The following is a 59,206-nucleotide window of genomic DNA, read 5'->3' as shown; positions in this document are numbered from 1 at the left end:
ATCGACTGCCTGGCAGAATCGATGGTTTAGTAGCCAGTCAAAATAGGTTACATTCAAATCCATGCGATGGGTGGGGGGGGGCGGAGCTTTAACTTACAGTGTGGCATATTTGTGTTTCATTGTTGGATACCTTAATATCTCTCTGATAGTTTCTTTCCGGACTTAGCAGAAGGTAGAAAAAAAGGGGGGGGGGGATCCTTCAGGGTTGTGATTGACTTCCATTGACTTTAATACGATATGCCAGTCTTTTCAGGAGATGCTGAAATATCAGCTTATGATATGCATAACATCTGTTCAATAAGAAATAACTTTTTGAGTCGTAAATCTCAGTCACCGCAACATTATTTTTGTCAAGATTTGAAGCGATATGTTTATTGCCCTGCTGGTGTTAGATTTGCTGGGTGATCCAACTGTCAAAACTATAGAATTTATGCTCTGTTAATGTTTACAAAGCAAGTAAAATTCGACGAAAGATTCGGTTTTAACTCTTGATAACTAAAACCAAAAGTTGACAGGAAACTAAGAAATCGGTGTCATTTATTAACTGGTCTGCAAAAATTCCCATTTCAATATGATTCACGCGTGTCTCGACAGGAAGTTGGGGAAAGGGGGAGGGGTGTCTGCGGGTGGTCACGAAGGGGGTGTCCTACTGACAATATCAGAAGTATATCCCGTCATCTCTTGGTCAAACTTTGTCATGAGTAAGCCCAACAATTGAATGATTGACGCTTGTTTCAATTTCCTGCCTGGAATTGGGGGCGGTGGCATGGGGGGGGGGGGGGTGGAGAGGAGAGCTAAGGCCGTGATATCGCTGACACTTAATTTTTGCTCTAATACTGCCTAGATCATGTCCGTCAAATATGTTTAATGCCATCAAGTTTAAAATTATTGTTTCAAAGAAAGGTGAGAATTAATGATCAGTTGCTGTAATGAGCTAAATAAGAGACATGTCGGAATGTGTGAGGTTGGTATCACACATCCACATGTTGGGTTGCAGAATGATTAGATTAGGCCCACAATTAAGGGGTTATTGTTAAGTTGATTTAAATACCATCCCTCAGAAAGAGTTGGTAGGTAATATTGCAGTCTCCGGTATCTTTTCTTCATGACTCGATTTCTGGTTTATCTCAATTGTTGAAGTAGATGGATTGACATTTTTAGTGGGCTGCGATCTTACGCAAATCTTTGAGCTCGTCCATTACAAGGAAGAATGTAGGACTGAAGTTCGAGAAATGCAATAAAAACTGCAACCTTACCTAGAACTTAATGGATGCCTGCTTCATCTGCAGTTGGCTTCTAGTTTAATGAGGTTTTTTTTTTCAAAGTTGTTACAATTAAAAGAAAATATTGCGAATACCGGGACTAGCTTTAAATATGTAAGGTCATTAGGAAACTAGGTTCTTTAACTAGCCTCTAAGCATATAGCCTAGGGGATTTTTTTTATTTCATGACACCCTTAAAATGCCTTCATCTGTGAAAGGGATGTCATCACGTTGCAACTATTAACCTGGTTAGAGAATCAGTTCATAATCAGTTCATAATCAATTCATGTTTACTACAACAGTTTAGCTTTTAATTCTCATACATCTTGTTTTTAAAACCTTATTTTTTTGCATTACATATTCATTAGCTGTCTCGTCCCAGGCGCGGATCCAGGGGTGTACACATTCGTCCCCCCCCCCCCCGCCTCCCTTTTCATCTCCACAAGATAAATTAAATTAGTTTCTAATAATAATAATAACTGTTTCTTGTATAGCGCAGGTATCCAGAGCACAAGGCAATGTTCAAATGCGCTCTAGCACAAACTTGTAGTCTGAATATACATCAGACTGCACGCTTTTACATGTAAATACTTCCACACAGCCAGTCTCAAACCCCCTTCCCCCGATCCACCTCTGACTGGATTCTTCTCAATTATCAGTCATTTCCAGTATTCAAACTTTGGGAATATAAAACCCTACAGCGCAAATGGTGAGCTTGATTTAAGCGGGTGATTAGCATATGTAGGCTACACAGGCGCGTATCCAGGATTTTCAAACCCGGGGGGCGCGAATTACTATCTAAGCGGAGCGCCACCATCGGTTGGCGCGCAGCGTACAAGAAAATTTCTTGTTTTGAAACCCCCCCCAGATCACCGGAAACGGCACTTCTCGGGCTTGAAATGACCAACCAGATGTACACTTTTTGCCTGAGAACCAGGTATTTCCTAATAGTTTTTTTTTCCATCCATAACCTTTTTGAAGTTTGTCAACCCGGCACACATCATGTTCGAACTGATGGCATCTCCTGTGGGTCTTTGCTTTTGTAGGTGATTCTACGTCGCGGCCCACAATACCCGTCAGCCCCACTTTTCAAGGTTTTAAGCCCCATATTTGTTCAGAATTTGAAAATTCACATTTCTCGTGAATAAACTCACTTGAAAACATACCCATAATGTTGTACAAAATTTCATCTATGGACAACCAATATAGAAAAACTTCCTTCAACCCCTAACAGACCGGTCAAAATTGCACGAGTAGAGGGAAGTGTGATGCAGAATGTTGGTCAGAAATTTTCGAAAATTCAGACACAGTTAATTTATTGGTGTACAAACATTAAAACCTCTTATAACGGCTATTATAAAACTTGGTTGAAGGAAATGAAAAATAGCAGATATTTCCTTCAACCGAACACTACACACATAGGCGTAGGAGGCGCGGCGGCAGTGGCGGAGCTAGGGGGTATTGGTCAGGAGTGGCGAGAATGGTCTGTAGGAGCGCTTTCGACACTATCTAAGCGGAGCGCCACCACTGGTTGGCGCGTAGCGTACAGACAATTTATAAGAATAAGGTGTCATCGCCAAATTACACCAACAAAATGTGACAAATGTCAATAAGTAGATGAGAGCGCAATAAAAAAGTTAATAATCTAGAATAAGTAAAAAGTGGTAAAGAGCTGAAAAAGGCGTCAGCAGTCCATTTGAGTCCGTCAGGGGGGGCATCCACCCCCCCGACCGTATGGACGCTCCGCCACTGCGCGGCGGGGGTGCAGCCCCTAATTCGCCATTACTAATGTAAAAGAGAGTTTTGACATAATTGGACCTCCATGCTTTTTATACATCTACATGAGACATGTCGTTGTTTACATTAGCATCCCGCGAAATACTGCGCAATTTTAACGGACCGTACGGGTACATGATGGCAGGGGCGTCAATCCGATTTGAAACGTGGGGGGGACGTAATCGATTCGAGTATTCCGGTCGTAAGTACTATCTAAGCGGAGCGCCACCATCGGTTGGCGCGCAGCGTACAAGAAAATTTTTCTTCTGGCAGACCCCTCAGATTGCAGGAAACGGCACTTCCCGTGCATTATGGCAGTAAGCAACACCCCTAAAATTGATAAAAGTATCCGGCAATTTTTTATTTTGGGAAATATTCTCGAAGGAAGTGATCGCCATTTATTCCTCAGTTAACCAATTCCACGTCTCCCAGAAGCGCCCAAAATTTAAGATATCGAAACATTTTTGTGTTGGCTGATCCATGATCACCGCCCATGCCCGTGAGATGTGGTGACTGGGTGAATAGAAAGCTATGCCGTTTGAAAAAAGGGCAGAAAAAGCGAAAGTAACGAAAACTAAGGTAAAACGCGCGATAACGAAGTGATTATTTTCCAGGTTAATTGAGACTGTATCAAACGCGAGCTTAGGATAAGCATATTCAAAGGTAATGGCATTACTAATCCCGATATGTCGTCTTTGAGGTGTGTGGAATATCCGCAACGACCATCAAAGAGCAATTGAATATTTAATCTACTTTTCGATTTCGAAAACCCTTTTTTTTTAAATTATGACAAAATTTTATGACACCTTTGACCAATTTTTTTTTGTGGGGGGGGGGCTGTGCCCCCCGGGCCCCAATGGGCACGACGCCACTGACCCCAGGGCCTCAGTTATAGGCCTATTACAGGGGTGGGCAACCTTTTGAATGAATGGGCCAGATTTTAGGAGTGAAAGATTGACAGGGCCGCACCTAACCAACGACCTGCTGTTGATTTCAAACCTTTGATTCCGAGGACGTTCAAGCAATAGGTGTGTGTACTTAATCTGTATTCACAAAACCATAATGTCAATACAGTACAGTTGATAATTAATGGTGATAATAGACCAACCTGACAGCATCATTAGTGCAGATTAATTCTAAGCAGCTAGCTCGTTTTTGGTGATGATGCAAAATAGATTGATTTTTTTCTTTTTCTTGAGACATCTCACGGGCCGCAAAAAAATCACTGGCGGGCCGCATGTGGCCCACCCCTGGTCTATAGGAACGATGTCCCAAAATTTCCCCGGACATATAGGCGAAGGAAGCTATCCGCCGCGACTGCATGTGAGTTTCTCGACTTTCCGTCCTGGGAGTCATACCACAAAATGGTGCATTTTCTCATACGCCATTATTAATAATTTAAATAACTAACTATAAGGCACAGCCCATATCCAAGTTCGTATAGCGAGCTTAGCGCAAATTTGGCCAAAAGTCATCAAACGCCAGCATGTTAACCAGGTTGCTAGGTCTACGAGAATACATTTATATGAAATTTGAAAACAAGGATAGCAAGACAAACCACTTTTATTATGTTTTCAGGACCGTCAGACTTAGAATAGGTCCCATGTGAGTGGTGGCTAAAGTGATGAAAGCATGAAAATAAATCAGTGGTTGTTCGTTGGAGTCCTCAAGCAAGTTACCTCGGTTGCTAGGTGGATCTGCATCTGGTTATTGGGTAAATTTTGGTCGGAGCGTACTATGTAACCACCATGTACCCAGGGACGTAGCTAAGGCCTGATGATGGGGGGGGGGGGATTAGTGGCTGAAAATCGGTTTGGAAGCCAGAAAATTCCGACTGCTGCTTTTTACCCCCCCCCCCCCCCCACCCTCGCACTATTCGTCAACGATACGGTCAGTGTCAGTCAGAAAACCCAATCTTTCGCGACTGCACTGCTGTTACGAACTTGTTGCGATACATTTGTACCCACTGGCACTCATTTCACAAACTTATTGCGCCCCCCCCCACCCCAACCATTTTTTTTGTGAAATTCGGGCAATATGCTGATAGCTTTTGGGCACCCACTGAAAGAAAGATAATTTGCAATGTGTTTTTCAGTGGTTAAACTGATATTATTATTACCCAACAATTCTCACCAATACGGAAGGGTAATAACACGGAAATGATTGTATGCTATTTGCATGCGATTTAAAATCCGATGCATGCCTGTATGATATGTACATTATCATGTGGAATGCGCGCGTAGCGCGCGAAAAATTTTGGTTATATTTTTCGGGCAAGTCGTTACAACCCCACCCCCCCCCCCTCCCCCCAACAAATCAAATTGGGCTCCTACGCCTATGACGGTAGTTCTATTAGGCATTTTTTTGTAGTATTCAAAATCATACGAGGTTTTGTACGGTGGAGTATAAGAATCGCGAGATACAATTTCCCAAATTGGCAAGGAAAACGTGGTAAATATGACAGGTTAAAGGTCAATTTTACCGAAATTTAAAAAAAAAATAGGTTATGCACAATCACAGGGATAAATGAATAGGCCTAGATAAACTAGAGTGCGACAGTCGGAAATTCCGACTGCCGAACTCCAATCTTCCAACTAGCGTCAGTTTTACCAAGTTTGGGGTGAGACACCCCCACACCCCCTCTAACGACGTCCCTGCGCTGTGAATATGGCACACCATCACATGGTTCAGCCTCTGTTGAGTCATGGTGCTCCGTAGCCTTGTCTTCAAACGCCTCAGAGCACTAAAAGATCTCTCGGCTTCCGTCGAACTTGCGGAGGAGACGAGGAGCAAACGCAACAGAGCTTGACTTCACCAAACATAGCCCGTACCGCTGGATTCATCGACTTGAATATTTGTCTATACCCTTCAACCGACGACGAATGGAACTGGCCTCGAAAGAAAGGCAGACTAAGCTTAAGATTGTTGGAGAGCTCAGGGTACCAACTCACGAGATCTGGGTGGAATTCTCCATTCGGCAACATTGAGTGATATTCGAGGATATGAATCCTAAGATGTGTAAGCCGTAACCAAATAGAGCCACGACACTACTCTTTTTCCAAATGTGTGGGGGGACATTTGATATTGTTACCCCCATCCATCGAAATGTGGGGGGGGGACGTGTCCCCCCGTCCCCCCCTGGATTGACGCCCATGCATGATGGCATGCGATGTAATAACCGATGCTTGCTTATATGATATTGACATGAACACGTTGAACGCTCGCTTCGCGCGCGAAAATTTTTGGTTATTTTTTCAGGCAAGTCGGACAGTTTTGAGGCTTTTCATCCTGGAACGCCATTTTCATGCTCACTGATATGATGTGATATCTGCTGTTTGCGTTACAAATTCGAACAGACGCATATAGCGAGGAATTTGCCAAGGGAGGGGCGAAGCCTGTAGGCAAATTATCTAAGCGTAGCGCCACCATAGGTTGGCGCGAAGCGTACAAGAAAATTTGGCCGAAAATGCCTCCCAGATCGCTGGAAATGGCACTACCCAGGACCATTTGTTAGCGCGAAGCGTACAAGCAAATTTTGGCCGAAAATGTCTCCCAGATCGCTGGAAATGATACTTCCCAGGCCTTGTAAGTTGCCTCTAAGCACTTTCTATTTTGAAATTACTTAGCGATATCATTTAAAAAAATGCTGAATGGGGGGGGGCGGGCGGTCGACCCCATCCCAAAATGCGTCATGTTCCCCGACGACACGGTCGAGTTCGAGACCAGCCACAGTTGGTTTCATAGCACAATTCTACACACGCGTTATGATAGACCATATATAGTACATATATAGATCATTAGTGAGAGAGGAAAATGGAAACGTCAAAAAATGGAGTTTTCGGTGTAAGGGGTAGGGTGAGTCACACTTTCACGAAATCATTGATCCGTCACTGGCTACCCTTCAGCGCTGTAATGATGTCACTGTTCCTCTTTCTCTCCCCGGTGTCTTCGCGTTTTTCTTTTACTCCCTCCTTTTCTCCTTTTTCTCTCTTTCTTCTTTTTCTTTTGCCTTCCTTCCTCTCCTCCTCCTCTTTTTTCCTTTTTTCTTCTCTTTTTTTTCTCTCCTCTTTTTCTTACCCGGGGGGCGCGCGCCCCCAACGCCCCCCCCCTGGATACGCACCTGCTACATCATATACCTTGAAAGCTATATATAATGAAACAAACATAACGTAAAATGGAATGAATTCCAGGCGCGTTACACTCGCTTGAAACTTGACCACTATGAACCTTGTGATCACAGCTGTATGTTTGTAGCTAATATTTAGTACCAAAAATTAAATTTGAGGAGGTTAATTAATCGGACCCACTGGGTCCCCCACCCCTAGATCTTCCCATGAAGTGCATCCCGATTGAGAACATTGGTTTCACAGCCTTTCAAAACTAGAAAGGTAAAAACCATGTTCATATTCAACGGAGGGTTAGGTGAACTGATACGCATACAAATTTAAAATGTCTGACTGTGGTTAGCTACATGTTAGCTCATGTAGCGCAAGAGGAAACAGGTTATCCGTTGTTATGGTTACTTGTGGTGGATTTCTATATTTAACCACGTGTCTCGACATGCGGAGAGTTCAACAATAACCATGCAGCCGATCCTGGCCAATCTTCAGATAGAGAACCACAGGTGTCTTCGGAACGAAGAAACGTTATGTAAAATTTAGAGTATTAAAAAGTAAAAATATACTAATAAGGCAGTCGTTAAAGTTTAATTAACTATTATCGAAGTTCTCGATGAGGGTTCGGTGCGCAACGATGTCTTTTCTCGTTGACCAAATGCTGTTGAACTCACCTACATTTATGAACAACCTAAGTTCGGTGGCGCTGTTGAATTTCAACGCCACTTAATAGGCCAAGAAACCGAAAAGACAAAATGTAGGTCAACAATATTGCAGGGCCAATTTCAGTGTACCAATAAGTTTAAAACTCTTTCCCATGCAAACATCAGAGAAGAGTTACATTAATGTCTCAGAACAGGGACCCACCCACACACAGGTTTGAGATTGGAAAAGGTTGGTGGGAGGGGGGGGGGCGGGCAGGAGTCAGATCAGCGTTCGTTGTCCTAAACTTGCCACAGGTGTCGATACTAAGCCCGACCCACTCCTCCCCGTGTCGGGGGTATCGCAGAAAGGGACAACGCTGCTTTAATGGTAGTCAGTATAGGCCCCAAATTATTGCACGCTATAATTGCTAGAAGTTTTTTCAGAAAGTCATTTCCTGGAGGTCTTTACTCTCCAAATTGTTCTCAGACATTTTTAAGGAACACACAAGATGACTGAATGTCCCATTTAGGAAATTTTCCTCGTAGGTTGTAATAAAACAGTTTAAGAATTTTGACCAAAGGTGACCATATATGAATATCTAGCATACCGTTTAGAAAGAAAGGCTATTAAATTTTTATTGAGGTTGAACATCACGGTCCATGACCAAAAGGCCTGTTCGACTATCCTGATATTGCTTCTTCAGCCTCACCACCCCCATCCCCCCCCCCTATCTATCTATCTATCTATCTATCTATCTATCTATCTATCTATCTATCTATCTATCTATCTATCTATCTATCTATCTATCTATCTATCTATCTATCTATCTATCTATCTATCTATCTATCTATCTATCTATCTATCTATCTATCTATCTATCTATCTATCTATCTATCTATCTATCTATCTATCTATCTATCTATCTATCTATCTATCTATCTATCTATCTATCTATCTATCTATCTATCTATCTATCTATCTATCTATCTATCTATCTATCTATCTATCTATCTATCTATCTATCTATCTATCTATCTATCTATCTATCTATCTATCTATCTATCTATCTATCTATCTATCTATCTATCTATCTATCTATCTATCTATCTATCTATCTATCTATCTATCTATCTATCTATCTATCTATCTATCTATCTATCTATCTATCTATCTATCTATCTATCTATCTATCTATCTATCTATCTATCTATCTATCTATCTATCTATCTATCTATCTATCTATCTATCTATCTATCTATCTATCTATCTATCTATCTATCTATCTATCTATCTATCTATCTATCTATCTATCTATCTATCTATCTATCTATCTATCTATCTATCTATCTATCTATCTATCTATCTATCTATCTATCTATCTATCTATCTATCTATCTATCTATCTATCTATCTATCTATCTATCTATCTATCTATCTATCTATCTATCTATCTATCTATCTATCTATCTATCTATCTATCTATCGATCCATCGATCCATCCATCCATCCATCCATCCATCCGTCCATCCGTCCATCCGTCCATCCGTCCATCCGTCCATCCGTCCATCCGTCCATCCGTCCATCCGTCCATCCGTCCATCCGTCCATCCGTCCATCCGTCCATCCGTCCATCCGTCCATCCGTCCATCCGTCCATCCGTCCATCCGTCCATCCGTCCATCCGTCCATCCGTCCATCCGTCCATCCGTCCGTCCGTCCGTCCGTCCGTCCGTCCGTCCGTCCGTCCGTCCGTCCGTCCGTCCGTCCGTCAGTCCGTCCGTCCGTCCGTCTATCTATCTATCAACATATGTATATATATATATATATATATATATATATATATATATATTATCCATCACTGTCTTATCCATCACTGCATTATTTCGTCATTTCGTCACATGATTCTTCTGACAAGCTGCAGACTGGCGTCCTTCTTGATCATGATGCTTGAAATACCTGAATGTTTCACACTGACTCACACATAATACACATACTCATCAACATTTCCGGCAAAGAAGTATGAAGAACATTTTTGTGAGGTACCAAACTTACCGATACTTCACCGTGATATTCCTCCCCTGGCAAACCTCAGTACCCCTGTCCAGGAGATGTGACTAACACTGTCGCATATATGACCCCGTGACCTATACCTAGCGGGAGTAAATTTCTCCAAGATATATTCAAGGTAAAGAGATTTTAAAAAGAGTGGTATATGTTTTCCTTGCGTGCTATCAACTCGATTTGACCAATTTGTTGTTTTCCTTTCCGTTTGCACGAAATGTTGCATTCTGATATAAATATGACATTTACGAGACATTTTTATCGGTGAATGGAAACATAAAGCATATACCAACCGTGAAGCCATGGTCAGGCGAGACGGGACTACCAACAAAATTCAGGTAAACCTATATGATACATATACATTTGCCACCGTCTAGCCAGTGAAGAACATTAAAATGTGAATTCCCGCAGAATCCCTCCCGCAACCTTGGCACACAAAACCATGGTGAAGAACACTACTGAAAGTCGGCAAAACAAATAAGAAGTTTATAATACTACATCGGCATACTTTTTTAATGGCGGGGTGGGGGAAGGGTAGGGGAAGGGTGAGGGGAGGGGAGAGTGTTTGGTGAGAAGTAAGGTTATTTAAAGCATCAACTTTGGGAAGGGTTAATTTCAAATGTCCCTGTGCCATCAACTTCCTGTTTTGCGGTCGGTTTTTTTTTCGTCAGAATTAACATGGTAGCAAACATAATGTATTCCATAACAGAGTCTAATGGTTTTACCTGCCACTCAGTAAATGTTAACTTTGAAACAAAAGATAATTTTTGTTTTGTTTTAGGTGAAACGTCAATTATTAATATAGCCAATAGTAAAACAGTTGGTTTCATCTTTTATTTTGGTGTGTGTGTGTGTATCATTATGGAAATTAAATGTCTTTGTTTGAGACTATACCACAGGTTATGTGGAACCTTGAGCGCAAATGTTGATTTGAAGGAATTTAGGAAATTTTCTTCTTTCCTTTTTTGGGGTAAAATGTTAGCTTACTTATAGAAGCTGAATGAACCATGAATGCTATAGTATAATTTAAAGAGTTTGGAAGATGTTCTTACGCTTTACGATGCTGAATAAAACCCCGAATAAATCATCAAAATTAGTTTGGTGGAGCTTAGAAACTGACCTTAGTTTTTTTTTACAAAACTGATTGAAACCCAGGATGCTCCTTTAAAGTACGATATTTTATGGGAGCGTAACGGGTTTTCTTACCGGTTGAAGTCACGTCTTACATTGTCCCATGTATAAGTGATAGATTAACATCTGGATTGTTAGGAAATTGACCCCTAAAACACTTCCCCACATCACCCCACCCCACCCCACCCGCGTCCAAATAGGGACAATGAAATATCTTTTGGCTTAAAACCGAATGCTTTTCATATTATGTGCTTGTTCACTCTAAACACGAACTACCAGTCTTCTGTGGGACCAAAGCCCAGGGGCGGAATTGCCATGTGCGCATTTGGGCAATGCCCGGTGGGGCCGGTGGGCTGGCCTGTTAGGTAAAAAATGGGCTGGAGCCTGGTAAAACAATTTACAGCCAAATCAAATGAATAATGGGCCGACCTAGCTTAGGATGAAGGATGCCCGGGCTGATTATTAAGACTCCTGCCCAACGCCTATCTACAAGAGGCCAAAAATGTTGTGAAAATATAGACCAGCATAAAAAAGCACAAAACATAAATAAAACATTAAAACAGAAAGACAATGCATATATTTATCTCCAAATACCGTCATTTCGACGAAATACTATTTACAGTTTCTTATTGTTTAGCTTCTTTTTTTTTTACATCTTATTAGATGTTTGCGGCAGCTGTCTTAGCAAGCTTAAACTTTTTTTCTTTTTTTTTTGCGACTCAGATAAATGTTTAAGGGAAGGAAAAGGAAAACAATGAACAAGCGAATCCGACAACGTATAGTCACAATAACTATAAAGGCAATATTGATGACTGACGAAATTGAGGTGAAGTGTAAGGATGAATGAATACATGTGTATGAATACCATCTTCAAATGTAAGAAACATTGTGTCGCTTATCCCTATATATACTGCAGTAAAAAAAAGCAGCGGACCGCAAACTTTGCAATACGATCATCTCCAATTCCTATCATAAGGCACTGATTTCAAGAAATTATATAGAGTTACCAAGACATTTACTTTTCGAACATTCTTTACATATATACTTAATATTTTCGTATTTCAATATATATTTTATACACATTTCTTCTATGATTTTAAATGACTTAAGTTTAATGTTACATACACTATTTTTTTTTATGGATTTAATTTCAATCTAAATAATTGTCAATACTGATCAATCTTATTAGAGATAAAAAAAAGAGAAGTTCAAATGGCTCTTTTCCAAAGCTTGAAGAAGTGGAGAAACAAGTTTCACGGCCCATATTTTTTGTTTTTAATAGCAGTATCAGGCCATGAACTGATAGTATCATGTGACATCATACAAATCGGCAGGGAAATTACCTTCCAGTAATATTGATAGTGTTAGTGTAATGTTTTATTGATTATAGGTACATTGGCATAAAACACAAGGCTCCAAAGAATTCAAAACTTTTCATGGAAATGGTCATAACAGGGGCAGATCATGGATTCTAAAAAGGAAGGATGTGGACCTAGGGTCGTTGAAGCCAACTCCCTTGTAGGTGGGGGGTGGGTCCTATTAAAACTGGATTTAGAAGTGAAATACTGTATATTTAGGCCATAAAATAGGTCTATAATTAGGTTTACAACCAAGGCTGTGCTTATAACTTTAGCCTAATCGTCTGTTATGTTGAAAGATGGGTGGGATGGAGGTTGGGGCATGTCAAACCCACTGGATTCGCGCCTGAATAATAAGGGTAAGCGTGCATTGTCATATACATATTAGACTTTTTTTTCGTCCTTGGACTAATCTTTTAAATTTCCAGACGACTACTCTTAAATGGAAAATTTTCTTTGCTCTATAATTAGGGCGGCGCTAAGCAGACACACTGACATGCAAGGAGCGAAACAATAAGTTTTTACCTTACAGTTACATCGAGATACAAATTTCTCACACATTTTTGATTTATTATTTAATTCATGGCAAAATAATAAATAAATAGATTTAATTTATCATTATCTTGGCAAACTATAAGTATACAATAGCATCTAGTAACGATCAAACAATTTGTTTTAAGATTGCGTTAGAAAATGATTAATAGTTTACCACTTATAGGACGAAAATCATTTGTTACTTTTCAGTTACATTAAATATTGGTAAATGTATTTGGTCGATATCTATATAAGTGATAATATTACTGCAAAACGTAACCATGTTATGAATGATTATTTTGCCTTAAATTTATCGATTAAAAATTGCATAGATAACATTAAAAAACATAACAATGTACATTTACTTCTGAGTACATGGGTGACTTAATTGTAAGGATGAATGTTTCTCATTTATATTAATGACTGTCAGATCCTTATTGATCTTTTATGCATATTCATAGCTGCCCTTATCAACCCTTTATGTAACTTCATAAGCCGCCAGAGTTTTGTTGAATCATGTTTATTCATAACTGTCCTTATCGATTATTTATGAATATTCATGACTTTTCGTGCTGATCATTATGTGTATTCATAACTATTTAATCAATCAGCATATTCATTAGTCTTTACTGTCGTTATCAATATTCATTCAACTGGATATGCATATTGTACGTACTGCCAGTAAGAGTGCTTTGAAGCATGACCTGAAAAGAAAAACAAAATATTGTACCAACTGGATGGATAGGAAGATCGACACACAAAAACCTCGATAAAAGGGATATTTGGAAATTGTTTATTTTTAATAATTTATGACTAAATGTGAAGATATATTTTCTATAACACGGAACGTTTAACCTCCTCAACAGTGAACATGTTTGAATGTTATTTGCCTCCATTTTAAATAGTAATTAATTAATTATATGTTAAAATGTATTCCCCTTTTGTTGACTACCTTCTTTTACTTATTTTAGTATTGAAGTAAAATATCATTTTTTTTGCTAGCTATACAGAAAATATCCTATATATGCTTTTCAGTTTCTTCAGTTACCTTTATTCCAGTATAAATAGCATAAATTACTATTTGTAATGGAAGTTAATAGTTATAATGGATTCAACATGTACATTTAGTCATACTTTTCGCCACATTCTCCCGTCAGCTTTGCTATATAAACAAAATAAAGCAATTTTTGTTTCGCTTACGCTTATGCTATACCATAAAAATTTAAGAAGAAAAAAAAAACACAAGAAAAATCACCATACGCATTACCATTCATCTATCATGGAAGTTACAGCATTATCGTATATATTTACTGTTTGCATATTGCTAGGCCTATTTAAACTTGCTTAAGTCGTTTTCTACGTTGTAGTATTATTTCAATGTCACCGGAGCAAGTGTTTTACAAGTTCTCACGTCCAACTTCCTTCGTTAACTTATTCCCCACTCATACACAGTGTAGTATTCCATACACGCTGAGTCATTTTATGTGTGTATCTTTACTTGACCACAACCACATGACTTGTTTTTTATTTCATTGCCACCAGCTTTCTGCGTTAGTTGCTCTTACTAAGGAAAATAATGGAAAATCGGTGAGAGTAAAAAATGTGTTAAATAAAAACAGCTAAAGTAAGAACGGCTGATTAAGAGACTAAGCACACAATGTACCTAACCAGTGGTCACCAACTTCTTATAGAGAACTGATATTACATTGTTTCTTTCTTTAATTTCATTTTCAAGGTAGACAAATACCTTCTGTTAAAAGGAGTTTTGCTCTTATTATCCAAAAAATCCATCAATTCTCATCGAAAACAATGGTGATTTTTCACGACATGAAAAAAAATATTAAACGGTGTTTCTCGTTTCCTTGACAAAAATAAATGTAATATTTAAAAAAAATGTATGCAACATTTAAATCTGCGAAATACTGCAACCAAAGAGCATGTTATGGTAGGATTTAAAGTACAAACAGCCGTTATATGAACGTCACTAGAAACTAAAATATGTTGCCATAAGAGTTACTCGCTTGGGCTAAAAATGATAGAGCTCCTCAAATTTAGCTGTACGTATATCAAATTCACATTACTCTGGCGTCCATTTTGTTATTGCCATTCCGTGCCATTTCGTCTTCGGAAGTTCCTCCCTCTTGTCAGGTGGATGGCCAATTGCAGCATTTCCACAAAAAGACACGCTCTCTCTCGATAAATACATATATATATTTATATAGTTAAATCCCAAGAGAATGCCTACTGCCCATTATTTACAAGTATATTCTTCTGTGTTTTCACTGCACGTGTTACACCGTACCGAACAACACCAGAGAAACTTGCAGTTACACTGCCACGTCCTTGTATACTGATGTGTATTATAACCCCTACCACAACACATAAGTTCACAGTGATCGGTAGCTGTGGATGTATGGTTACATCTCCTACCGACCGTTCCCAAGGAACCAGCTTCCGCGTCGTATTCACAAAATGTCGGCGATTCTTCTAAGTAAACTAAATGGGAGAGCCTTGGTTTTTTGTTGGTCTTCTTTATTTTCAGAATGATTTTCCGAGCGTTCGCTCGCCGCCCGACTTGCTCGACTTGATAAGCAGTCTCGTATTTTCGTTTCAAGATGTCGCCGACTGTTCTGAACTGAGGAAGAGTCATCCAACATGTTTGTGTGGTGCAGGAACCTGACACGCCATGACACTTGCATTCTCGTTCCATGTTCTCAGATAAGACCTGTGTAAGAAATCAGTATATATAAATGAGCGAATACAAAACAATAAAGTTTGAAATCCTAACATGAATATGCATATATAATCTGAAAGCTTCAGGCTATTGATCATATTACTATATACACTGTCCTTTCATATCATGCTTCAAATTTACTGGTACTGCCAGTAGGAACAATTTCTTACTGTGTTTTTCCCCCTGATAGGGACAGGATATTCATACTGCTCGTACTGTCAAAACAAGCGCTTTGAAGCATGACACGTAAGTATGGTTTGTAAACCATTTGTCCCAACTGGGTGAACGGTGACCAAAAAAAACCCCTTTCCTAACGATAAATTTGTTAACAGACATTGAATAACGGGAAACATGGACACGGTACCCCATATTTGTTCACCAGACTCAATGAACTCGTCAACTTTACCCTTCAGTTCGCTCCTGGCCATTAGTGACGAATAAGTAGCCTACCAGCGGGATCGCTGAGGTAACAAATTCTTCAAACTTATAACGTATTGCATGCACAACCTGAGAATAGAAATTAGGTATGTTTTGCCTGGAAATGTTCACAGAGGCCCCTTGACCCTGGGCCATTGACCTAGGCGGCTCCTAGTCACTTGTCTCACCTGCCTATTGGATAATCCGCTACAGTATATGTATACATTATGTACAGTTGGGGAAATTTAAGTCACGTGGTAGAAAATTCGATATCCCATATAGACGACATATAAGCGGCCATTGCGTACCTCATTTGACAACACTGACTCAGGCTTGCAGCTAGGAATTCTAAACTTCGGGGGGGGGGGGTGGCAGATATTTAAAGAGGGCCAATAGTTATGTCATGTAATTGGTGATTTCTTTGCACAGGTACGTAGTGTTGCCACAGATGGGGACTACAGTAGTCTGCAACTGGAGGAGGAGGATGGATATATACGACCCATGCTTACAAAATCCTATTTTTTAAATACCCAACTTACTCGTCTTCCTACTTCGTTGTTATGAATATTCATTAAGCCTTTGGCGTTGTCTGGCATATGGGACGCATCCATAAAGAGCTCGGAGAACTGTAAGCCATATCGTATGTCGGCGCTACAACCACCCCACTGCCAGCCATCATCTCTGAGGGCGGTATCCTTACTTCGGTCACAACTGCAGTCGGTGAGGTTGCCACGGCTACAGGCCTGAGTGATGGCGTGTGTCACGCCAGCGGATGTGATTGCTCTCAAGAAGGCCGATTCTCGTGTAGCTGAGTAATATGAGAAAGAAAACAAAAATGACGGATAAACAACGTGTATAACTCATGATATTAACTTATGCAGTTGAATAGATAGAACTTCGAAAATAAAAACGATATAGTCTAGTCACTGAACAATTGGAAATAATCAATCAAAATAGATTACCGTACAAATGTATTATATGGATGCACTTAAGCAACAACTAAAAACAGCCGTCGTGCATGTTCAAGGTATTTGATATAAAGCAAACAATTCCAATGTGGAAATATTTTAAGAAATATTTTGGAAATGCATTTTCCCATTTGTCAGTTATGATCGTATGTGACTATTATCGAAGACTGGGCTTTTCTGATCCGAGTTGTATAAAAGGCTCTCGGCAGGCCTGGCAAGTGGGGGTCAGAATGGCCGCAACCTCGGTGCCAGAGGGTATATCAATTCCATATCCCTTCCCCATCAACCACATACGTCAATATAAAAAAAATGTACTGTCGTTTATTATAGTTCTCTTAACAGCTTTAGCATTAGAAGCGATTTGTTTGCAATCACCAAGGAAACCAAAGGTTGTCATGCATGTCATAGTCCCTAAGTTTTGGGGACTGGGACTGGCACTGTTTCAGTTAGTTTGCTTTGGTTTAAACACCCAGACTAAATCATGGAAAACTTTTCTTCAAAAGTATCTGGTTATTATTGGCCACCGTAGTTTGTTTTTGTTATAACCTTAGATCTAAAAGATTCGCGCCGAAGCTTTGAATCGAGAAATACTAACAGATGTACTCAAGAATACATAACATTCAACCCATGAAGAGAGAAAAACGAGTATCATTTCCAACTACAAAACAACGTAATATTATTGTGTTTTTTTTTCTTTGTGAATTACTGCTTATCTTTTAATATATAGTTCCGTCAACGCTCTTTAATGAAACTTATCGACCTGTTCATTCAATGCAATATTTTATGGAAATGTCAACTGAATTATATAATTTTGGTCAAAGTTTCGATGTCCTCCCGACTACGATTTATTCCTTTTCGACATCTAGTTAATTTATATAAACTATCCTGAAGATAATAGCATTAACGTCATAAAAAGGAGGAGGAGGAGGAGGAGAAGGAGAAGGAGAAGGAGAAGGAGAAGGAGAAGGAGAAGGAGAAGGAGGAGCTTATTATGTAAAATCGAAGCAGTTCCTCCATTTTCCTTTTTTCTCTACAAGCGCACAATCCTTGTTTTGCGCGTTTATAAAGACATACTACAGCGACTGACAATAAAGAAAATGACCTTAGTGATTTGAAACTTGGTTAAAGTTCAGACATAAGAGAAAAGTATGCATTTATGAATGAATTAAATGCAAAGTCAACAACAGCCATCATATGTTGAGGTTTTTATTGATATGTCTCCCTGCCAGACCTAGTCCTGAACAACTGATTCTTTTTTTACTTCTTCTTAATTCTTCCATTTTCTTTATGATATGTAAAATATTTCTAACGGTCGATGTTTCGAAAATTCTTGAACCACAGAGTTCGTAAATTGTCAAGATTCGTGTCACCTCAAGTCTATAAACCTTGGCACTAAAATGGGTCCATTTTGACACAGTTCTGTTTAATCACTTTCAAATTGTTTTTCTTTCCAGAGATGTGGATAATTTATGATGTGTATGCACGTCAGTACTGAAATTCAATGAGCAGCTGACTATATATATATATATATATATATATATATATATATATATATACAACCAAGTAAAGAAATAGGCTTTTAGCTGAAGACATTTGGGGTTTGAAGGGAAGAGGAGGAGTCGGCAAAGTGTAAGGGCGAGGGGAGTAAAGAACTTTCTTTTCTCTTCCAAACAAAAAACAAAACGTTCTGCGTAAAAATGTTATTTCAGTTTATACTTCTGGCACATTGCTATGGGTTTCCCTTGATCCCGAGCCTCCCAATTTGGCACACTCTCACTACCCATTCCCGTGTATATGCATGTCTAGACCAAGACGTGCACGTCCCCCATGCAACAAGATTGATTATTAAATATAACAGGGGGGAAACATACCTTTGGGCATATCTGGGAAAAATTGTGCTTCCAGAGACGGAAGGGTGGTACAGTTCCATCTTGTTCTCTGGAATTGCCGATGACATTCGCCCTTTCCCTTTTGGATGCCCTCATAGATCGAGATAACCGAATCTGGTCTTTCTCTACAGATATGCCGTTGTCTTGGGTAAAGTCCTACGATTCTATTACAAATCACGTCAGGACCAAGCGCTATCACGGAGGACAATGCACTGAAAAGGAAGAAAACAAATTGTGGTCATTCTCAGATGATGATTCTCTTAATTCGTATATAAAGAGGGAAACAGGACAAAATAGAAGAACAATTCTGTGTATTTTCATCCTGCTTTCGTACGGCCCACGTTGTGACGTGAAATTTCATATGAAAATAAAAAAATACACATTATCGTCTCCCAGCAATCTTATTGAAAAATTAGCAATTTCTTTCGAGTCCGTGTGTACACGTTATTTCTTTATCCTTGCAAGCCATGGTGTGAAGTTTCACTGGCGTGTAAATTTTTAGCTGTGTTGGTTACTGGGAAAGCATCCGCTATGGCTTACATTCAAAGTGGAGTGATGTTCACCTTTTGATAGATACCACTTGTTGAACAATAGGTTTAATGAGTAAACACTTACCGTGCGCTTTGTTATTATCACATAGTATACACTGTAGGTATGTGTATGTATATGTGTGTGGGGACGGGCGGGGTGAAGAGGGGGGGGGACGCTGAATACATGAATAATGCAATATGGAATAACCGAAAATTTTCTTGTCTCATAATTATTCCTCACCCAAAACCAAGGTCAAAAAAGGCGTAGAAATTAAACCCCGTAAAAGCAAGCCATTATGTTTGTTTAATTTAAAATCTGGTTAAATTTGAATTGAATTTGAAGGTTGGTTACATGTAGTACGGTAGTGGTAAAGTCAATTGAAAAACCCCTATACCAGACTGTTGGTAAACACCATAAGTTTACATTTTACACTCGAAAACTGTTTGCTGTTATGTCAAATTATTTTCCATTGCACTAGTGTGCCATAACCGTTATTTGTCCATTTGTGATAAAAACGCGTGTCACCTATACTTACCTAGCGACACCCCGCAAGCGACTTAACGTCGTTGTAGAAGATAGTACAAACTTTCAAAGGCATGTACGCGGGACATATGTTCTGCAAAATGTCAGAGTTCTCTGTACACAGTATTAAACCTACAGACCAAATCCGACTTTCAAACGGGTGGGAGGAGGAATGCCAAATAGAGATATATTCTTCTGATAAACACTCGAGTATTTTAGAACAAAGTTACGCTCGTTTATTTACTATTTATTACAAGGTGTGTATATTAATTTAAAATAATAAATGCAGAACGGAGGCGGCAGTGATACGCCATAAACGGTAGAAGGACAAACAAATTTAATCTAATTTTATGGCCGTAATATTTGTATCAATGGGGGTATCTTACAAGTTGTACTTTGACTGTATAGTATCGCCTATATAGTTGAATCTCATATAGACGTGATAAGGTCTATATGCTGTGTATAGAAGCGAAGAAGAAGAAGAAGGAAAAAAGGAGGAAGAAAATCGTGCATTTTTGCTTATCCTACTATTTAGATCTTGGTTTGACACAATATGTTGGTTCCCGAAAGGAGAGAGGACGCTGTTTGTGTTTTCTCAATGAATGGTATAAATCAAATGACACTTCCGATCACCGCAGACTACATTACAATGTTATATAGCCCGAACACATCGACAATAACAACTTCCACCTTGATCATTATATGCAAATTAGGATACGTATATGGAGATTATCTTAACCTACCGTGTATCCAGGCCCGTATAGCCAGGCCGGAGCACATGGGACCGTGCTCCCCCTGATGATACACCCCCCCCCCACACCTGTACCAAAAGAACTTCGTAAGTTATTAGGAAACAGTATTGATCCCCACCTACTAGTTTAAATCGTTGACTGCCCCCACCCCCCCCCCCTCCCAAATCAGAATTCCTAGATACAGGCCCTCTGAGTCTGATAAAGTCATTGAGACACCTAACAACTTTACAAGAGACATTGTATATTTGGTTGTATGTAAATGCAGGTCTGTCTTGTTTTTCAATGTTCATATCTTAAGGTGTTTTTTTTTTTGCAAAGTAACGTTCATGGCAATGCTCTGTAAAGCTTATTTGATAATCTTTAATATTTCTGCAACAATATCTGCAATGGAACATATGCAAATAAACGTTCATCGGCTAAACTATAGAAAAATTGGTGAATAAACTACAAATCGTTCAAATTTTAAGAAATGGTGGCTCTGTAATGTCATTTTTTGACTAAACTGTATTTTATATCTTCAAATTTATTTTATATCTTCAAATTTAATACACATTATTTTAATAGTGTGCATACAGGTGTTGCTCTTCGTGTATTTTTATCTCAATAACGAAGGTTACTTGCAATGGTTGGTTTGATAATATCTCGTGCAATGCACAGCCTGGTAATTTACAATACTTCAAAGGTAGTCTGTATAGGCCCCAAATTATAGCACGCATTATAATTGCTCGAAGTTTTCAAAAGTACTTTCCTGGAGGTCTTTACTCACCAAATTGTTCTCAGACATTTTTTAAGGAACACACAATGTGAATGTCCCAGTGTCTGGGAATGTCCCAGTGAGGAAAATTTCCTCGAAGATTGTAATAAAACAGTCTAAGAATTTTGACCAAAGGTGACCATATTTTAATATCTAGCATATTTGGGGCCAATACAGCATACCTTTAAAGGAAATACATGGCTATCTAAAACAAAATAATCCAATACTCTAGCCTACCAAATTCACCCGAGGAAAGGTAGATAGAGTCGTAAGCGGCAAGAGTGTGCAAATGACAAAAGCAAGGCTAGACAAGGCTCATTTAGACTATGCCAGCCGAGAAGGTGGGGGGGGGGGTCAGGGAGACACAGCCCCGGGACACGGAGTCAATAAGAGGAAACCCGGATAACGTATGGCATTAAGGATCATATATTCTCGTTTTCATAATATACGTGAGGAACAAATGAAGACCAGAAGACTGGGGCCCAATGAAATAATTGTCTCATGGCCTGAACTGGCTCTAGACGGTACTAACTATTACATTTTGTGGGACCCACAAGTCGGATTATTAAAACCCGCAAATATCCAGTTATGTGTGCTTGTAGGCCTATACATTTAATGAATTCGCCAGACTAATACAAAGTAGCACTGAACCCCACTCAAAACGAAACTTTATTTACATACATCGAATTATCAAATATATCCCCATGAAAAACTTACATACAGTACATTTGTGCCATGATATTTCTATTCGACAATTACACACCTAACAAAGTTGTATTTGTTTAATATTTCTGTAAATTCGTTTCTTCTGATTGCTCATTGAACAATTAATGCATACCTCTATACTCACAGACTGAGGGCTTTAGTGACCAACCCTAATGTCACACCACAGCACAAGCGTAGACGCTTTAACATAACTAGGACATTTTCCTATTGCAGAATATAACTCCATTTACTTACATTAAAATTTCCCCAAAATATCATTCAATTTTGCAGTTATTATTGCTCAATCAGGTATTTTAAATCTTGTTTGCTATTTTTCTTAACCCATCCATCCATCCATCCACAAAACTAAGAAAGAAAGCCCAGTAAATTCCGCAATTATTTCGCTCATTTGATGTAATAGATCGTGTTTGGTCGCCCAGTGGCACATCACTTGATGACGCAGTGGGGAGCCATCTCACTGAGAGCTCGGTTAACCTTGAATCATACATACAAACTATCGCGGCGGTAACATACATTAATATGCTGGCATACTTTCAAGTAGTATTTTGTAAAGGATATGCCTCCAAGCGTATCCTATAACGTCAGGGTCCCGCAGTGACTTTTCTACAACTTGTTATTCAACTTAAGTCACACAGTCTGCGGTACTCATTGGATTAGGCTAAATAATACTTGCAGATTTATTTCCTCGAGTCCAACGAGACGCTTTGCCAGTGTGTAATGTATATATATATATATATATATATATATATATATATATATATATATATATATATATATATATATATATATATATATATACTGCCAGTATCATAACGTATACAGGTAGATATAAGATGTTCCATTCAGGTAGTCAAAAAATAATTTTCACTGTATAACCAATAATTCCACATATTGATGACAAAATAATAATAGAAATGTAAACCATGCAAAACAAATGGGAGACAATATTATAAATTGTTCAAAGCACACAAAAATTATAATATATCATAATTTTTTGGGGAGTAAGGGCAGAATAAATTAAGTCGAGTACAATCCCTGGTACACTGACAGGTATGTTTGTGTGTAGTACAATCCCTGATACAGGTATGTATGTATGTATGTAGTACTATCCCTGGTACAGGTATGTCTGTCTAGTACAATCCCTGGTACATATCTGTATGTGTGTAGTACAATCCCTGGTACAGGTATGTTTGTGTGTAGTACAATCCCTGGTACAGGAATGTCTGTGTGTAGTACAATCCCTGATACATGTCTGTCTGTGTGTAGTACAATCCCTGGTACAGGTATGTCTCTATGTAGTCCAATCCCTGGTTCAGGTATGTTTGTGTGTAGTACAATCCCTGGTACAGGTATGTATGTATGTAGTACTATCCCTGGTACAGGTATGTCTGTCTAGTACAATCCCTGGTACATATCTGTATGTGTGTAGTACAATCCCTGGTACAGGTATGTCTCTATGTAGTCCAATTCCTGGTACAGGTATGTCTGTATGTAGTCCAATCCCTGGTACAGGTATGTTTGTGTGTAGTACAATCCCTGGTACAGGTATGTTTGTGTGTAGTACAATCCCTGGTACAGGTATGTCTGTGTGCAGTACAATCCCTGGTACAGGTATGTCTGTGTGTAGTACAATCCCTGGTACAGGTATGTTTGTGTGTAGTACAATCCCTGGTTCAGGTATGTCTGTGTGTAGTACAATCCCTGGCACATGTCTGTCTGTATGAAGTACAATCCCTGGTACAGGTTTGTCTGTATGTAGTACAATCCCTGTTACAGGTATGTCTGTGTGTAGTACAATCCCTGTTACAGGTATGTCTGTGTGTAGTACAATCCCTCGTACAGGAATGTTTGTGTGTAGTACAATCCCTGGTACGGGTATGTCTGTGTGTAGTACAATCCCTGGTACAGGTTTGTCTGTGTGTAGTACAATCCCTGTTACATGTATGTCTGTGTGTATAGTACAATCCCTGTTACATGTATGTCTGTATGTAGTACAATCCCTGGCACATGTCTGTTTGTGTGTAGTACAGGTATGGATGTATGTAATCTGCTGGCCTTCAGTTTAGACACTTGGAGCAGCTTTTTGAATTTTGTAGGAAATAAGACTGCTATATTTCAAACGTTTTAAAGACATCCACCACTCGCGACTTTTTAACCAAATGAATGTTTGCTCAGCAAGTGATCAATGAATTCGAATCAATTCTATAGATTTCTTCGCCCGGACACTTTGCATAATATAGGACTAAACTACATGTAAAGCCTACATTAATTTAGTAAGAGCACATTTTAAAATAATTTAATATTTGAAATATATCTACACATTGATATTTTCTTTAATATCTTAGAGTATCCATTTGTTTTCCTCTTAAATAATGAACAGCAAACTTTCCGTCACTTAAATAATTGAAAACAAACATTTACTTGACATTGAAGTTACGTAATCTTATGTAATTCATAATTATATTTTGAGCTTTGGTTAAGATTCGTGTAACATTTCGTAACATATGATTCACATCATGTGAATAGTTCAATAATCCAGTATGTACACACTACAACGTATATACGCCGTACATATTTCCCATTTCACCACGGTCGTTTTATATATAGAAGGGCATGTTGTGTGACGCAGTTCATTCTTTACGGCACTCCCCCGATAGCCTAACCAATCCATTTTGTTATTAATGGCCCTCAGTACTTTATAACTCATAGTAATGTTTCTGATAATGACATTTCCATTCTACGTGAAAGCAATTTAATTTCATATTAATAGTTCAATGGCATGAAAAATCCCGTTAAGAGAGTGAAATATACACTAAATCTTTATCTGTGACCCAGGCATACCCCTCACCCAGGGGATCTACCACACGTGGTGAGTTCACCCACCAAATAACACATAACCATAAAGACAGACAGACCTTTGCCTTTGTAATAATCATTGCTCTATAAATCGTTTCTTTGTAGAATGTGGGTTAATGTACATATATATATATATATATATATATATATATATATATATGTGTGTATATATATATATATGTGTGTATATATATATATATATATATATATATATATATATATATATATATATATATATGTATATATATATATGTATATATATATATATATTTATATATATATATATATATATATATATATATATATATATATATATATATATATATATATATATATATATTCCCTGGTATCTAAGTTATCTAATCCCAGTGAAACTTGATATATCAAAAAATGATTTTGTTTTTATATTTTTATTGTATACGGTTAGAATTCAGATTTTACTCATATTTTCTTTTCATGTTAAGTAATGTTGATATATTATGGAACATTCAAAAGAAATGTAATAATAAATAAATAATGTAGTTTACACTTTCATTCAACCAAAAGCGTATAAGTTTCCAAGTACCCTTTCACCATAGAAGCTCCTTATTCTGATAGCGGTTGGGCAATATTTAATATCATATATTTGACCATTTTCTTTTTTTTAAACAATTGAAATTTGAAATATATTGTCGTAATCCTCTTTTTTGGTCTTAGAAATCTTAAGGTTTGTCGTAATACCATTGCAAGGTTACTCTTTTAATTTACACTTTTTAATCGATTAACCAACCATTCAATCTGATTTTTTTTTGCTAATTCATCGTGTTTTTGTTTACATTTCGTCGTCTGTAGAACATTCACATATCTGCTTCCATTTGTATACAAATATGCAAATCAAAGCTTTTCGACTTTCTTTTGCATATCTCCCCCCCCCCCCCCCCAAAGAAGAAGAATAAAATGACTAATATGCATACGAAAGAAACTTCATAAATTGTAATCACAAACAGAGCAAAGTATGCAGCTACTTTAAGATGACGTCATAAGGAGGTGAACGTTCTTGAGCTTCAGAACTCAACACCGGTAAGTTACAATGTAATACGAAATCATTTGACCTTTGTTGTTGACCTTTGCAGTCTTGTGGAAACTGCAAAGACATTATATTTTACCACCTGGATTTTGGGGGGTTTTGTTGTCAAAATATCGAATACAGTTATAATCGATGAATACGTCAATAAATTCTATCCTATTTCTTCACTTGTTTAACCAATTGGAACGGGGCGCAAACATTACCACCATGGAAAGTTACCATCTAATTTGATTGACAGTTTCAATGTTTCCTATGACCGTAGACTCTCTTGTATGTAATGTTTGTATACCAATGTCTCAAATGTCACTACATATATTGAGGTGATATTAGGTGTGCAGTTAAGATTGGAAACAGATATAGAAATCTACTTGATACTGCAAGACGTTTTAACAGTTCATGTCAAATGTAGATGCTCCCTGAAGAATCGTTCGCATGTAAATCATTTTGTTTATATGTTGTTGTTGCTGTTGTTGTTATTGTTGTCGTTGATATCAAGTTTCGTTTAGTTACTAATACTAATGATGTCATTAGAAAGGACAACACATATCATTTCCAGGCTATTTCTATTAATAATTTTGATATATATATATGTATATATATATATATGTATATTGAGTATGTATATTGAGTATATATCTATATATATACATATATATATATATGTATATATATATATAATGATATTGAATTATATATATATATATATATATATATATATATATATATATATATATATGTATATATATATATATATATATATATATATATATATAAATATAAATATATATTAATATAAATGTATCTACATAATGTATACATACTAATTGAGTCGTCGCCAGCAATGCATTGGTAAACTTTCACTCTACCAAAATCACGTAGTATAGTATTAACAAATACTCATATGGTTAGGGTCGAGGCTAACGGTGGATTCATCTCGATGTAAAAGCTTATATAACACATATATATGTCAGATATAAACACAGTAGGTGATCAACGCATGCCAATGTTACTATAAAACTATGCTAACCATGTCAGATCAAATATGCGTGTTTCTGTTCATGCTTGTAAATTCAATAGATTGAGCTTTAATCCTCGAACTGTTCAAAACATTGCAAATGGGAAATATCACATCTTACACAGCCAAACAAAAATGTTTATCTTATCCAAAATGTATAACTATAGGCAGGTCGGTCACGTTGTCCGTAATCCGATCACAATTTATAAGACAAACTTACTATTGGGTTTTATGAACATTAGCACACAATTTTTCTGCACTGAACATTTTATCGAATAAATATAATATTATCATTTCATTTTGCAAATACCTAATATAGGGAAATTCTTCTATTAATTATGGACGAAAGAGAGGTTTACCTGTAAGTAAGACCTACTATAACAGAAGAAAAATAAGGTTGATATTAACCTCAACAATACTGATGTTATCATCACGTTTGTCAAATCCAAACGGAAAATCAACGAATTTGAAACATCAATAACCTTTTCTCCCATGTGCCCTCCATTCCTCATCCCTTTCTCAACACAGAAACGAGAACACACCCCCCCCCATCTCACCCCTCGCCCCTCGCCCCTCGTCCCCTCGTTCCCTCGCTCCCCACTCCCACTGCTTATCCATCCTTGCAATTTATTGGTAACTGAATTTTCGAATGAAATCCACCTATTGTTCATACCATTTTAGTTTAATTGAATGTTTATCACTATAATAATAATATGTATATCACATGTAGTATGCCTAAATTTTGCCACTGCGTTGGTTAGGAGATTCCTCGACAAGGAAACATCGTTCTCACTTTTGTTATAATTTAATATGATGCATTAGCCTGAAGTTTGTGTGGCAATGACCTCCTTAAGACGAATTAGTATGTATAACCTAAACAAAGTGCTGCTTGGTCAAATAAGAAAGCATTCCAATTAGTTACATATTATTCGAAGCCAATAGAATCATTCACTACTTCCAATCCTCTCTCAAGTCGACTATGTCAAGAATTCGGAACTGGGCTACATCAGTACCGGGTATAGGACAGCCTATATGTCTTATATTGTGTGTGTTTGTGTATAGGGTGCTTTTTTTTTTGTAGGTTTGTTTGATAAAAGCATTAACAGTCGGGAGAGATTATAATATGTACGTATATACACACTATTCCGTACAGTTTTCTCACGACTAACAGTACATACGCTGATCCTAATAGTCAATATTGGATCAAGTTATAAGTCATTGCTATAAATGTTACGAATAAAATACATAATACTACAGACATTAGGTTTTAAGATAAAAAGGAGGGGGGGGGGGGGAAGTACAAAGAAATTAACAATGTTCATCATTATCCACCTACATGCATGTAACAGCCGACTTCATATCAACATCTTGCTTAAAAGCTATGAAGATCAACAGAAAAAAAAAGAGAGGAGGGGGGGGGGGGGGATTGGAAGAAATCATCTTAGCTTAACTTAAAGAAATGATATAATACTTACATCGAGGAAAGCACATGTAGGCTTACTTTCCCGTCGATATTTATGACGATAGCACTATATCTTGTTCGTATTTCTGATAGCTTTTAGAATAATGTAACATAAATAATCAATACACTTGGGGGTGATTGTTATAAATTTAAAAGAAAGAGACCTCGATCTGTGTCAGAAGACAAGAGACAGGGGGAGTGGGTGCGAGGGGTAAGGGGATGGGAGGGGGGTATGCAGTTACTGAGCTAAGTCGCTCTTCAGCCTAACTATATTAAAGCTTTGGTCATGTGGTAAACGTTATATATTTAAACGTTATATATTTATATATATATATATATATATATATATGTATATATGTATATATGTATATATATATATATATATATATATATATATATATATATATATATATATATATATATATATATATAAAGGAAGCCTACGCTGAAGACCAATCAAAAGTAAAGAAGCTTTATTTACACCGGAAGTACGCTACTCAGTCTGGTTACTAATGTATAGATCGGATGTAAACCGACAATTTCAATCGACATCTTTAAATTTTGTTGTGAGTAAATTTTTGAAATATGTGCAAGACTTTAAGTTGTTGTCCAACACGCTGTGGCATGACTTCTTTAATAAAAAATGTCATTACACCATACCATAGAGACACGGTGAAACACACACACACAGAATCACTCCACCCCTCCCCTCCTCTATCAACACCTTGATAACCACATATGCAGTTACATTTATAGCTATATAAAGCAGTATCAGAAAAGCTCATTTTTCCTGACAATTTTAGTCTCAGCTTGGTCTAGTTCTAATAATAATCGTGAGAGTAACTACAGTAATTAACGCAAGTTATTTCGTCACATAAACAATAATAAGCAAACTAATATATAAACAAACAAGCAACAACAAATAAGAAAAGAATATGGATACCCTTAGGGCGTTAATTGAATATTTGTCTTTAAACTGAATGTCATTTAGGATATACCGAGTGATATTCTATGTTGAAAAAGTAGGCTACACACAGTAGAGACTTCTTTCTTTCACACATAATATAGATACATATATATACATACACACATATATATATATAGAGAGAGAGAGAGTGCCTTGTAGAATTTAAGTAAGCATTAAGGCTAAGAAATGCGGAATACCAAAATATAAATACTCACAAATGACTTGATTTTTCCGAAACGTGTACTAGGAAGACAACAAAACGGAACCAATTTCTGGCTAGCAATGGAAACATGTTCGATATACGTGTGTGTTGGAACTCCAATACGTCGCCTTTGACATTCACTTTATACTAAAGGCCAACTGCATGCACTTTGTATTACTGATACTAAAACCATCCTCCGCTACACATTTTCTATCTCCCTTCCTCTCTCTTTCTCTCACTTTTCGATTTTTAGAATTCCACTCCACCTCATAAAGCCTTTATAAAACCAAGAGGTATATTTAGTTCCGACAAAATCCGAAAAAGTTTTAAAGGATTAGTCCAATTTCGAAGGGGGACAGATGATCCGTAGAATTCCAGTGAGCGATGTGATACTTTATAGCGAACAGTTATTCGCCATGGTATAGTCGTTTCAAATTGTTGGGATGTATGCATGCCAAGGGTTGTTCAAACATGCGAAGTATCACTAGGTGGTAGATATATGGAGAGGCGCTGTGGAATCTCAATTTAAATCACCCGACCAGTCCTTCTCATCCAAACGCATCGGTAAACCTCTTGTTATTTCCTGCACATAGAGAAGGCGATTCAAGTATAGGCTATACTGTTTCGACAAATACTATATAGTTTCATATATGATCTAAAACTATATATACATATGTACTGTATAAAGGCTATATATACATATTTATATAGGCTATATGATTTTTTATGTATATATAGCCTACTTTAAACAGGGAAAAAAGTCCGCTTTACAACATATTAACCTCAAACTGCCAAAGGTGTTTGCGTGTATACTGTTAAAGGTATGCAAGATGTCTGGTTTATAAGCCGCTCTCTCTATTGCTCGTTTTTACAACCTTAAACCGCTGATGGTTAGAAGACAGAGGCTTGTAACCGTTTTATACTGTCTGTATACCAACGACGCATAGTTTACAAACAAACTGATGACATCACATGCATGTAAATAAACTGACATTGGCTTAGCCTATATAGTTTAGCATATACATGTGCTGCATAGTCCTAACGTGCATGCACAAGGTGGATGTAGCTATAACAACAGAGTCCTTTGAGAAGTGAGCAGAGATTACGCGTAATGAGGAATCTTCTTTTGTTTTCTATCTCTTTTTCCCCTCTCTTACTTTGTTGTATCAAAGGATACAGTACACTGCAGTGCTTATGCATGTGAAACTCAACCAGACAACACTTGCATGTATAGTCCTGCCATATCGGGCTGCATAAACAAGGATTAAGTTTCCCCTTCAAATTTACACAGACGTGTAGTAAACTCTTTTGAGGTGCGAAACAGAAAAGTTCATTTGTTTTGCCACTTCAATAAGTTTGAAAACCATATGTATCAAACCGTGGTCTCCTCAATATCAAAGGGTCCTCGTTGTTGAGTTAAACAGTTGTCAACTTCCATCCGTGTAAATTCGATTTTGAAACCGAGGTAAACGTAAACTTGATAAAAGTCGTTTACCTTAGTTACTGAATATATATGATACTATTTGAGTATATACATATATAGCCTATGTATACGATGAAATACTGAGACGAGCAAACGTCAGTGAATAATGGATACCCAATTTCATGTGAAAATGTTTCGCCTTTTCTTTACCTGTCTTCGCTTTTTTAAGCCTATTCCTTTATCTCTTCTCCCGTAAAAAAAAATGTCTTTGTGAAAATAATAATGTGTTTTTTTTCGGTGTAGTAAAATTGCCGCAACCATATCGTGAAAGAAGACAGGCCCTTTGAGTCGGAATGGATGCCTTGACTGAATTTTATGAATTTATACCGTTTTTGTGGGCTTATGTATATATGATTATGTGTGTTGTAAAAAAAAAAACGTGATATACAAGGTCACATTGAAGTATATAGCGATTGTATTATTATCAACAATCGAAATCAACGCAATAAATTTGTCAACAAAATTCTTAAGGAAAGCAAGAAAAAATGAGGAACGTTTACGACGAGACAGAAACCATGATGTATTTCGAACCTTTTGGACTTTGGACAATTACGGCATTTTTTATTCTACGGCGCACTATAAAAGTCTACACCATCGGAAGTCAGCTCGTGTTGTATACACCTGTACACAGTGCCAGGCATATATTAATGTATATGGCTGGCTGTTGTTCAAAACTGATATGTCCGACAATATATACATATTGGGAGAAACATCACGTATCAACCCCCATCGTCTACCTGGGGTGTAGAATGGAGGTATGGACGTGAGTTGCACGTTTAAAGCAGTGTAATGTTCTTATAGAAAATCTATAATTAAAGTGAGATTACATTCCAGTATGACTGATGGTTCGCTTGGTAAATAAATTGATTAATTTCTTCTTGTTCTTGTGTTTTTTTATAACCATTAACATATTTTAGCAGGTAACTATGATTAACGCATTTTTCATAGGCTACCTTTTATTTGTTGGTTTAAACACCAGAAAAATAAATTTCATAGTGGCGGATTTGTGTGCCAATATAAATTTTGATGAGAAAACCTGGCCCTTCAGACTTAGTCTATCGACTGAGTCGCGCGCTGGCGTGGTAGATAGGATTTCTTACCAATGAGATTTGTTTCGTTGGAAAATTTTGGAATATGACAAGGCTGTACTTATGAACTAATAAAAATATGATATATTTCCTAAAAAAAAGATGGTAAAAAAAACGGTCTACAAAAATGGTAAAAAAAAAGAGAAAAAAGAAGAGAAACGCTCCATGTTTGAGATTAAAGTATGATGAGACTTTGTATAACGTTTTCAATCTGGACACTAAACCCCTCCCCCTCCCCTCCCTCCCCACCTTGCACGCAGCCTTTCTGATTGAGATTTGTCGAGAATATTTCAGAAAATGTAACTTTATATCCCGCATGCGGTTGCATCACCATTCTGCCAGCCCAAAAACAAATTGTGAGGTCTGCACCAAGTTTGAACTAAACTAAAACTAAGTTAATGGTAAGTCGTCAATAAGTATACAGGGCAGGTAAAAAAATACAGTATTTCTGCCAAGGGCCTGAGGTTCCACAGTTCACTTTTTTTTCAGAGAAAGCGCCATTTTCAGTTCAGACCCGGGTGTTGTGTTTTTTTAAGGCTCTATTATTTTCTGTAAAGGCCGCCATTGTTGTTTACCAAGTTGACTCCCGGGCAACTGCAGAAAGTGCCGGTTGGAAAATCTGAAACTATTGCAAAAGTCTGGTACAGTGTAATGAGGATTGACGCGGGTAGGGAGGAGGGCGTTAGGAGATGCAGTTATGTGGTCTGGGGTCAGGGGTCATATAGGGGAGCCGGGCAAATATGGCATAAGAATAATGTATATTTATACTTATATGTCTATATTCAAATAATACACTTAAGGCAAAATGAAGACTTCAGAAAAGGGGGACCCGGTGACATAGTTGTTTCTTTGTCAGTTTCGGAGTCCGAACTGGCTCTCAGCGCGACGAGTGTATGTACAGTTGTTCCTTCTTGGAGCTAGGAACAGCCAGTGTTTGGGTTATGGTACGGACAGGGCAGACCATGGCATAGTGCCTCGCGAAATTTGGGGCCCCGCGCTTAGTCAATTTCCCTGCAACTTAACATGAGGCATCATGCGTTGGTTACATATATTTACATCTCCCCAGGCACCCACATAGGCAATCGTTGATGACTTTGCAAGAATGAAACCCTGGAAAATTAATTGATGGATATGTCATTGTTCATAGGAGAATGCCCCCCTCCCCCACCCCCCCCCAATTTGTTAATTTTCTTTATAGAAATTATGACCTTTATCTATATTATTGTGCCATTGTCTGGGGGAGCGCTCACGCTACTATTATTTAACCATTGTTCACCCTCCCCCCCCCCCCCCCCCACTCTTCAAACGAAAAGGGGACGAGGCATTCGTATTGAACTTAACAAGGTAGATATTCCTATACCCTAAAAAAATGACAATGCCCCGTTATCGTCTCAACTTTTCACAACACAAAATTACTAATACAAGGCCAAAAGTTTGGAATAGCCTTCCTGATAACCAAAACTCCATTTTAGCAAGTCCACCTTTAAGAATAAGATACGATATTATTAAATTAGTCAATTTTCTCGCGATTAATGTTTTCATATAAGGTACACTCATGCTGTGTTTTTTTTTTCAACTCTTCTTCTTTGTTTTGATAATTATACTATTTAATTATGTTATATAGGCCTAATGGAAGGCCTACGTTTACAAGCATTTTATAATTTGCTGCGGGTTCCTCCAAAACTCGGTCACTTTATTACTTGTATTTGATTATCCTGTTTCTGTTACAACAAAATGAGTTTAAAAGAAATGTTACGAACTTAGAAGTAGGCCACGTAGAATGACCTCTCGTGGCCTAATATCCCGACCAATTCCTACCCTTTCCCCTCCATGATTCTGGAATCTAAACTATGTTATGTAGCTTACAGCAATTGAAAAGGTACAATAACGTACCCCACGGTACAAAGACTTCATGCTGTTCGCCATCTCAAAGTACACATTTTGAGAGTTCGCAACCTCTGAACGGTTTGTCTGTTATATTCATGCACAAAAGAGATCAGTCGGCCAGCAGTCAAGAATTAATTACGAGATCCATTGTTCAACTAATTGTTGACGACATAACTGGCATTACTGATACATTAACCATGCATACACACATAAAGGGTAGGGGACTTATAATACTGTAATGACACATACATCGGATTTCGCGCTGAATCAATTTTAACACCTTTCCAGACAGGTAATTATTTGACCATTTTATTGCTATCAAGTAGACCGCTACTCGTTGGAGACGACTCTTTTTCTCCAACTGCACCTCTCCCATCGGTAACCGTAGAAACATCAAACGTATCAATCCTTTCATTTTCAACAAACGATTTAATAGTCTGCCTTTCGAAATGGAGAGTAAAGCCTAACCATTCTTTAACAATACGCCGTACAATAGACTGTAAATAACCTCTCATTAAAATCCTATTATATACATCGTCAATGGTTGTAATCCTTAATTAAACTAACCGTAAGCTCACACCTTAGGGTAAGCAGGACTTTGTGACTAAACTCAGCTTAGTCTCTTCGATTTTGATCACTTGTTCCGACCTCTGCACAAAGGAAAAAACGATTGATTCAGACACTTTTAGGCTATCTGATGTAGGCCTGTTTCGCAGTTAGGAGGGTATTTCTCTTTCCTGAATTTGTAATATCCACGGGCGGCATTCATGTATCTTAGGTGGTCCAATGTATGATAAATTTACATGGCGAGCCGTGACTCTTAGAGTGGAGAATATGCGCTCCACTTTTTAATAAAGACAATGATTTGTAAAAAGTATAGTCGAGCTCAAAGTACAAATTTGTGTATCTAAATATAACCAACACATATCGTTGGTCACTTAACCTGCTTTTCTCGTCGAGTTAATATTTTTCTTGTTTCCTCGGATGGACTCCAGTCAGGGACGGATCCACAATTTTCTAAAAGAGCGGGTGCTGTTTCCCATGAAGTAGGGCCCGGTCACCATCCCCAGAGAAAAATAGCGGTCAAATGGTACATTCTGAGACATATTTAGAGTTATAGACAATAAATTATGTCTATAATTAATTTTAAACGTAAGGGAGGGGGAGTGGTTTTTACCCACACACCCATGGATTCGAGTGTGTTATCATAAATTGTATCTACCTAGCAATACACGCTCAATTACTGCAGAAATAATCATACCAATAAATCACGATATCCCTTAAGTAAAAAAATAACAACCAAAATTGGTGCCATTGGTGACACCCCCTCCCCCTACCCCCCCCCCCCTCCACACACATACCCTACTTCCACATTCCAGCACAGTCTGGTTCACACCAACCAATCAATATGCAAAAATTGTCCTCGGATTGATTAGAAAAGGACCTGGTGAAACATCTGTACCAACCCCCTACAGATAACACCACTGCCCCTCTCACTTCTCACTTACATATTTATACCTGTATTAAACCAGAAAGACCACGCTACCCCTTAGTAATGTATACACTGTTGGCCTACTGCCCATAATGAACCAAGTTAGCAGGAAATGTATATCCGGGACCTATCAGTGATAATGAGAGTTGCTATATATCAGAGCGTCTAACAGACAAGGTTAACCCACATCGTTCATGTCCAAGCCCAACATGAGAGCGAAAACACATCTTAACAGATGCACAACTCCCTTGATATCCGACCACATAGATGTAAACTGATGTCTACCTTGGAAAACTGTTCTTTGACGAAGGTCAATAACAGATACTGATATAAAAAAGCAGACGCTCTGATTGACACGCACTTGCTGTGACAAATTAGCACCGTTACTCCCTGCAGTGAAGATAAACGCAACTTGGTCGTAGCGCAGACGTCGAAAGTTCACAAAACTTTAAAATATGTACCACGAGAAAGATTGCCGATTAACAATGAAAGCAAGGAGTAAAGATATCCGAAAGTAAATGGACCATAAAACCTCTTACACGATGTTGGATATTTCATGTTACTTTTGCTGAAGTGTTATTTGTTGTCCCATGCATCTAAATATATTCAGGATCTTAAATTGCAAGTGGAAGAAATTAGCATACGTAAATCATCTCCATAAGATAACTCGTAACACAGTATCACGTGCTGTAGCATACTGGGCCCGATTTATTTGTTAGGGACAAAAGTAATCATGAACAACGAATGCTGGTCAAACTTGCAAAGATGGGAGAAACTCAACAAAAATGGTTCAGCTTCAGATGGAACGACTAAAAGAAAGAAGGGGAAGGGGGACTTGGAAAGGGAGACTTGGAGAGGGGATTACACAGCACATACTGTACTTTTAAACAGTATACATGAAGTGATTTATCGAAAAGCAATACAGTTAAATACCTTGTAAATATACACCAGACTATTTAAGCTCACCCCCCACCCCCTTCTCCATCTCATGTTCTCTCACCGAGCACCATTGCTTATAGAATAATCAAATCAAATTGCAGTCAGTCGACTTCAATTGTGGTAACTCGAAGCTAACCCAAGTAGAAGATCTGCAGTCATGTTTCGCGAATAAAAATATGTAACTCGCTTAAAGGTGAAACACGGTCATGGAGACAAGATTGAAATGTCAAATCCCTTAAATGATGGTTGGCTCATTGGCTTTCGTCTGGTGGTTTGTATAAACTGTTTCTCTGTTCTTCTTTTACGATTGTTCGAAGGAAGGGAACTACGAGGTTTATTGGCTGTACCGTCGATCAATTAATGCTTTAAGCTCATTGACGGAAAAAAAAGCCCTTCAGAAATTATACTGTATAAATAGCCACATGACAAATCTGTTTGTCGGATTAAAAACTTTTTTTTTTCAACTGTTCATGGAATTTTAAGAATGTCATACTTTCGTCGTAGCTAGGTTATTGCTCTCAGTATCGTCTGAGTTCTTAGAGATGCAGGAATCGATGCTTGTTCGACATCACTTTTGTACTTCTCACATATTCGTCTCAACTTGTCTTTGGTCAATTTTTATACTTGACTTATGTGCTGACTTAACTAACGTGCAAAGCTGACTAATGTCTTGAGTTGACTAATATGTTGAGTTGACTAATATCTTGAGTTGATTTTATAATTTGAGTTGACTAAACTCTTGAGTTGACTAGTAATATCTTGAGTTGACTAAAATATTGAGTTGGCTAATATCTTGAGGTGACTTATAACTTGAGTTGACTAAAATCTTGAGTTGACTTATAACTTGCGTTGACTTATAACTTGAGTTGACTTATAACTTGAGTTGACTAAAATCTTGAATTGACTGAAATCTTGAGTTGACTTATATCTTGAGTTGACTAAAATCTTAAGTTGACTGAAATCTTTAGTTGACTGAATTTGTCTGAATTGGTTGGAGAAAACGAGGAAAATGACTTGTGATTCGATCTCAGTTGACTTTACTTAAGACTCGATCCATGTCAGACTCGTACAAGACTCACCACTGGGGGTATATGGTAATACCTGTTGCGCAATCAATTCTGCAACCTGTATAAAGTAACGTTATAGCCAGAACCATGTAAACTGTCGAACATTTTCAAACCGGAAGAACTTATATAATGCGTAAGCTAAATACAACTTGCACTGCAGAACTTCGTTTATCTTCCAGCCTGTGACCTCATCGGTAAACAAGTCGATCTGTTAGCCTAATTCTTAAAGGAATGAGGAAAGGTAACGGTCCAATAATGAACCCTCTGTTACCCCCTCTTATCGATACCTAATCTTTTTCTCTAGTGGTGTTTAACTTTGAAAGGGGCCCGTGGTAAGGATTAAAATTCAAAGCACAGAGCCTAAAGAATGGGAAAACTAACTTCCGATTAGCAAATCTTTGATGGACGGACAACGTATCAACATAAACCTTTACTCTGCCTCTCGCGGAGACAGTGTACACTGAGAATGGTTCAAAACTGATAGATTTAATTAGTAATAACAGCATCAGGCACTTATCTACATCCTAACCGAATAAATAAATTGACCCTCTACCCCACCGCCCACCCACACCTAAAACAATTTGTTTTTATATCATTTAAAAGCAAAATGATCAGCGGAGTTTTGTAATAGTTACAGTTGTGTTCGATGTGATAAAACGCTACAGATCGTTGCATCCATAATATGTTTCTATGGCAACGCGGCCCTGTTCGATTTATAGTGAGCAGCGACACAGTGTTGCTTTTGCTGCTCCAGTTTGTCATGTGGACTAGCGGAGATTCTGTATTGGGGCATGGGAAGGGGAAGCATGTCACCCCCATGTACTTTCTGTCAGATGACACTTCGTACGTCACAAGATCAGTATGTGATTTCTTTTGCATAAGAGAGATTAATTCTCCTACCAACAAATTCATGGAGACATCTCAGTTGCGTCTCCAGGATTTCTCGCAAGACTGAGGGGTCCAGAGGAGGCCCGTGAGACAAGTATCGGTGGATAACGAAATGGAAAAGTAAGTAATGTAGAATCGCAACACGTGCATATTTTTTCCACTCTGTACCCAGTGGTTTGGAAAATAATGTTCGCAGCTAACGTTGGTGCCAAGAAAATTTCAAAGACGGACCGTCCCTTACCCTTCATCCGCCCTCCTGTCTGTTTCACATGGACCTTTAATTTGGTATAACAGATCATGAAACCCCGGGGCCTTTTCAACTTTAGACCAACATCAAATGACCAGGGGCGCAATCACATATACTTCTAGGAGGCGTGGGATCAGCCCTCCCCCCCCCCCCACTGGAAGAAAAAATATTACAAACATATAGCACATTTATATGCGTTACAACCTAAACAGTCGAATACTCTTCAATATTTTGTCAAATTTTGAAAAATATATAGCACCATTTGCGTCGAAGCAGCGTCCAATTTATGAAACGCCCCTCCCCTGGACGACTAGTTAGCATCTTAGCGACCCCACCCCGCCCCCAAGAACAATAACATGTTGTTTGCGCCTCTGCGAATGGACAAAACAATCCACATGAAAGACATGAAATATTTCCTTAAATTTTGGTGTAATAGCAAAATAGAGAGGAGCGGTAAAAAGGAATACAATACACACAACATTAGTATAATGTGACGTCATCATTACTCTACGAAGAACTGTCCGACAAAGGAGACAAGTTGTGTTTTGCTCTGTTTGACAGGTAGTCCTAAGAAGACAAAAATTGCAATATCCCTGCAAAAAATGCCAAATTGTGTATAATTCGTTTCATGAATAGGCCTATACAACAACAGAAAATGTAAGGTGATAGACCAGTTTGTCTATAGATAAATTGTACTACCTGCCAGTGTCGAGCACTTTAAAGGGATATGCCTATGTTGTGTTTGAAACAAGACACTTGACACTTCTTATGTTTCCTTCACCAGTTTCAATTCAAACCAATGGTTATTTACTTTAGAGAAAATGGTTAGTTTAAAACATTTTTTTTAAATATTCAGAATGAGGGGGAACCAGTCCCTTATCTTATTTTTCGATCTAATCTAGGATATAATTTTTTGTCATAAATATGAAGGTAATATTCTTCCCACTGTTTGTTCTCACCATTTATAATTCATTAGGACTCATTTTACCAGTGTCGTAGTCATGAGGCCTGGTGGAAGGGTGGGGTGAGGGGGGACAGATCCCCAATTTTGTATCTGCCTCCCTTCAAAAGAATTTGTTTTTCCTTCTTAGAAAAACTGTTCTGCCTGTCATCTCCAGGCAACAGCATTGGACTTCCCTAAAAAAGTTGTCTGTCTACACCACTGAGTTGTACTCCCTTGTATATCACCCCCCCCCCCCTCTGCTGTTCACGTTACTATTTTAATTACATGAATGGACATTTTAATCTGAATTCCGATTGAAATTTGAATGATGTCGCAAATAGATAGATAACCTGTGGTCAGATGTAGAAACAAAACCAGATATTATACCTGGCTCTTTCTGCCACACATTTTCATATAGCTCTTTCGAATTTTGATGAAATTTTCAGTCTAGCGTGGTTGAAATGGGTTTTTTTTAATCTAATTAGATTGGATACTGATTCCAATTGAAAATTTTGAAAGTTAATCAGGTAGATTGATAGATTGAGTCAACGTTCATCATAAATATAATATGATATATATAGATCACAAAGCTTTCTTATTCTTTTATTCTTTCTCCTTTGTTCATTTTTGTCCTCTTTTTCTTTTAGCCCCGATGAACTCCTTTAAAACGATATCTGTCATAATCCCATTCGTTTCCAAATAAACAAAAGCCGCTAGTTTGTAGAAATCGTAAATACTTGGCAGACACTTAAATAAACATTTACAAATATTATGTGCCGTATAATATGGTTCGAGATTCTGTCAACGCGTTCCTACCCAATGTGACAATTCCACGTTCACAGTTAGAATAGGTCGTGAGAATTTCACACTTATTTTAAAGCGACATATCATCATAACAGGCTCGAGTAATAGAAGTTTGTAAGTTTATGAATGTTGCGATATTTCTCTTTACTAATATTTGAGAGACAAAGCGGTTAACAAAGTTATTATCTGCTGCTAAAACGCATGTGTGTTAGGAAAGTGAAGTGTATGGAAGTTAGAGGAGCTTAGGCGTTTCGATCCACTTAGAGGGAGAACCGAAAAGAAACATATACTATAAAGGACACATTGCCCTTAGTTCTTAGTCTGATTTGGTTTTCAGCTAGCCTTTGAAGAAGTTCCCGAAACGTCCGGTTCCTAACACACATGCGTTTTAGCAGCAGATAATAACTTTGTTAACCGCTTTGTCTCTCTTACTTTTATATATTAGACTATAATTTGAGAAAGCATTGTTTCAAAGTAAGATTTATTTTTAGGAATAAGAATATTTTTTGTTGAAATATGGATATGACATATCATTCAATACAATGTTTCTGAATGATTTAAACAAGTGATGTGTAATGGACATTACAAATAAAAAAAATTGCTTGAATTTTTTTTGGGGGAAATTTTTTTAATGCACTGGTCCCTCTGTTTATTTTCTTTGGTAAAGTGTTATTTGCCAATGTAAACAAATAAATTTAATTTTTTTTTTCAAATCTTCCCGGCATTTGTAATGAATGATATAAAGAAATCCTTTACACGCTATAAATCTTTACCTTGAAAGCGCACTGCGTTGTTAGCACCACACGGTGAAAGGTACATAACATAAGTACCAGAGCCCCCCTGACGGGTTTGGCCTCCTATACTTACGGGCCAATCAGTTTTCGCTGTTGTAATTGTTGTGAAATAATTATTGGTTTGAAACCATCCATATGGGGTTTCTCTAAACTTGACCAACTAAATAGGGTTTCAGACCTTCAGTAGGCTATGAAACCATTTACAAAATGTTTAAGTGCTGTTAATAGTATCATCTGATGAGAATAGGAACGGACGTGAAGAAATTAGCAGAGCGACGCGCTGATCCCACCGAAGAATGGACTACACCGATGATTATCCGCGGTGGGTCCGGATTACGGAACCGTCAAAGGTTTACGTCGGTCAAACTGACGGGCGAGGATGAAGGGATACGAAGGTCAAACACTTAAAGTAACTGGATAAGTTTGCAGCTGATGCGTGGTGCCCCTCACCCCCCCCCCCCCCCCGCCACATTAGATCCCTTCGAACAGAAAATGCGTATTCTGATATGACGGAAACTAGGTTTTGAGGTCACAAAAGAAACTATATTCTTTATGTCATCGAAGAAATTACGGCTGATTCTAATATCTCACGACAGAGAGTTAGAAAGTAGATCATAATATCACAACATAACTATATAATCTGGTATCACAACTATTCTGATGCCACAACGGAAAGTGTTTTCTCATATCATAAGAGACTGTACTTCTTATATCACGGCAGAAACTATCTTCTGATATCACAACAGACACTATATTATGAGATTACGACAGAATGTGTTTTCTCATATCATAGCAGATATCAGAAAGTATATTCTGATATCGCACGTCAATAAGTTTATTCAGATATGACAGCAGACACTATATTAGGATATCACAGCAGAAAGTGTTTTGTTATATCACAATAGACCGGTCATCTGATACGATTTTTTGCCTAGGTTATACATATGTCTTAGGATGTACCGTGATGCGAACTGCACGGATCTCAATTATATTTATACGCCTTGTGTAATTTTTCTATAGTAATTTACTATTGATACCACACTATAAATAATAACTGATGGGGACTTCATTCGCCAGCTTGACTCCCAATGTTATTGTGCTGTTATTAACAGGCAAATTTGTACTTTTCAATAACATGTTATATTTTTACTAACAAAGTTGGGACACTTATGGCCTGTGATAATCTGTCCTTAATCTATCACCTGTTGCGGAGCATTTCAGAGGCTCCTTTACGTTTGTTTGGTGTTGTCAAGGGGAAGGGGGGGGGAGAGACGAGCTGGGATCTTTACCGTCAGAATCCCTCTTCCACTCACTACGTGGCTGTATTTCACAATCATGCAGATATATTACTTTCTTTTTTCTTGGTGAGAATGTTGAATGTCACAATTGTTCCACGAGACAACCGGAATCGAATTTCTTTTCTCTTTTACTATCTCCTGAATTACATGAAACGTATTGTCCTCACAGTGGAGGTATATTTCACTGTTTCAACTGTTGGGTCTATTGTAAACCAGACAACCACGTGACCTTTCCACGCATGATACCACAATCATAAAAGGATCACCAGCCTTGCTCAAATTTTTTTGTACTTCTTGTAAAAAGCAAGAATGAGTATATACACTGTACACGAAAACAATAGCCACTTTGTCTTTCTAACTTTTCGGATCAAATTGTTGATGACATGTCATGAAGTTCTTAGTTGTCCATGAAAAAAACAAAGTAATGTTTCATGAAACAGAAGAAGAACGGAGTTTACAAATTAAAGATGAGAGCAGTATCTTTCGTTTTTCTTTAAGAGAAAACATAAAATCTCATCTCACAGAAGAACTGATCAACTTACCGCTTAAAGAGCATCGAATTTAACTTTATGACGCACATAGTTCTACATGAGTGGATAACTAATTCAAGACAACAGACAACTCTTGCTGTTGTTATGTTGTTTTCACTGTAATTGGGTATCTTTTATTAAACAATTAAACCTTTGGCCCATTGGCCTAGATCCTTACCGTGTAGTAGAAGTAGTAATATATCTGTGTTATTTTACCTTGTAGATTTGCGTAACAAGACTTATGGACATAAATACCGCGAATGGTTTCCATATTGTTGTCATGCTGCCAATGACTATGCAGGCATATATAGTTTGTATGTGTGCAGTACTCTGTTTTAGAGTTTTGTATCCTACACCACAAGGCATTTCACACATAAATTGTAGCTACAAATACAATACTAAATGCAACTGGTTATTACAAATAATGTATCCAACTGCGAGGACATCATTCTCACCCGAATATTCAATAAACATTTTGCACAAGCTATCAAGTAAAATGCTATAATGTTCAAATACTGGGAACAGATCTGCACAGGGATGGACTATTGGTGATCTGCATCCCGGGCAAAAGCGGCTATTGCGCCCCCCCCCCCCACCAGCGGTACAGCCCATAATAAGAGAGTGAGGTGGTGCTTGACCCCTTCATAAGATAAAGTGTTGAGAATAAACCCACTTCTGAATGCTACCAATCTAATATGGATGAAGCCCACAATATTGAAGATACCTCCCTCATCCTCGAACTTACTGAATATCAGATTCGATTATAGGAGGAAATGGAGGCTGGTGACCCCCCTCCCCCTCTATTGCTCTGGGATGTCAGGCACTGCCTGAGTGACCGACAGGTCAGTCCGCCCCAGAATCTGTCCCACGAGATGCTGAACAGGTATGCATGTTCAGTACCTAGCACAAGATTTCGAAGATTGGTGGGGAGGGGGAGGGGATAGTAAATTTTATATTCCCCTCGACTGATTTTGATAGGGGCATGAGCCGGTATGGAAGGACCAGGAGCGAACGAATGCTTTTGTAAAGGAGATTGCATGGCCCTGTGGTCGTTGGAACGGACTCCCGAGTAGGGGATGTGAGGGTCCTCCTCAAAAAAGAAATCGGACGTTTAAACGGTGCATTCTAATGCATATATAGACTATACATTAGGTATATAACAATGTCTACGCAAAAGGTTGTGCTTACAAATACTCTTGACGTTTAGTGTGAAGTTGAATATGGGTACACCCGGCGGAGTTCGTCACCGTATGAATGTAAACAGTGCGACAACTGAACCATTCCCCCGACTGATGATGCAAGGTCCCCCCCCCTCCATTTGCGCAGGCCACTCTTCATGATGGACCTTACATTAGTTTCGATCCTCAATGATAATCTTCAGAGGCAGACGAAAATGAGCAATGGTTTTTAGTCTGTGATTGCCTTTGTACATATTAAATATGAGAAATTAAGGTAACTTTAAGTCTATGCTCTTTTGGGGGGGGGGGGGGGCGCGGCATGACAAACCACATTGAGACATTATATGCACCCTCTAAGTGACTCCCCTCCTCCTCCATTTGTGGGGAAACTTTAAAGGACTAAAAACTTTTGCAACTTTTCGTCTAAAACCGCGTCTGTTTTGCTCGAAATGACCAAATTACAAGCGTATTCTTAGCCTCTACTTTTTACATATATAGGCTCAGCATTACCCACATTTTTTTTCTGGCCATTGAAGAGTGGGAAATATCTGACAATTTTAAGGGCCTATATAGGCTACTGAGACAGTCAGAAAAAAAAACATTTTAAATGAAATTTGTGGGAAACCTCTCTGTATATAGGAGCCACCAAAAAAGCACGTACATTTCGCAGTTAGATTTGTGCAATATGGAAATCAAAGGTAGGGAACACAGCTGTTACCGATGTCCAAACAATACATTGATTCATAAAAGTTATCATGCGGGTGATTTGCTTATATTCGTATTGAGCTATAAGTCAGGTGGTGCATAACCACGCTAATGATTTGATAACAGTCATGTTGAGCTAAAGTCACGTGGTGAACCAACGACTGAGATTGTTTCCCCTCTTCACCTCGATACGTTTCATGTTCGTTATAGTGTTAATTTAGTTGTCTCTGGAGAAATGACAGTTTTATCCCTCAAAATTGTTGATAAATGTGCAATACATTCCTTAGAATTAACCCTGTTAGTACTAAGGCCAGGAACCTGTCCCTTCTAGCTATTCTATCAAGATAATTTGATATGTTTCAGTGACACGAACATGGTCTAGTTTATAAAAAAAAATATATATATATAAAAAAAAACCCACCTTGGTAACGATTGCTGTCACAATTCTTACGTCAACCAGTGTTATAATTCAGACCACGGAATACACATCTATGTATATAATATATGAATATGATATTATACAGTTGAGTGTCACGTGGTTATGTACGCTGCTATTAATTTATGGCTTATTTTCAAGTAAACCTTACCGCTAATATATAGTCCACCGCCCCCGCCCCTGCCTCCACCCACGTCAGTTCAACCCCCAAATATGCTAAAGACAAATGATACGCGCTCATTCTTATATCTACTCTAACCAGTATTTACACCATTTCCTCTCATTGGTACATTTAACTGCCTCATTGAACACATGTGAATGCGATGTGCTGAAATTGATAGGGCGGATCCTCTCTGTCAAAGGAGGCATTAGTTTGCCAAAGGTTTATTATTTTTTTTTTATCAACTTGTTGGAAAGATAGACCGATGTTACACTAATGATGTGTTAATGATGTTTAGGCCTAATAAAGAAAAGTGTACAGTTCATAAATGTATAGTATGTATGTGTGGTACAACCTAGACTACAGACGAAAGTTCTCCCCTTTTTTTGATTTTTTTTTGGGGGGGGGGATTTCTTTTTTATTTGTTTTATGTGTTATGTGGTAGGAAGGATATGCCATTTTAAAAGCTTCTATATGGTTTAATGGTCTTGGAAAGTGGCGAATCTCATGTGTCAGTCAATGGAACAAGTTGTGGTGGTGGTGGTGCGCGACTGCACAAAGTTGTAGAGGGAGGCATTTACAAATGACTTTGTCGAAACTAAGTTGGCTGCCAAACGCAGTTGCTTTTCGTAGAAAAACCCCGTGGAGCGTGTTTACAACATGTCTGAAGTAACTGATATACAATCGGGCAATATACAGGGGTAGCTTTACACGCAAGTCATACTTACAAACAATAATGTAACAAAGTCAGGTAAAACAATACGGTGTTAAAACTTAAAGGTCCTTCATACAGAGTGTAAAAGTTATGGCTTATTTCACGAGCAGGAGACGCAAGTAATGCCCAAAATTAGGGATTTTTCGCTAGCCTCAATACTGGTCACTATCACAACAAGTAACGTATACTTTTGTACACGGCCGTAATGGATACCTAAGAGCAGAAGAAATTGTGTTCTCGGCCACGATGCCGAGTTTTCCGAATTAATGATTCACTTGAATATATTGGGTCAAAAGTACCATCTACATGCATTGTTGAAATTTACTCGTAAGTCTTATGGTTAGTGCATGGGGACGAAAGTGTGTGTCTTTGTCGAGGGAGGGGGGGGGGGAGGGGGGGTGGACATATATCATATGAAGTGAAAGAAGTATGGTAAAACAGTTGTCAGCCTTGTGATAGATTAATATCAACACTTCGCAGTAAATTAAGTTAAGGACCACGACGAGCGTAGAAAGTAAAGATGATAGAACCTCCGGTAGAGGTGATGAGAGGAGAGGGGTAAGGGAGGGGTGGAGTGGAGTGGGTGAGGTATGAGCATTGTCTGTATTTCACCGTCGAATACCAAATACTTATTTATTAGATTGGGTTAACTAAGAGTAAGGAAAATACAAATTTGTGTCTGACCCTCCGGAGGTGCTGCAGGGATCCGCAAATTACCACGAAAGATGTCACTGTCTCTTCGCATAACAGGTATTGGACAACACATCCCCCCCCCCACCCTTCAATGTCTTACTCTCTCACTTTATCTCTTCTCCACCCCTCCCCTCCTTCTCTTTCTCGTTCGGCAACATGTAAAAGATATATTTTCAAGTATACCATATATATGTTTCGGTGATATACGCATGTGATTGTAAATATGTAGCTACTTTATTAAGCCAAGAAGTTTTTTCTTTTCTTGTTGTTGGTGTTTTAGGGACACTTCCCTGTCAATAATGTTTCACTTTTTAGTCAACAATGCCGGAGCAGCTCATCAATCGTTTAAGGTCTGGTCAAGGTTGACTGGAAGATTCAGCTTCAGTGAAGTGACTTTTCATTCATTGTTTATCTGTTTCCATAGTTACATTGAATGCACCGACACAATAGACTACCCACATCGCGCAGAAGAGATTCACCTCTGCCACTGTGCGCTGTCTACCCTCTCCGTTTGAACATGGCACCTTTTGCTTGGTATTAATATGATTCGGTTAAGGAGGTTCACTGACGGGACAAAAAAAAAGACGCATCATACTTTTTTCTTCAGTGTCAATATTTCTGTATCAGAATAACCGATACACAAAATAGGTTTAATACGGGTAAAATCTACCAAGAAAAACCAACCTGCAGTGTCGGTCGGAGAAACTTTATTGAGATGATTTGAATATCAGAGGTTCATGCCAGTCTATGGAATTATTTTACTATTTACCCCTACGTGATCACTCCATGGCATTTGACATATTTAGATGAACTCATAAAAAAGAAAAACATAATGTGACGCTATTGCGTATTGCTCGAATTATCTGTCGTATATGAACCCCTATAAGAATTGTTCATAGCATATAATAGAGTCCTTCCTTCGTAACTGAACATGTTTTGTACCCGCTGTGCCTATTGGATGATCCGTCACGCTAAACAGTTACATGTCTTAAATATTTATCATTTACCGAAAATGAAAAATAATTTGGAAAATTTTCTGTGATGCTTGTGGTTGACATTTGATCACCCCATAATAAGTGGTGGGTCCTGAAATTGAACAATGTAAAAACTGACCCAAATTTCACCTGAATATACTGTTCCCAGACACAGGGGAGCATCAAAATATTTCTCATTTTCGTTCAAGCCGATTGATCCTTAATAATAGTAGCTCCATGGTGACGTCAAACAATGCGAGAAGGTGCCGTCATAATTCTTCAGTTACATGAAAAACAATTGAGTATAGGGTGACCATATTTATAGACCTTCTAGCATATTTTGGAGCATAAAAATATGAAAAGAAAGAATTGTGATTACGTCATCCCGAATGGATATTTACAATCGTCGGTGGCTAAGAGGAGTATCCCCCCCCCCCCCCTCACCTAAAATACAAAGAGTTCGGTAGATGATCGATGGTGGTAGAGGTAATGGATGGGCGAGGAGGGGGTTCCTTGTATTGAATTTGCTTTGTATGTCTTTTTTACGGAGCTTACATTTTTACTACGTATTTTAGGCTACATTGAAAACTTGCTGAGGACAGTGTTTCCCTGCTTTATATTTCAGTCTTAATACTTCAAAGGCCTTAGTACGTCCAAAACTATTCGAAAATGTTCATCTGAATTAGAATTGTAAATTAAATTCATAAAGTCAAGCAAATTTAGTCAACATATTAGCTGCGATTCCCGTCATCCAAACATTTTACATTGAGGGATCTTATCACCCCCTCCCCTCCCCCTAACCAACCCCATTCTCCCGTTCTCTAGTTAAATTACAAATAATTTAGTAGGCCTACTCTTGTATAGGAGGAGTCAACAATTATTTATTTGGATCACCACAAAGAAAATATAGATGGGTTAGCTAGTTAGCCAGGTATATAATAACTATATGACAGGGTTATAGCCACGCCGGCCGGCGGCGGCCGGTGGTAACCGCCACTTACGCCTGCAGGCCGGCATTGGAAGTGAATAAACAGTCCACCGGCCGGCACAAAAAAATAGTAAAATGCTTGTGAAATACAACAAAAGTAACAAATTTATCTTTCCCTTGCCGTAAAACATGATAATAACGTCACCTTTTTCTGTTATTTACCAATTGTAAATCTGAAAAGTAGCAAAAATCACCCTTAAGCGGGCCCCTGGACCCCCGGCCGTGAGATGCGAAAGCTTCGCTCGCTACGCTCGCTACGCTTCGCAAATTTATTTAACCAGCACTCACAATCTCCTAGCTATAACCCTGCTATATGACAAAGGCATATTCAGGCGCGGATCCAGAGGAGGGGTCCAGGGGGTCCGGACCCCTCCTGCTCTTGGCCAAAAAAATAAAATAAAAAAAGAGAAAAAAAAGAGAAAAAAAAAGAGAGGTGATTTGCATGGCTAAATTGAAGGGGGTTCCCTGTGGTACTTAAATATTCAAAAATTTCACAATGGATAGAGTGAAACCCACTCCCCTTAGACCCTAGGATCACTGGAGGCCAAACCCCTCACCCTTCCAGAATCCTGGATCCGGCCCTGCATCAAACAGTGGTGACGGAACGGGAGGGGGATTGGGGGCTAAAGGCATTATGATTTTTGTATCATCTCAACTCATCTGATATGTATTACCATATTTCATAGATTGTTTTTTGCTCATCAATTGAGAAATTGCAGACATGAGATCCATATTTTCAGGCTAGGTACATGCAGCTTAGAATACTCGGGAAGTGCCGTTTCCGGCCATCTGGGGGGTTTGTAAAGCCAAAAATTTTCTGGTACGCTCCGCGCCAACCGATGGTGGCGCTCCGATTAGATAGTCTTACGTTCAGGCGCGGCTGGACCAGTCAGACCCCCCCCCCTGTCACAAATCCTGCATCCGCCCCTGATATAGTGAGGATTTGGTACTAATATTCTAGCATAGCCTATACTCGTCATCAAGGATTTGTACTCGGTATTTGAAAAATTAGAATTGGTACTCGAACTGGCGTTAAGAGCCTTGTACGCATGCTCGTACTCATACCAAATTGATTTGTTTAGATTTGAAATGATGTTTCTTGTTGTTCTCGTACTACACATGTGTGTGTTCCGTTACCGTAGCGATGCACAGTATTGTACTTCTCACAGGTACCAGTTACTTTCTCATGTAATGGTTTACAAACACTTCAGTCCCGATTCTTATATGCAAAGTAGGTTAGGCTGGGTACACGGCCAGTTGGGACGATGCTAATACCACTCTATGCTGTCCTCTCATATAATGCTTCAAAGCACTCGTACTGACAGTATGAATAGTTCATAACCTTTATCTAATCAGTGAGGTGGTATGCCCTGATCTGATAGAAGACAAGATATTCATACTGTTCAAACTGTCAGTATGAGTGCTTTGAAGCGGGATGTGAAATACAGTATAGAAATAATTGCCCCAACTGGATGTTGGTATACATGTACAATTGTACATACTATATATATAAATGATAGGCATATAAAGGCTGGCTGAATTTCACCAGAATTGTAATCTGATGTGTGCAGATTAATGAAGAAAATATCATGTTTTGCACTCAAGTGTATAAGTTGTTTGACATGCTGACGTTATGCACTATATGTTACGTCGTATATGCATCCAGATACTTGAACACATAACAAACGCCTAAAGGTCTGTTTCGAGGTAACGTGTAATTAACTAGTATCTGATAGTTGTTAGAACGTAGGATGAATTTTCATATGACATAAGAGCCGAGGGAATATCTGTAGTGGGAAACACGCGACAGATTCTTTTCACCAGGGGTGCAGAAACTAAATTATCTTGCGGACCACCAGTGAAAGTTTGTACCCGGCAAGCGGGAACACTGAGGATGTACGTACTCATGCGACAATAAGTGAAAATATTACATTATACGGGGGATTAGAAAGTTCAATATGCGTGTTGTGCTTCAGGTACGTTGAAAAATATCATACCCAAAGTATAGGCCCATAATACAAACTCCCCCAAAGTACATATTTAACCCCCTCCCCCCCCCCCCTTGTCCTTGCTCTAATGTTCAGAGGGGCGCCTTAATAGGATTTTGAAAAACACTCGCGAGGATTTTCCCTTTTACTATCGCACTTTGTCCTATGAACCCGTGCTTAGTAACATAAAACAAGTGATCGTCACTTATTAAATTCATCTTACCCACCCCACAAGAATAAGTCACATGCTTTATAAGTGTATTTACACCTCCCCCACCCCTGCCCCCCCCCCCATTTCCCTCCCCACTCATCCCCCTCCTTATTCTCAAGAAGATTGGGCTAGAAACGATGATGTCATACAGCAACACGCACTGCTTACGTACAGTAAGTATATACCAGTTGTGTGGGGTGTTCGTTTGAAGGGGGAGGGGGTGGGTGGGGGGAGCGGGGGGGAACTAAGAAGATTAGTGAGCCACTTTTACTATGATTTAAGGGGGCAAAATCACAAAGATACCTCAAGACCTCCCGACAAAATAGATCCTGTTTGCATGTCGTATACCAAGAATTTCAGTATTTGAATGTCTCTCGACAAAAGAGCACTGTTTTAATACATAATTTCTTACTTTCCAGCAAAAGGGCATTTTCATTTCAAACAAGGATGGAAATGGAAACTTTGTTATCACTTAAGAAGCACTTCGAAAGGGACCCTTCTGAGAACTTTCAAGAAACTGGAAGAAGGGATCGAATGGGGGGGGGGGGGAGAACGCACCACCGTGTCCCCATGTTCCGTAACCCCTATAGTATTTCAAATAATATGCGACACAAAAAGGCATTGCTTTAAAACGACTGTGCCGTAACGCATCGTCTCCACTCAAAACCACCCTGTATGCTCCTCCTGGTAAAAGTACGACACCTTACAATTGAAGTTGTTAAAAGTCTCCTCGGCTTATACCTTACAGTTATCTTTCTAAACTCCATCATAAACAAAAAACACGCAACATTTGTGTGCTCTGCGGATAACTTTATCACAAAATTTGTCTCGCTTAGCTTATATAGCGAAACGAACGTAACTTCCATTACTATCTGGGAATAACATCAAATATCTTTGTTATCCAACAAACCTGCAATACGTGTGGACGTGCAAATCTGTTTAGCACCGACGCTAAGACAAAACATTGAAAATTGTTCTCTAACAAGAAGGGATAGATTGCGTCAACGTGGTAGTGTATGTGGGGAGGGGGTGATGATGTGAGGGATTCCTCTGGACTTGCTTTGACTCCACTTTATTTTCCAGTGAAATCCCCGACACCAGTGTGGACGGTCATGCATGGCACCATCTCCCTTGTATCTGATTATAACAATTCATATTTTTTTCGGTACATGGAAGTGTATCCTTCCCTCCGGACTGACAATACCTGTTAGTTACAATAACATGTCATTTGTAAATAATCACTCCGCGTGTATTTTCCCTTTGGCTACTATTATTATTATTATTATTATTTTTGCGGACTCCCTCGCAAGGGATGAATCCAGTCTTTTGGGGATACCCACTAATTTCTTTTAGCTAGATGTATTCTGACATATCTATACCTTGTGGTTTAGGGGAACCCGGTCAAATATGTTCCGAGACTTGCAAGTACTTATTACAATACTATATAGCAAGGATGCACAATGATTCCGATATATTAGGCTGTATATATTAAGTATATAGGCCTTTAAAAGAAATCGTAGGACAAAGCTGTCCAAGAGTTGGTCAGCCACCCACGATGTTCTATATTTTTTCTTGTGATTTCGGTGAAATGCACAAACTTTTTTTCGGAGCCGAATTTTAAGTGAACGCATACTCATGATTAATGATTTTTCTGGTTTTTGTTGTTGTTGATGTTTGTTTTGTAATTGCAAACAGCTCGTTTAAGAAGAGTACTTAAACAATTAAACGGTAATATAAGTTTCAAGATGAATTAAAAAGTTGACATTTTCAACATATCAAGTAGCAAATGAACCAAATTAAGTTATAGTTTAAAGCTTAAACGTCCTGAAACTATGCATAGGGAGGGGTTTGACGCCGGGGGGGGGGGTGGATGTGGAGCTCTATCGTAAAATTTCATGACTTACCGTACCGTTAAAAAGGTGATAAAAAGCGAAAAATGTGTAGCAACCCACAGAAAGAAGTATTTTAGTTTTTCTTATACTTACTCTTTCAATATTGAGTTAATGTAATGGTTTTAAAATCTTTTTGGACTTTACAATACAATTAATTACATATAGTTAATATTACTTTTAATTTGCTTCTCCCATCCTCTTACACCAATCTGGTATCATAATGATTCGCACATTCCCTTGTGTACACTTATTCCAGTCGCGCTCTTACCAAACTTAACACATCCCATACACACTCCTCCACACAAACAATATACAATGTCCTATGCATATGAAGGTTATTAAAATGTTTCTATAACACTCTATCAATCTGAAAATAGCGACATAGTCACGGTACACCGTCTTGTACAGTACCGTATAATCATCAACTGTTGCACCCTCCATTCCTTTGGCACCAATTGTGTTAGGTTGTACGGCATGGTGTTGTCAACAGCCTGCTGGTAAGCCTACCAACTAGCATGCAATTAACTTAGTTGCCATTTTTGAATGGTATAGATTGTTGTACACAGTCAAGTGTTGCGTAATACTTTCTTACCATCGTGCGATGTCTGAATATATATATACACAGCCCTACATGCACAGTGTAGCACAATAACATTAACACTGACACATATTTGACACTGTAATATGTATTTATCAGAACTTAATTATCACGAAAAGAAGATTATAATTAAAACCCTTAGAAAATAGATCGATATTAAGAATGTTGAATAAACTTACCCCGAAAATGCGTTGACTAGAAAGACCAGCAGGAGGAAGCAAGCAATACGTTTTATAGTCCATAAGCACATCCTTAGACGGTCAAACCGTGAACTAAGGGCGGTTATTGATGCCCTGTGTTAAAACAGACCACTGAATCTAAATATCTCCTCCTCCTTCTATAGATATTCACTGTTTAAGTTACAATTGAATAACCAAACAATAGTAACATCGCTGGTAAACATTTGTGAGTAACACTCGACCTTATATTATCAAAACGAAAACAACCAAAAAAAAAAGGAGGGGAAACAAAAAAAATACTGTAACATCAGTGCAAATGGTTCGTATAGACTTTAAATTCAACAAAGTTATCTATCGGGCTATCCAAAATTGAAAGATATTGTTTGCGAATGGCACATATAGTAATATGGTAGCTCATTAAAGTCCACTAGACGCGATTGTTTAAGATACGTTTAGCCTATTGAAAATCCGTGAGAAACACTTTGATATGGGTATCACACCGGTGTATACACTATTAAAAGAAAACGAAAGAAAACACATTTCTCTCTTTCTTTTCTGTTCTTTTCTTGGTTTTGTCAGAAAGTACCGTACTGTCTTTTCAATATCAATCCAATGAGTCATTAAGGTGGTTTGTTCATCCTTGTAACACACAAAAACAAAATGCAAAATTTAGCAAGAGTTTTGAACTGTTACATGCCCCTGGAATGTCCAAAGTTCTCTTTGAATCTCATATGAAACTGAAGTGAAACAAAACAACTCTTAAAAAAAGTCCCCCAAAAAGACAAAAGTTAACCGTTTCTGATTTGATTTGTACCCCAAATGAATTTCGCGTATTCCTCTCAGCTGGATAAGGGTGTAATCTTCCCAAAAGTCCGGCCTCATGTGTCCAAAGTGATGATATTTCAAGGAGTGACTGAGAAGTAATTCATTTAGATGTACGCCGATTGGCTGGAGGTAATACTTCTTAGCAAGTATATAGTAACCCGGTCACTATGTGTGTAACGTACGGGAAACCTGCCGGTAAGCTCTATAAGCGCAGGAAAGGTATAACATAGTAAAATATATATACCGCCCTCATTTAATAAGTACGTCTCGTATAGCGCTTGCCGTTTTTCCTGACAACTATCACGTACGTGTGTGGGAGTGAACGTTGTTCAATACGCGTTGGATCTATACGTTTGGCATTCTTACAAATGTAGTGTCTTGAATTTCAGCCGATTTGATGTAACTCGTTATACGCTAGAAGAAAGTATGTTTTATCCATTACCTGCACTATTTTGTTTTGGCCTACATTAGTCTAGAGAAAACAAGACGCGTTAGGATTGTAAATCAATCAAGTGTAACATCTTACATTTTTTTTAAGGATGACATGTGGCTGTTTTTTTTATTATCATCCCAGCTTGTATATTCCTAGAACTGCCCAGTATGTAAATGCCAATCTCTAAGATATCAATCACAGACAAGTACAGGCTTGGAAAATCGCATGATCAGACACATTGGCTTAGTCATAATGACTCGTATAGCTCGAATACATTGTGTCCTATACAAAGTTGACAACTTTCCTTGCAGTACCGCCTACTACCTTCACATTGAAAATACATGATAGTGAGGCACTTCATGAAACGTCATGAATGTTGGTTGTGACGTCATTGATATGTTGTGACGTCATTGAAGCGCTTTTACGAGTTACAAAGGACCGAGCAATCCACCAATGGCAATATCGTGTGGACTCAGTGTTACTGTCTGGTATACTAGAAAAAGATTTCAACTTTATGAATCCATATATGGAGCAATTTCCACTAGCGTTTTGACAATGTCTCAGTCTCGAGACATTAAAAAGGCTGGTGTAATCGAAAGGGCGAAATGGGGAACCCATATATCGTCATTAATAGCCGTGTTAAGTAGAACTGTAGTTATTAATGTTATAAAACTGTTATAAAAATGTAATGACAATGAAAATGTTATAAAACTAAACTGCCTATTAGGAGAAACTGGTCAGTACAATAATCAATGTACCATCACAAACACCAAAACGCGGAATTGTGTCAAATCAGAGTATTGAGACAACTCCCGAAGTGAGACAACTCTTGACAATATGGATCCACAATACCAAATTTCAGCATTTCAATGCTTTCTCAACACAAAGCATTACAGACTGAAATAACCTCTGACACTATTCAAGAGGTGTGTGTGCTAACTGGAACTTAAGTTAGTCCTGCCAAGTTTTAAAAGCAACCCATGGCAGGATTGATGAATCGCGCTGTTCATATATGAAAATAAACTACCTGAATTTTACAACATACCTTTCTCAGATTAAAATTAATCTGGTTGAGAATTGAGGGGTGGGGTAATGTATAAAGACCATTTTGATTTCCTTTAGGAGGCCTCTTTTGCAGAAAGGACTGTATTTCAGGTGGAGTGGGCAGCCGAACCTATGTCCCGCCAATATTTATGTAACAATGTTTGCGAGAGTATCAACACGATAAAGAAAGAGATAGGTATACTGTTGTGGTTAAATCCTTTTCAACAAGTACAAGGTGCAATGAGAGGTGTTTTAAATGTGAGAAGTAGGCAAATATGTGGTAAAGCAGCAAAATCTTGTCACAACAATTTTCTTAAACTTTATTATAAAAGCGGACAGGAATATGATATAGTTACAACTTTTTGTTCTTGTGAGCTCAAAAGGGAACATCTTTCAGAATAAGTGTAAAAAACAATTGCTTATCATGAAGGATGCTTTCAAACTCTGACTGGATGGGGGAGGGACAGGGGGAGGGGGACGGGACGGGGAGTGGAATTTTATACTCCATAAAATTATACGCGTTTTGGGCGGGGTAAAAAAATATTATAATGAACATACTTCCAAAGTTTCACTGATGGAAAAAATGGTTCTTTGCAGATCTTTTGCATTTCATTTAGGACCAGTATGTTTTGAATGGCATCCAAGCATTCACAGAGCACATGTCTAGATTAGTGCTCGGCAATGAACTGGTCATCATTTATATGCATTATGTAGATAAAAAAGAATGGAGGACACTTCAAGGTGTGTCAGGTCGTTAATTTGAAGTTCTGCTCTTAGACAGTCACCGTAGCAGCCTACGAGACAGGTTATAAGAAAATAGAGACATATGGTTACACCAGGGAGCTGCTACTCTAACGTTAGAGTAGCAGCTCCCTGGTTACACTATCAACTATTAGGCCTTTACTCGGACTTTGAATAGTATCTAAACATTATTGTGCGCTCTATCCGGATAGTCCTGGTTTGCGTATTTGTCATCATGTGCTCCCATGCCTCCTGTCAGCTCCACTGGTTCATCCAATGAGGGTAATCAAGGAGTCTAACCATTGATGTAGTTCCCATGTGTATTACTGCACGTACACTGTGTGCATAAGATACACATATATGCGCACACAGTGTGTTCATACACACAGCAATTCGAGGGGTCCTCAAATTGAGGTGCCGTGCCTGACAGAAATTTACGTCCTCGAAATGATAGCTATGTACGTATATATGTGTACACAACAACGGCACATCACTGCACGGTACATCACTGCACACACTTTTTAATTGCTAAGAGTGGGAATTTACTCTAAGAGATTGTCTAGGTTTATTAAATATTATTATTAAAAAATGGATTATACCTTTAAACGTTTTTATATACCAATTTACCGCTAATTCTAGAGTTCCTCTTTTCTTCATAAGACCTAAATTTTCAAGAATTTCTCATCATAAAATGATCGCATGAAGCCTGCAGGCTCCTTTAGAATGAGTAACTCGATCATCTCTCAAGCAGAGGTGTTTTGCAATCTTTAGAATTCAGCTAGTATCCTCAATTTGTAGGGTATACTTTAGAGAGAAGTATACAGTTCATTGCTTCTTAGATCGAAGCAAAAATACTTTCGCACCAATGGCTTACACATAATCCAAAGGTGTGTGTTGGGGAGGGGGGGGGGGGCTACAAATTCACAATGTCCCCACTGGTTGAGGTAGGGGCTAGGACCTTTATGGAACATCTAGAGGCGAACAAAGGGTTTTATAAAGGAGGGGAACGGCCCTGTGTCGTTGTAGCGGACTTCCGTGTAGGTAGTCTGGAGGGCCTCCCACAAACACAAACTAAAAGTTAAAACGTCAAATGGTGCATTTTGAAGAATCTTTAGACTATAAATAAAGTCTATGAGTAGCTCTAAGCACAATAAATAATCTTGATTTGTTGTGTGGGGTTGAAAGGGAGAGGGGGTATACTCCTCTAGCAGTTGTGAAAATTCTTCCCGACTTTACCTTAGTTTCCCGACTCACATCCTCCCTCTGCGCCCCCCCCCCCCCTTCGCACGCAACTGATTCGCACATAAGGATATACTTTTATGGCAACACATTGCAGTATTTATTAGCTGAGTGAATGGTTATATGACGTCACGTAACATTGTTATATAATAAGAGAAGTCTACCGTAACCATCCGATGCAGCAGCTCTTAGGGAGGAGTTGGAAAATAAAATAAAAAATCTGTTTTACCAATTGTATATCAAACTCAATTTCACGTCACTATAAGAATATATCCTTGTAACTACCCAACACCTTCATCCTCCGCCTCCCACCCACCTTCTCAACCTCCCTCCGCCTCCCAAAACTCCTCTCTTCCCTAATCCTTGGAATACGCTGTTTATACATATACGTCTGAGAGTACATTTGTAAATAATTCTTTCCATAAATCACATGATGAAATGTTAAAATAAATTTGTCATGCTATAACTTTGGGGTAAACAATCCATTAAACATTACCTGGTGAGTAACAATCTATCTCATATAATCAAGACGAAAAGGGAGAGGCGGCAGTGGGGGGGGGGGGGATATACCTGGTTGTCTAAAAGACATAGCTCGTATAGGTTATACACATTCCTAGACTTATCCGGTTCTTAGCTATAACCATGCGTTGATTCCAATCAGACAGTATATCGGACGCCACACGTTTACCACAAAATATTTCTTCTAGCAGTTTTCCGCTATGCATATCATCAATAGATTTTCCTTACATCTCGGTAACCATATACAAAAAAAACAATCGATTGTTTTCATTGGAAATAATTTGCTACTACTTTACAAATTACGAGAATTAATAACTTCTATTAAAATGGTACAGCGATCAAAATTCCTTTTCATCGGAATTTTGGAAACAAGAGCAGACGACACGACACGGGATCAATTTGTCATGGCGACGTTCGTCCCTCGTCAACCATTTTATGATTGAATATTCCTCGGCGGGCGCTTTTGCCTGACCGGTAAACTGTGCTC

The 59,206-nt window shown here is 38.4% G+C and overlaps 1 protein-coding gene across 2 annotated transcripts; it reads right to left on the bottom strand.

The window, feature by feature from the left end:
* Window positions 1–11,540: 11,540 nt before the first annotated feature.
* LOC139961645 (protein Wnt-7b-like) lies at window positions 11,541–54,903 on the bottom strand. Of its 2 annotated transcripts, none has more exons than XM_071961004.1 (4): window positions 53,919–54,903; window positions 18,871–19,100; window positions 16,571–16,839; window positions 11,541–15,605 (listed from the first exon to the last, which is right to left on the bottom strand). In XM_071961004.1, the coding sequence occupies exons 1-4, from the start codon at window positions 53,987–53,989 to the stop codon at window positions 15,132–15,134; spliced, it is 1,044 nt and encodes a 347-aa protein (XP_071817105.1). In that variant the 5' UTR covers window positions 53,990–54,903; the 3' UTR covers window positions 11,541–15,131. The 2 variants fall into 2 exon arrangements, with proteins under 2 accessions (XP_071817105.1, XP_071817103.1); XM_071961002.1 differs by lacking the exon at window positions 53,919–54,903 and adding an exon at window positions 29,755–29,888.
* Window positions 54,904–59,206: the final 4,303 nt, after the last annotated feature.

This window comes from Apostichopus japonicus, chromosome 20 (genome assembly GCF_037975245.1).
Source record: "Apostichopus japonicus isolate 1M-3 chromosome 20, ASM3797524v1, whole genome shotgun sequence".
NCBI lineage: Eukaryota > Metazoa > Echinodermata > Holothuroidea > Aspidochirotida > Stichopodidae > Apostichopus > Apostichopus japonicus.
Note: the sequence above shows the minus strand (reverse complement) of the source record. Positions and strands in the feature narration are given on the sequence as shown.

Bases quoted from the DNA above. Each gene is read 5' to 3' on its own strand.
- LOC139961645 (XM_071961002.1), bottom strand. From the start codon at position 29,831: ATGTTTCCATTGCTAGCCAGAAATTGGTTCCGTTTTGTTGTCTTCCTA. The intron at 16,840-18,870 runs GTATGTTTCCCC...CATATTACTCAG, and splicing joins TTTCCCAGATATGCCCAAAG to CTACACGAGAATCGGCCTTC. The intron at 15,606-16,570 runs GTAAGTTGGGTA...TTTCTTACACAG, and splicing joins ACAACGAAGTAGGAAGACGA to GTCTTATCTGAGAACATGGA.